This window comes from Nannobrachium achirus (genome assembly GCF_963921795.1).
Source record: "Nannobrachium achirus genome assembly, chromosome: 16".
Classification (NCBI taxonomy): domain Eukaryota; kingdom Metazoa; phylum Chordata; class Actinopteri; order Myctophiformes; family Myctophidae; genus Nannobrachium; species Nannobrachium achirus.
In genome coordinates, this window is record NC_137823.1 from 27,150,773 (window position 1) to 27,206,293 (window position 55,521).

General features: G+C 41.9%; 2 protein-coding genes across 3 annotated transcripts; both read left to right on the top strand.

Moving 5' to 3' along the window:
* Nucleotides 1-12,832: 12,832 nt before the first annotated feature.
* On the top strand, nucleotides 12,833-31,586 carry cmtr1 (cap methyltransferase 1). Of its 2 annotated transcripts, XM_080743998.1 has the most exons (24): nucleotides 12,833-13,259; nucleotides 14,101-14,211; nucleotides 17,525-17,679; nucleotides 18,093-18,251; nucleotides 18,888-18,980; nucleotides 19,133-19,204; nucleotides 19,750-19,844; nucleotides 19,946-20,018; nucleotides 20,132-20,330; nucleotides 20,518-20,636; nucleotides 20,974-21,070; nucleotides 21,244-21,376; nucleotides 23,776-23,955; nucleotides 26,142-26,198; nucleotides 26,600-26,657; nucleotides 27,020-27,088; nucleotides 27,208-27,339; nucleotides 27,455-27,580; nucleotides 28,136-28,227; nucleotides 28,346-28,414; nucleotides 28,566-28,613; nucleotides 28,745-28,857; nucleotides 29,817-29,925; nucleotides 30,390-31,586. In XM_080743998.1, exons 2-24 carry the CDS (start codon nucleotides 14,103-14,105, stop codon nucleotides 30,523-30,525), a joined length of 2,493 nt encoding a protein of 830 aa, XP_080600124.1. In that variant the 5' UTR covers nucleotides 12,833-13,259; nucleotides 14,101-14,102; the 3' UTR covers nucleotides 30,526-31,586. The 2 variants fall into 2 exon arrangements, with proteins under 2 accessions (XP_080600124.1, XP_080600125.1); XM_080743999.1 differs by lacking the exons at nucleotides 12,833-13,259; nucleotides 14,101-14,211 and adding an exon at nucleotides 16,756-16,883.
* Nucleotides 31,587-32,885: 1,299 nt separating this feature from the next.
* On the top strand, nucleotides 32,886-42,605 carry hebp2 (heme binding protein 2). Its single transcript, XM_080745284.1, has 5 exons — nucleotides 32,886-32,965; nucleotides 33,202-33,312; nucleotides 34,565-34,700; nucleotides 38,232-38,412; nucleotides 39,291-42,605. Exons 2-5 carry the CDS (start codon nucleotides 33,232-33,234, stop codon nucleotides 39,475-39,477), a joined length of 585 nt encoding a protein of 194 aa, XP_080601410.1. The 5' UTR covers nucleotides 32,886-32,965; nucleotides 33,202-33,231; the 3' UTR covers nucleotides 39,478-42,605.
* The last annotated feature ends 12,916 nt before the right edge of the window (nucleotides 42,606-55,521 follow it).

Sequence of the window (55,521 nt, forward strand, 5' to 3'; positions counted from 1 at the left end):
GTGGTCATTCACGTTGGAATCATCTTAAAGGTCTCTAAATCTCTTGGAGTTTTTATTGACAATTAATTACCCTGGAACACATGTGGACAGTCTCTGTAGCAGATTACGACTAAGCACCTCCTGTAGTCTGTTAGTTTTTCATCAAGCAGTGCTTTTAGGTGAGTCGCTCTACTCACCTTTCGTCAGTCAGTAAAAACAGAGATTCAGAGTGTCAGGATGAGAGGTGAGTTGCTAAAGCCTACTCACCGCGGTGAGTGACATAATGTTGTAGTTTTCTGACTGTAGAAAACTACAGTGAGTTGCTACTCACCTAAAACTGGAGTATGAATTGATTGATTGAAGAATGAGCCTTTAGACTTTAGAGAGTCTTATCAAATTCAGCGTCTCAACTTGGTTTGGTAATCTCTTTGTGTAACTAAAGCTGAAGCCAAATGTTCTGCTTTTGGGACAGTAAAGCTAATCTTGAATCCTGAATCTTAAATCCTGAATCTTAACAGTGATTTCACAATCACTGTTTTTACTGCTATTTACATTCCCTGTCGGTGACACATTCATATGCTGTCTGAGCCTGACAAAGCATTGCTCACAAGAAATAAATACGGCAAAGAAAACAACAGTAGGCCTATACTATATTAAAACGAGACCTCAAAGGTCATGCATCTAAATATATTTCACTTCATGTGGTTACTAGAGTTGACAATGGCGCACAGCTGGAAGAGGTGCTTGTGAATTCACACAGGTTTTGTGGGCACGTGTTCAGCGAGCTGGCATCCAGGATGGCTGTCCTGGTTACTCAGCCTGGCAATAAACAGCGGTGCAGCGTGTCAATCCAGCTAGATCCGGTCCAGGCCTGCTAACAACACAGGCTGGAGGCACTCCACGTCATGTAATCCCCTACTAATCTCACACAGCTTCAAATAGATATGTATACAGAATATACAGTATGTGTATATATACAGTATATGAGCACATCTCATGCACTCATACAATATTCAAAGTGCAAAGTAGCAGTATTCACGTACCAAGAGCCACCTTTTTTTCAAGTGCAGACAAGATTTTGTCTCTGCTTTCTCGAAAAGGTGTTAACTCTGAGAGTGTAATAACTAATAATTACTATGTATAAAAATAAGCTGAGCGCAGCCAAATAAAAATATACATGAAAAAGGTAATTTGTTCCTATAGATCTCCACCTTATGCTACAACTATGAGTGAGAGAGAAATGAAATAAACAAACAAAGCATTGAAAACAACAGGAGCTGCAAGCTCTCAGATGTTGCCGTTATGCAGCTGTATCTCTGCCACGCACAATCCTACACAAGAAACCTCGGCACAGGATCCAAGTCAAGAAACAGCCCATAGACGTCAGACCACTGGCCGGCCTCCCACAGAGCAGGGACTTTTATGCTCTGTGTTCCATCATGGCATTACCATTACGTGCCACGATAGATGCCGGAGGATAGGATTTAAAAGCAGATACACAGTAGAATCCTCACTGCTAATTTAACTCTGTGGGTGTACAAACGGTTCCATCTGGATGCATCAATGGATGAATGAACACTGATGATTTTACTGTGTACACAAAGGCTTTTAAAATACACTTGTCAAAATTGACCTCACTCGTGTAATATTGAGGGGAGTGTCTTTATAGACACTCAGCAACACTATACAATAATATACAATAGCCTAGATTAGAAAGAAAAATTGTGCAAATGTGTGCTTTAACTTTGACTGTGAATAACTTCTGCAGGATGTCTTTGAATGTCGTCCATAAGGCACAAGATATTCAGGGGGATAATACCGAAGGGACTGTGTGGTCAAAGTGCAACATCAACCCGGCTCCGAAACGAACAAAAGCTACCGTTGTCTTTTACTGCATATCAGTTAAATTCAGCACTGCAGAGAGAATCTGCATTGTGTTGAAAAGGAGAGGTAGTTTGGGGAGAGGGTGGGTTGTGGAGAAAACACTCATGTTACTATTGACTGCAATAGCAGAACCTTAAGGCAACAATCTTCTCAACTCAACCAATAACCAACAACGCCAGAATGAAATCCAGAGCGGGCGGATCTTGAACTTGCACCACACAGAGGGCGTTTTGGAGTACACAGTAAAGTCCTCAGTGTATAATCATCATTCTGAGAGTTACAAACTCTCAAAATTAAAAACAGAGGATTTTTTTTACTGTGCAGGGATTTTACAGAGGAAAGCAAACCACTGTTGGAATGAAACACAGGTCATTCCTGTGAGTCCTTGCATGGATACATGGTCCTTCTGTCCCTGTTCTCGGTCTGTCCGTTGTTGCTGTCCAGTGGAGGTCTGATGGAGGCTGGCTGAATGAAGGGGTCACAGTTGTATGTGCGTCCTGCAAGCCGAATGACGTCATGATGACGTTATGATAACGTCCTCCTGTAACTGATGACGTTCAGAACTAGGCCAGATCACAGTCTATATGGGGATGATCTTGACGTCATTACCAGGACTTCATAGGACTATATGATTATTGTTATTGTTTGTAATGTTAGTTGAAATATGAACATGTAAGGTTATATTCCTGGACATACGGTATCTGACTAGTAGTTATGATATTTATCTGGCCTCGATCGGACCCTCTCTGATTAATCCAGGACGTCCGTTTTCCTGGGCAGGATTTATGTTGGTTGAAATCAGGTGATATTCTAGGCCAGATCTGACTAGTCATGGTTTGACTTGATCTGGCCCGAGTTTTCCTGGGCAGGATTTATGTTGGTTGAAATCAGGTGATATTCTAGGCCAGATCTGACTAGTCATGGTTTGACTTGATCTGGCCCCAATCGAGACGTCACTGATCGGTCTAGGTCCTGACCGTGCTTGCTGGGTATGCGTGTGCGTGCGTGTGTGCATGTGTGTGCCATCTCATCTCATCTCATCTCATGAGTTGTCTTGCTGGCTTGTAGTGCAGGGTGAGCTGTCGGGAGCTGTAGCCAGACACGCCGATCCCGAACAGCCCCATCATCATGGCCGGACGTGGCATCACGGGGCCTTCCCGGCTCTGCAGCACCGTCTGAGCTGCCTGAGTCTGGAAGAGAGACCAAGGGACGCTCACCACCCACACAGTAGCCATGGCAACCGCCACTCAGAGTCATCATTGCCAGGTCAAGGTTATTATAGTGAGCTAAATGAAACTGTCTTGTTATGATTATAAAACAAGTTAAACTCAAATCTTTCTTCATTGTCAATTTATTTAATATATATGAACATAATATTCATGGGTGGATATGTAATCTATCTTCAAGTTTTATTTTTTATTTTTTTTGCTGTGGCAGTTTTTGAATATGTTTTGGTATGGTATGGTATGTTTACTGTATTAACCAATTTTGGGGGAGAACCCCTTTTGGTGTTTTTACCCTTCAGGATGGGGTCGCCTTGTTGCTACAGTATGTACAGTATATAGCAGCATAATGTTTTTGTAATTATTTGAAAAAATAATATGGTTTTTCAGAAAACTTAATTCATGATTTAGAAGGCGTTTTTAGAATCGGCCTCAGTCCTAAATGGGTTAACATACAAATAAAACTAACACTAAAACTAATCTAAACTCAGACTTGGCCTTTTTTTTTTTTTTTGAGCGGTGGTCACAACGCTCCTATACGTGGCCGTGTGTGTGGGTCTCCGTCCGTCCGTGTCTGTATGTAGCCTAAACTTCGGCACGCTACTAGTCCCGCACCATTTACGCCACCCCCGCAATATATACATCAAAACGTGCGGCTCGGCCGGGAATGGTGTGCTAGTAACTTTCTTTCCGATCCGCCTTACAATGGCGACATAATCGGCAAAAAACGACGCTGAATTGTCCCCATTGACTTATAATGGGACAATGCAAGACATCACATTCAAGTATTTTTCTCTCGCAAAGCATTGGAGCTACAGTTTCAAACCTCGGAGAGGAGATTCATAATGATTTTAAGAATGAATCGAAAAATAATTACATCACTCGGCCTCATGGTGGCGCTATAACGGCCCACTTTGCGTTTTGCCCCGTAACTCTTGAACCGTAGATCGGAAAATTAAAATTCTTTTTTCCCTGGATTCCTTGGGTCAAGACGCATCTCTCCATATAGGCCACGCCCATTTGCGCCAGGATAGATTTTCCGCCATCTTGAATTTTCTCCAAAACACACTTTTTGCTCCTTTTCCTACATATTTTCTTCAAATGTCACAAAAATCGGTACACATGATCTATGAGGTGGGTAAACCACCGCTCAGTTCACACGGGTGTGATTTTTTTTTTACAAAATACTAAAACACTTTAAAAACTCAACATAGGCTAGGAACTCTGTTTTGGCACATTTTAACCACTTAAGCCCTGTATAATTCATCATACAACAAACAGCGGAAATAGCTGATCTACGCTCTCACAGCGCATCACGATGCAATGCGCTGTGAGCTGGTAGATCTGCTATGTTTGAAAGAGTTTGAAACATTTTGAAAATGACAGTTAATTGAGAGGAAAAGAATTGGGCAAACCCATGCAACTACAGTACAGTATGTCTGCATGTCTCTCTTTTCAGGATTATGGAGGTAATGGGCATTTCTGAATTTTAGGCCAATCCAACACATGCCCGCCATAAATAGAATTATTCCATTTTCTAAGGCAAGAATGTACGAAAGTAAATCCCAATCTGAGCGTTGTTTTGCACAAATGGCATAACACACGTCAGCAGGCCTGTTCAACCTCCATGTTCCCATCCTCCCATGTCAGAGTGGTGTCAGTTATCTAACTGTAACGCCTATGAACTAAAGCACTGAAGTTAATCAGGCCTGACAAGCTCCTGTTTGAAAAGTAATGTGCCACAGGTATTAAATGCAGCTGCAGGCTCCTGAAATACCTGCCAGGGTGATTTAGAGCATGGATCTCATGCCATTCCAGTGCAGATCCTATTAGTGGGCATTTATCTTGACCCTGAAGGATCCATGAGATCTCTGACTCAGGTCCATTTAAAAACAGACTGCTGTAATCCTCTCAACTAATCCTGCATGGCCTGGCACACACTGGTAGAGACTCTTTGAACCCCAAGAACACGTCTTTCTGGCATGCGCTTTCAGTGAATTAGGCAAACGTCACCAATCAAAAGACACTCATCCTCTGTTAATAATGACCTTTCCTTCAGCTATGCAATTGAAGTGGATTGATTCACCAATTCATGTGCCAGGCTGTGTTCAGGAGTGCATTAATAAAAATGTATAAAATATATTCTGTTTTGGTATTGCTGTTTCAGAGATATGCCATTGTGCCAAACCATCATTAAAGCCATGTAGAAGGGAAGTACATACTGTATTGTAGGACATAAAAACGAAAATAATCAGTTAAGTCTAACCATGAAATCTCTCTAAAAAGAAAGGATGTTACTGTACGCACCTGGAGGTATCTGATGTACCCAGGGGTCAGGCGAGGGATGCGGAAAAACATCTTTGTTGTCTACGGAGCTTCACGAAGGAAGCAAAAAAAGAAGAGCCTTGAATGGCCCTGAGGACTTCCTACTAAGCAACCTTCTTTGTGTCCCTTCTCCCACTCTGCGTCTCTATAGCCTGGTTCCCCTCCACCAGCCTGAGTGTGACGACACGGACACCGGTTCCCCCCGGTGTCCGCAGACACACGCCTGCTCCCTCACTCGGATAGACTCGCACACAGTACACCTGGACTCTTTTGATGTCTCTGAGGGAGACTCGTCCCCACAGGTAATATATAAAGGCTCTGCGTGGTTGCGTAAGGCAGTCACATGGTGTGTGTGTGTCTGCCTCTGAGGGATTAGTAGGCCATTGGCAGTGCATGCCCCTGTGAGAGATGTACCTTGGTTGTCCCATATTGTAGGGCATAAACAAACATGTAAACCCATCAGCGGCCCCGGCAGTACTGGCATGACGTCAAATTGCAATTAGTTACAGCTAAAAGGCAAGTTACCTTAACAGGATCTAGTATTGGATGCATACAAGTGTTTTGGATGCATACAAGTGTGTGCAAACATACAGTGTTTTAACACAATATGCTTCAAAATCTGCCTCACTTTTTGTAAAAATATAAGAAAGGAAAATAGCACTGTGTGTTGTGTAGAATGATATTAGGATATCAAAGTCATGACTTCTACAGTAGCTCTTAATGGCCTGGCTCCCCAATATTTATGTGACCTGCTGGAATGCCATGTGCCTGTCCGGCGCCTGAGGTCTTCGGCTACTATAGAGGTTCCGTGGTCAAATAGGGTGACGAAAGGTGACAGGGCGTTTGCCGTCAGGGCCCCGACATTATGGAACAGCCTTCCTGTAGCCTTTTCCGGGTCCACAACCATTTTGGAGCGGTGAAAGCGCTCCCAATAGACAGGTATGTCCGTGGGTATGTATGTATGTATGTGGCTGGCTGGCTGGCCGTGTCTGTAGCCTGGCAATACCTTGAGTGGCCACACACAACACACAAGTTAAAGGAGGGGCGCTGTTCTGCAGCACACGCACACACACACACACACACACACACACACACACACACACACACGGTATAGCTGCTCAGATTCACCGCTCCACTTCGAACCGAGGTTTGATTTTTTAAATCTAAATTAAAGACACACTTTTTTTTTGAAAATCCTTCTAAACCCCTTAACAGACCCTTTTATTAATACTGCTTGTTGTGTGCTGTTTATAAAATGTTGCTGTAATTTTACGATATGTTTCACTGTTTGATGTAATTTTTTAAGTACTTTGTAACATTGCTTAAAAAGGTGCTATATAAATAAAGTGTATTATTATTATTATTATTATTATTACCCCTACTATTCAACTCCTAGTTTCTTAAATGATGCTACACTTGTGCGTGCTTTATAAGATTAAAGGTTTCACACTGGCTGCTGCCTCTGGTTGAGTGTCACGAAAACTGTTGTTTCCACTGGATTTTCCAGGAAGGATTGTCCAAGCTCAGTTATTTCTGTGACTGTCGTCAACAGTCATGCCATGCGATGTGCATTGACATGCACTGGTGTTAATGATCTCCACCCAGACAGATTATGTTTTCATCCCTGTTTGTCCGTGTTAGTGGGTGACTGGAGATTAACGTTAGTTCGCAAACTGCTGGGCATCAAACCTTGTGTGAACGTTAGACCAGTTGTTCTCAACCTTTTCAGGCCACGGCCTCCAAAATAATCATATTTTAACTGGGGACCCCCCACCCTGACGAGCACTAAGAGTTACATTTTGTATACTACGGTTCTATTGTGAAAATAGCACATCTACATGCTCACAACCCCTCGTGTTGTGAGGCGTTGTGTGCATGTAGACCTGCTCTAATATTTGACAATTTGGCCAATGTTTAATTTGTCATTTTAGAGGTAAGCCCTCACTTTAGAAATATGCACATACCCTATATACATTTAAACTAGGCTATATGTTGGTTTGTTTACTTTTGAGGATGAAAACAATGTTACACATTAAGTTAATCACCTGGGGACCCTATGCTATTCAATTCCTAGTCTCTTAAATTAGGCTACACTTATGCGTGCTCCCTCTGTTTGAGTGTCACGAAAACGGTCTTTTCCACTGGATTTACCAGGAAGGATTGTCCAAGCTCAGTTATTTCTGTGACTGTCGTCAACAGTCATGCCATGCGATGCTCATTGACATGCACTGGTGTTAATGATCTCACCCAGACAGATTATGTTTTCACCCCTGTTTGTCCGTGTTAGTGGGTAGCTTGCAAACTGCTGGGCATCAAACCTTTTGTGTACGTTGCCAGTAATAGCCTAGACCAGTTGTTCTCAACCTTTTCAGGCCGCGGCCTCCAAAATAATCATATTTTAACTGGGGACCCCCCACCCTGACGAGCACTAAGAGTTGAGGCATTACATTTTTCACAATTTCTGCCTCTAATATTTTTTTTTGTTATCAATTATTTTTATTTTATTTTCCATAACATGAGTGAATCAAAATTATAGACATACATATGAGCAGAACAAGAAAAAGTAAAACATTAATCAAAAGAAAAATGCAATTAACAGACAAACAACACAAACAATAGCAAAACAAGAAAAGGAAAAGAAAACCCACCCACCCCCTTTCCCCGGACCAACACGGAATGTATAGTGCATGTCTGCCTCTAATATTTGACAATTTGGCCAATGTTTAATTTGTCATTTTAGAGGTACATGTAGGACTATTAGAAAGTCCTTAAATTGTCACTTTAGAAATGTGCACATACCCTATATACATTTAAACTAGGCTATACTTTGCACATTAAGTTAATCATCTGGGGACCCCCAAAATAATTTGGAGACCCCCCTGGGGGCTCCGACTCACAGGTCGAGGACCACTGGCCTATACCAAGGAAGACGCTTGAAAGAATGTTTCAAATCTGCCTCAAGGTAACACTATCCCGCTGTACCTTTAACTCTTGAATCATAGACGTATAATGAAAATTGTATATGGATTCCTTGGATCATTACGCAAGACGTGGCATGGCCCTATGCCACATCCCTAAATCAAACCTCGGTTCGAAGTGGAGCTGTGTGTGTGTGTGTGTGTGTGTGTGTGTGTGTGTGTGTGTGTGTGTGTGTGTGTGTGTGTGTGTGTGTGTGTGTGTGTGTGTGTGTGTGCAGAGCCGTTTCTGGGCCCATGGGGGCCCGCTCGCGCCTAAATGGGGGCCCGCTCGCGCCTAAATAATAGGCCTAATATTTTTTACCATTTTTTAATCCATTTTATAATGGAAATATATATATATATATAAAATATATATATATATAAATGAATAAATAAAAAACGACAACAACAGGCAACGTGTTTTTGCTATGTTTGAAAAATAATAGGCCTAATATTTTTTATAATTTTTTAATCCATTTTATAATGGAAATATATATATATAAATACAAATATATATATAAATGAATAAATTAAAAACGACAACAACAGGCAACGTATTTTTGCTATGTTTGATTTGTTCTTTTCTTATTTAAATAAAAAAATGAAAACTTCCCCATGGGGTGCTGGAACACCTGCAGCACCCCTAGTTCCCACGCACTGGCAGAGTCCTGCACAGTGGCCACTGTGCCAAATTCACTTTCACTTTCAGCGGTGTGGATGCTCGGAAGCAAAGAAAGTCACCACAGTTTGATTTGATCATTCCTTAGTCAATTATGAAGGGATTTCAAAAAATAAGACGTCTCCATATTGCTTGGGAAGTCTACTTCGCAGAGACCTTTGCGATTCGCTAATCGCGGGATTTCGCATCGCGATTTCGGTTTGAAAACGATTAACCATGCAGCAGTAGTTCTTTTCTGCTGAGGAGGGGGCGGTGGGGGGCCTTTTTGGTCGGCGGGGCCCTACGCAGCATGCGTAGTCTGCGTGTACGGTCCGCCGCCGCTGTGTGTGTGTGTGTGTGTGTGTGTGTGTGTGTGTGTGTGTGTGTGTGTGGCGTGCGGTCGCGCATGCTGTGCGCACGTCATTCTCCATGCATCCGGGCGGAGGGGAACTCAATTCGATAGGTACCGAAATGTTGTGTAACTGCTGCGCATGCGCAGATCCTGTTCAAACTCAACGGGACAGTTCTCACTTGACGGTGAGGACACACATTGCTGCCTATAGCGGAGCTGCTGTGTTCCACACAGCTCCAATAACTAGATTTTCTTCAACAGTTTGTTTTACGACGTCTGCTACAGATTTTGTCCAAAACTCACACGACTTGCTACACGTTATCTCTGAAGCATATATCATACCCATTTTTTATATTCCACACCAATTGGCTATTATTGGCTACCAACAAATGTTTGCTGGAGGGCATTTTTTGGAGCTGTGTGGAACAGAGCTCCCCATAGGCAGCAATGTGTGTCCTCACCGTGTCCTCACCGTCAAGTGAGAACGGTCTCGTTGAGTTTGAACAGGATATGCGCATGCGCGACCGCACGCACGCACAACACACACACACACACACACACACACGGCTCGAACGAACACATGGAGAGGAGAACGTGGCAACACACGGCTCGAACGACCGAACACACAGAAAACGTAGCAATTAGCAAATCTACAAGCTCACAATGACTCGCATCCCGGCCGAAATTGACTAGTAAAGGCGGCCGTACACTACACGATAATCGGGGGGATTTACCCTCCCGACAGTCGGTTTGGCTCCGACTGAAAGGGGCAGCAGACAAACACAATCACAACTACAATATTACCGCTGACGGCGTCGCGCGCAGCAAATAGAAGCGTTGAAACGGCACATCTGTACTTAGACAGCGCGAGCCCCAGACAAACACACTCCCAAGAACAGGAGCGCTCGAGCACATAGTAGCCTACGTCCTTTATACAGTGCTCCCCAGACCCCCGCAGCAACACAACAGTGACCACCGAATGCATGCAACAACGGCCAGAGAACCCACATAGCAAACAGGTTTGGCCCGAATCCGGCTGAAATCCGGCAGGTCTGGCTGACTATGGCTTGTGTGCCACACATCTCCAACTAGTCATCACAGTGTCTCTACATCATAATAACAGCTGGGTTTCTCAATCACTTTCTCATAGTGAACTAGGGCGCCCAATAACACCAGTCCAGGGTGCCTCAGAATAATATTTAGAATGTATCAATATCTTGTAGTGAGCTTGTAAATCTGCTACTTTTGGTGAATATCCCCTTAGAATAGGGATGCTGGGGTTTATTGATTGAATAAATGTATAAATGTTTATTTTAAATCTGTCCTAATGAAAGATTTAAGGGAGCCTCCGCACACTCAAAAGTGTGCAAAATCATGTTCTTCATGTTAAATAAAGTGCAAGCTTTTGGTCATAGACCTTCTTCACTTCAGGCATGCAGCACCTCGATGAGTGGTGGTCCTTTCACTATTAATCTGTCCTAATAGAAGCAGATATTTTCTCAAGTTATATGTTTGTTAGGCCTATTATGGACAGTATTTGTTATTTCAAATAATAGTAAATATGCTACATTTGCATAAAGCAAGTATTTGTCTACTCCCATCACACACACAGATCTAGAAGACATAGAATGTAAAAATATAGATCTAGAACACATAGAATCAATCTAAAAAATATAGAACTAGAACACATAATTTATAGATCTAGAACACATAGAATTCATAGATCTAAAACACATAGAATCAAAAACATAGATCTGGAACTGCTCAAATTCACAGCTCCACTTCGAACCGAGGTTTGATTTTTGTTTGTTTGTTTGTTTGTTTTACAAAAAACTAAAATCAAAGAATCATGTCTGATCGACCCCAAATCTGAATCACATTTGAGGGGCCTTTAACAACCCAGAGCCAAAGGGGATTTCACAAAGACCCATAGAGATCCCCAGGCATCAAACCCAGGCCCTAATAGTTGGGGCAAATCCGATACTTCCGTGACCACGAGAGCGAAGGTCCGTTTCTCAATGGATTTGTCATCTAGGAGGGTTATTAAACAAATTTGGCCGGGGTGTATTTTTTAAAATGGCGGGGAAAATGTTTGACAGCTAGGGTAATTTTCAGTCTCATTCACTTACTATACACTACACTATAAGGAAAAAATTACAATTTTTTCTATTATTATTATGAAAATCCATTGCAAGCATTTGTTTTGCATGAAAAACATTCCTTGGGCTAAAAACGGACCCCAAAAGACAAATAAATTGATGACTCATCACTATACCATCGTTTTGTGGGGTCATTTCTTGCCCAAGGAATGTTTTTCGTGCAAAACAAATGCTTGCAATGGATTCAGAATAATTTGACCCCTCACATCCCACTTAAAGCAGATTTTTTGGGAGTAATTTTTTCCTTTATAGTGTAGTGTATAGTAAGCGAATGAGACTGAAAATGACCCTAGCTGTGAAACATTTTCCTGACCATTTTGAAAAATACACCCCGGCCACATTTTTTTAATAAACCTTCCTAGATGACAAATCCATTGAGAAACGGACCTTCACTCTCGTGGTCACGGAAGTGCCATAAATGACCCAGCTATAACTTGCCAAGGCCCTGCTTGGCTTTACTAATTAACATACGTTTAATGCCCATATATGGAGATCCCTGTCCCAATGTCATCAATATTAAGGACATATCTGGAAATGCCCATATTTGGTAATGCCCATATATGGGCATGTTTTGACATAAAATTGTTGACTATCATATCATGCAGGGGTCTCCATATATGGGTAACTGGTCCGATATACTATACATCACTGGCCAAGTCGAGTAGGTCGGGAGTGGCTTATTGTCGGTATCAGCCGGTAACACGCGGGAGTCTGTCCCCGTTACAATGCGCTAGACCCCTGGGAGATGGACTGCTACCATCAGCTCCCAGTACTTGCCACACGACTTGCCAAGCCGTGCTACTCATACGCTGAGTTGGCGGTGCCCGGAATCGAACCCATGACCTTGCGGTACAAAGTCAAGAGCTCTACCGACTGAGCTACCCGGGCCACTGGCCAGATGGCCAAGAATTGGCACAACCTGGGTTGCATGTCGCCCTGAGGCGTCTTACTATAAGGTCTCGCCCCTTCCCACATATAAATATTTTTGTAAATTACAGTCTTGAAGACTGTTACCGTTAGTCTTACATATATGAAATATAAGAACCAAAAATATATCATAAATCAATATCCAGATTTGAAATACATTAAAAAATAAAGTGTTACTTCGCTTTAGTCACATACAGCCTTGTGAGTCACGATATTAGGCTATATCTTATGTTGCAGATTATTTTTTTGCACAGCTTCATATCATCAGCTACTTGTCTTTTACACAAAGGCATCTGCTTGGACAGCCATTCCATCAACCAACGACGTCATTCACATGCGTCAGTACCACTAAGGACCACCTGTGAGGATTCCGAAATAGAACGCGGGTTACTGTGGAATTAAATAAACAACACATTTATTGTTTCTTTCTTTGCATATTAATAAAAAAAAAGCGATTGGAAAATCTGGATGAATAACACGGATATGATTTCTGTCGACGGAATGTCGCTGTCTTTTCTCCAAAGGAGAATATAGTTGTAATAAAAAAAAAACAACTAGCTAACAGGCTAGCTGTGCTAGCGTTGCTTGCTGCGCAGTCTCGCTTAAGTTTCGTTTTTTGACAACTGTAGCGAGGAAAGTGAAACAACCCATTGTTTGATCATTAGTAAAAGTAAAGAGTTTGAGTGCATTTGGTGTTTTTGGTCGGAAAGAATATCCTGGACTGTGGAATGGGCCCATATGACCCAGCTAGAGTAGCTGTCTGTCGATAGTTCCATACCTACAATAAAACAAGAGGTAAACATTTAGAATATTATCTCCACAGATCATAAAACGTGTTTTAAGTCTCTTGTCTGACCGCTGCTGCATTTCTACTTATCTATTTCTTCTATGAATATGAGGCATATAAACTGACACCACTTGTATGCTTGTGCTGTTATTATTAATCTGCGGTCCCGCCAGTTTTATTGTTGAGTGCACATTTTGTGCTGAACGCATGCAACGTTATATAATCATCGGTCACGACTCGCACACATCCACTGAACAAAATGTCTTTGTTGTAGTTTGCTTAATTATTGTTATTTTAAAATCCGATTGACTCACTCCCCCATTTCCTGAAGTCCAAATTTGGCTGTGATTTGAGAGAAGATCAAGGTTAAAATTTTAATCTGAAGCCCCCAAATAATCTGTTTATATTTCTCTGAATTGGTATTTCCATTACCTTCAAACTAGAGACTAATAGTTATGAATACTGTTATGGCAACGTTTTGTTGTAGTTTGCTTAATTATTATTACAAACCGATTGACTCCCCCATTTCCTTCTATGTCCGTATTTGGCTGTGATTTGAGAGAAGATCAAGGCAAAATTTGTAATCTGAAGCCCCAATAATCTGTGTATATTTCTCTGGATTGGTATTATTCCATTGCCTTCAAACTAGAGACAACAGTTATGAATACTGTTGATGGCAACGTTTTGTTATTGCAAGAGGGTGCTCTCCACTGTTCCATTTAATGTTCAAATTACATCTTTTTAAGTTGACCGACAGTTTTGTTGTACTCTACTGTTTTCTCTTGCATCCTCTTCATACTGTGTTGTACCAATCATTAAATCCCTTTGTCTTCCCCGTCTTGCTTTCAGCCATGATGAAGAGGAAAGCTGAGGGGGCTTCCATGCCCCTGCTGGGGGCAAAGAAGCGCTGTGACGATGGCAGTTCAGATGAAGAGTCACCTCGGCGATCAGCCAGTCAAGGTAAGACGAAACTAATGTTTGTATATAAAAGACCAGGGGTTCTCAAACCATTTAGGCTGTGGCCCCCAAAATAAACATATGAACTGGGGACCCCCACCCTGACAAGCACTTGGAATTGTAGGTATTACATTTAATGTTACTTGGTTCCACAGATAAATATTGTGGAAAATAGCAGATCTACATACATGCTCTGCGAGGCGTAACAATGTTCGCCTCTTGCTTAATATTTGACTGTTTGGCCAGTTTAGTTTTAAAACGGTCTTGAAAGTCCTTAAATTGTCACTTTATAAATGTGCAGATACCCTGTATACACTTATGTAGGTTTGTTTACCGTTGAGTGAGACTTTTTTTTTTTACATTAAGCTAATCATCTGGGGAACCCACAAAATTATTTGGGGACGTTTGAGAACCACTGTAATTGCGACCGTAAGGTCGCAGTTTAGTATGAAAACCTCCACCGGCCGTCCGTCGGTCACACGTGCGGTCGACGTGTGATGAGGTCACGATGAGTCATCTATGCCCAAATATAGATTTCTAGGTCAGATGGCCCATAGAGTTTGTGATGTCAAACCTAGCAACCCAATATAAACAAACCTGATGTCAGACCTGAAGTATCCTTTTATACCCATATATGGAGATACAGAGATCTCCATATATGGGCATATTAGAAAGCCCATATATGGGCATATACGGATGACATCAGGGATATCCATATATGGGCATAAAAGGGACAAGGGCTTACAGTTAAGAGATCTCCATATATGGGCATATCAGAAAGCCCATATATGTTCATATACTGATGACATCAGGAATATCCATATATGGGCATAAAAGGGACAAGGACTTACAGTTAAGAGATCTCCATATATGGGCATAAAGGGACAAGGACTGTTACAGTAGATATAGAGATGTCCATATATGGGCATAAATGAACAAGGACTGACAAACACTGAGATCTCCATATAACCTATGGGAATATAAGGGACGAGGACTGTCAGCTTGTAGACCTATTTTCTAAATATTGTTGTACATTAAAAACTTGAAATGGGTCGTTCTGCATAGTACTTGGGATTTGTTGATGTAAATGTTCACATAGAGTGTAATAATTGGTAAAACAAACTTTTGGCCTATTTGTGAAGATAAGCGACCAACGGTCGCTTATCTCCCGATTAGGGAGTCTTACTGGTAGTTAATAGACCAAAGACAATAAACCCTTTTGCAAATCCCGCCCCATTCTGCCCTGTTACTATGATGGGACATTAACCCTGGGCAGATTGTTTTTATAGTGGTAGTGGATGGGATTTTTTTTCCCTTCATAGCCTCATTACAGCTATATAAAGTACCACAAAAAACACATCTACGTGATATTAATAAAAAGGGAAGAAAAAGGTACAGTAATTACATAGCAAAACAGTAGTTTTCCCCCGAAAAATAAATGTTTTAATTAGTTTAATCCTCTGGATCAGAGATAGAAAGAGAAGCGCATTGCATCTTGGGTACTAGGAAGAGGACAGAGAGAATGTTTCTCCTCACATAATAGGCTGGCTTTTCGTAATTCTGCCCATTTAAATTATATGTACCCAATCGTGACTCTTAGACCATTGATAAGGTACATGTGAACTAGTTTGTTGAAGCTTATTCGTTATGATGAGCGAGATCGCTTGACGCTTGCCGTCGCTATCACCGTACCGGCCGATCTCCGTGTCGCGCACTGCGGACAGTTGTTGAAAGCCACATTCAATATTCTCCACTGCACAAACTCCACCCCCGATAGCAAAAAGTGAATGTTTTTTTCTGGTTGGCCAGTCAGGGAGTCTCAGGGACCAATCAGAAGGCTGACAAACGGTCTATTGAGCCGGCGAGCAAGCTCTGCTCTGGCACAATCATGTATTGTCACATCACAGGTTAAAATTACAGGTATAAAAAAGTGGGAGAAATTGTTTTTTGTGCAAGCTCCATAGTCTTTGTTATTTCCAGAAAGGCATAAGAGAAGAAGGGGAAAAAGACACAGGCTGCAATCCAGACGTTTTTGGTGGATAAAACATAATTTATTTGACCAATCTCTCTACATGGTACTCAGACGAGCCCTCCATCGGTGTCTCCAGTCATTTCGGTTCTCCATAAATCTGGCCAGCTCCTTTGTGCTTTCCGCACCAGCATCTGTCTTTAGTACTTCCACGTAGGTAGCTGTGGAACGTCCTCTTGATCAATGCCCGTGTGTTGGTTCCGACAGTACAAGCTTTTTGCCCGGGAGTTCTCGTGTCGATGGCAGTGGCTGGCCGATAGCAGTCCCTGACTGTTATCTTCTCTGATACACTTGGTAGTGCCTCGTACAGAGTACAGATACTAGTTGGTAATGTGCTCGTCTTGGTTAATGTTTAGCACCAAGTGTAACATTCTGTGTAGCAACTAGCAAGCAAACAACAGGACACATCACCAGCGTTGGAGGGGGGAGCCACGTTAAAGGCAGCAGATCGCCACACTTTCCCTTCCTCCTCCGTCATCTTCGTCAGGGCTCTCAGTTAAGGGCAGTCTTTCTGCAGAGGCAAGTGGACTGGTGAGGACACCCAAAAGAAAAGGCCTGAAGTCCCAGGGCTGTGGTTATGTTACATTTGAGACGCTTGACGAGGCCAAGTTTGCATTAAAGGCCATGAATGGGAAGCAATTGGACGGTACAGTGATTATTGTGCTTCTTCCTAGAAAGTCAGGTATTTTGTTTACTATTTTGTTTTTGTATGTTTGTCTGCGTGTGGCTCCTGATGTTTGTCTTAATGCAGTGGTTCTCAACCTGTGGGTCGGGACCCCCAGGGGGGTTCCCAAATTATTTTGGGGGGTCCCCAGATGATTAACTTGCAACACTGTTTTTCCCACTCAACAGTAAACAAACCAACATAAACTTTAAGTGTACATTTCTAAAGTGTCAATTTAAGACATTTTTAATACCTCTAAAATGACAAATTAAACATTGGCCAAATTGTCAAATATTAGAGTCAGAAATTGTGAAAATAGCTGATCGACATGCCCGATCTACATGATCACATCTGCTATTTTCACAATAGAACCGTGTTATACAAAATGTGATGCCTCAACACTAAGTGCTCGTCAGGGTGGGGGGTCCCCAGTTAAAATGTGATTATTTTGGAGAAAAGGTTGAGAACCACTGTCTTAACGTTTGTGTGTGTGTGTGTGTGTGTGTGTGTGTGTGTGTGTGTGTGTGTGTGTGTGTGTGTGTGTGTGTGTGTGTGTGTGTGTGTGTGTGTGTGTGTGTGTGTGTGTGTGTGTGTGTGTGTGTGTGTGTGTTTTTGTCGTGCAGACTCCAGCCAAAGTGACTCCCACAGCGACCAGGAGGACCACAGACCAGGCTTCTCAATGTCTAACACGTCCCTCGGCCTCCCCAGCATGGATTCCTCCACTGAGGAGGGAGCCTCCAAGTTCGCCATGTACAACAGCGTGTCACAGAAACTCATGGTACTGTTTTGAAATCCTCCCCCAATGTAGACCATCCATCCATCCATCCATCCATCCATCTTAGACCATGCTGTATGAATTGTCTTTGAATTTGATATGCCTCCCACTTAAGCTAGGGTTCCCCAATTATAGGGGTGTTGAAAAAAAAAAAAAAAAAAAAGATTCATGAAAGAATCGCGATTCTTGTTCTTAACAATTCAAAATCGATTCACAATTTCCAAATATCGTTTTAGCTTGTTAAAGTTACAGGAGATTTTACTCTAATGGTGTTTGTGAAATGTAAGCTTACCATAATCAGTCATTTTCAACTGCTTTTTTTAAGCCACAGGCCACAGGTTTACACTGACAGTTCAGAAATGGACCCAAATGTCAGTCCCCTAATCTCTTGCACTTTGCCCATTTCACCCCTTTAGGCCAAAATGGGTTTCCGTGAGGGCGAGGGTCTGGGAAAGTTTGGTCAGGGGCGCAAGGAGATCGTGGAGGCCTCCACGCAGCGAGGGAGGAGAGGTCTGGGCCTCACGCTGCAGGGCTTCCAGGGGGAGCTCAATGTGGACTGGCAGGACCAAGCCGAGGTATGTAGAACAACAGTAATGACCTCTACCACATTTCAAAAGAACACTCCAATTAGGGATGGGACGACATTTCATATCACGATTATTGTGACCAAAGAAATCGCGATTTACGATATTATCGCGATAATCAAAATCCGTTATCCTGGGGCAGAACATTTGCCCAAAAAAACATGCAGATCTACAAGCTCACAACACATCGCAACGTGTTGTAAGCTTGTAGATCGGCAATCTTTTTGGCAAAGACATTTGATAGAGTGAAAAAAAGCCTTTTACCAATTATAGAGGGTTTAAGTGGTACCGGATATGCAGCTTGGAAAATAAAATCCCAGTGCATCCCAGTGATCCCAGTGCATGACGGAGGACAATATCACGTTAAATTAATTATTTATAAATTACGATTATCGTAATTGAGTGAGTGTTTTTTATCACGATAAACGATAATATCGCTTATCGTCCCATCCCTAGCCATGATGCCTTGAGTCAGTGGTGATATTAAACTATATCAATGAACTAGCATTTAATGTCTTTCATTTGGCTTTATTTATATCTTGTCTTTCTCATTTGATTGCCTTTCTTTCTCTGCTGCACCCCCTCTTTGTTTGTTTGTCTGTCTCTCTCTCTCCTTTGTTTGTCCAGCCAAGCGCTGTGGAGAAAGTAGATTGGTTCCCAGAATGCTCCACTGAGATCCCAGATGCCGATGAGCTGAAAGACTGGATGTTACTGGGACCGGTACACCCCCTACACACCCACACTCTATCTCTCTCTCTCTCTTTCTCTCTCTCTTGCACACATGCTAACTGCCATGCTCACTTAGACCTTACGTTGTGTATTCGCCTGTGAATATTCATTATTTTATATCTTTGTTTGCTTCATACTTGCAGAGGAAATTAAAAATTGAGGACGAGACAGAGTTTTGTACTGAAGACCTCCTGCACACCCTTCTTAGATGCAAGGTGAGTGGGTTGTCGTAGCACACAGCAACACAATACATCAGCAGCTTTAGAAAAACAGAAATAGTTTCCCACAACATAGTGCTGTAGCACAGTAGTTCTCAACCGTTTCAGGCCGCAACCCCCAATATAATCATATTTTAACTGGGGACCCCCAGTGACGAGCACTAACACGGTTCTATTGTGAAAATAGCAGATCTACATGCTCACAACGCCTCGCAACGCCACATTTTATGTTTATATTTGAAAGTTAAAAACATGCACAAGTTGACCACATGATCCTAATGTTCCTGGTTTGGCTTGAGACCTGTGTTGCATGTTTTTCCACCATCTCTGCCACTAGTTTCCTTTCTCTCTACTATTCTATCAAAGGAAAAGAAAACGGCACGCTAGTGTATGTATTTAGTGGGTTCCTGGTTGTTGGAGGTAACCACAGGGTAGCCTGTCAGTGCTGGCCAGTAACACTGACCAATACATAACTCAGTATGTCCACCATGAATTGTGAGTAATAGATAAAACATCTCACTATGTGTGATTGTTGTGTTCAGACAGTGTTTGATGACCTGGAGGGTGAGGAGATGAGGAGAGCACGGACACGCTCTAACCCTTACGAGACCATCAGAGGAGGCTTCTTCCTTAACAGGTAAGCTCTCCATTAAAAACTCCAAAAGGAGTGCAATAGCCTGGCCTGCGTCCTTCCTCAGGTATTCTGTAACCGTAATATTTTGCATCAATCGTATTTAGGGCAGCGATGAAAATGGCCAACATGGACCATTGCTTTGACTACATGTTCACCAACCCAAAGGATTCACAAGGGGTGAGTTCACTTCTAACATATATCACATAATATGTTCTTGGGTGAAGGTAAAGTTGTGCAGTAGTACAAGATTGTGAGATAAACTGAAATATTTTGATCTCTTAACCACACAGAAGTCTCTGACGAAGGATCGCGAGGGTGAGCTGCTGTACTTTGGTGACGTGTGCGCGGGGCCTGGGGGCTTCTCTGAGTACGTGCTGTGGAAGAGGCGCTGGCATGCCAAGGGCTTCGGCATGACACTAAAAGGCCCCTGCGACTTCAAACTGGAAGACTTCTATGCCGCACCCAGTGAACTCTTTGAGCCTTACTACGGTACACAGATGTTTGGGAGTGGAGGGGTGGCCGCTCGGTTTATAATGTGTCATATAATATTAGTAAGTTATGCATGTACATAACTATGCACATTAAACGCATATCCACAGAAAAACCTAATTGTTGAACAAAGAAGTGTCCTCAAATCTTGTATAAAGTCACAAGTGGTCCACTCCGCGTGTCCTAGGTGAAGGAGGGGTGGATGGGGACGGAGACATCATGCTTCCAGAGAATGTGAGCGCCTTCCGGAACTTTGTCCTGGAGAGCACAGAGAGGAGAGGGCTCCATTTCCTCATGGCTGATGGGGTACGGCCATCTCAAATGTACCAACTTCAACCATTCTATGTTTTAAAACTCTGAGGGAAAGTGTATTAAGTGTGGCTTAATTTAAAACTATTGTGGCACGACCCTTTTGACATGTCAGTCCTTTTTCAGGGTTTTCATTTTAGAGTTTTTACATACTTTTCTCTCAAGCAGAAGGGTTGTGCAACAAAGTTTAAATCAGCATTAAGGATGATGAGGTTTAAACCACTGATTTAGACTATTTAGAAACATTTTGGAATAAGTGTGTGTGTGTGTGTGTGTGTGTGTGTGTGTGTGTGTGCGTGTGTGTGTGCGTGTGCGTGCGTGCTATGGTTTGTAGGGCTTCTCAGTGGAAGGCCAGGAGAACATTCAGGAGATCCTGAGCAAACAATTGTTGACCTGTCAGTTCCTCACCGCCATGTCTACACTGAGGACAGGTACACACGTCTGAAGTTTGTCTATGTACATTTTCTTCTGCAATCCAACCATTAACTTTAAGCGTGCACGTGCCTTTTTCTGTCATTCATGCTATTAGTCTTGTGTGCAACATTTATGTCTGCTGATTAATGCCAGACTACTGAGTCACAGCAGTGGCGTTTGTCTCCCCCAGGTGGCCATTTTGTGTGTAAGACCTTTGACCTGTTCACTCCCTTCAGTGTGGGCCTGGTCTACCTGCTCTACCTCTCCTTCGACAGGATCTCCCTCTTCAAGCCCCTCACCAGCAGGCCCGCCAACTCTGAGAGGTAAGGCCTTGTGAATGCTCCATGCCTATATTTGAGTGTATGCACTCCTATTTAACAATTTTGCTGCCATTTTAAACATAGCTGAACTGCCAAAAAACAATCCCATTGGAAAAAGACATATCCGTGGTCAGGCTGTATCTGCCACTGTTTACATAAAAACTCATGTAAAAGGCCGAGCTGTGCGCTATGGTCCTGCGATGGCACGTTCGCGCACATAGCAGACAATATGTGCGCAGATCATATGCCAGGCGGGTAAAAGAATCATAACTGCTTCCAAATAGAAGAAATCGGCCGTGCAGCAGCTTCCTTGTTTACAATGCAAACCTATGGGGGCGGAGCTATGACGCAGCCTTAGACCATATACGGAAACCTAGATCCAGTCAAAACAGGAAATACAGTTAGGAGTATAAAGAGTCCGAATCGGCGATAAACAGCGATCATACTTTTAATTGTTTCACAATGATTAAAGCTAATTAAATTTCCAGTTTCGACGGGGATAGCAGGAAACTGCTTACACAGACACAAATGAACACACTGTATATACTGTACATTAGTGTTGCCCAGAATGCCCACCTCACCTGCCTCATCTCTTCCTCTCTCATTCACTCGGCTGGCTGAGTGTGTATCGTTAATGCTCTGTTGTCAGCGCTGCTGAATGCGTGTCGCTTGTTAATTCATTTGCTCCAGGTGTGTAAGCTCAGAAACTCATTAACACATTAATTAATTCATTAATTCATCCACCTCTGCCAGGGTCTTTTATTGTTTTTACCTTATTTGCCGACCCACGGAGTGCACAATGTGTAAACACATAGGGTTTAATCCCGGGATCCGGGCTTCCCCTGTAGAGCAGACACATTTTGTGTTTTTGGAGCTGTGTGGAGCTCCCTATACGTGGCCGTGTGTGTGGGTCTGTCTGTCTGTCTGTTTGTCTGTTTGTCTGTCTGTCTGTCTCCGGGTATGTAGCCTGCAGTAACCTTTTCTGGCCTCACATGTTAAGGGAGGGGCGCTGTTGCACACACACACACACACACACACACACACACACACACACAGCTCCACTTCGAACAGAGGTTCGATTTTTTTTTTAAAACAGAAGTGCTATTCTGGGCTTTGTGTTGCTCACTGCAACACAAAGATCATCTTCAACTCTGCAGAGTCGTGATCTGTATTTTGGTTTTATACAAGTGGGTGCAGAAAAGGTATCAGAGTCACAGAGATATGTGGAAGGAAAATGAATACGAAAACCAATTGCCGCTTCTGACGGTCCCGTGTAGCCTATTGCGCAGCCACAGAGAGCCAGAATTCCTCCAGTGTGGATGATGATGTGAATTTCAACCGTAATGAAAGGTCCAACAGCGAGTCCTGAAGTTCTGATGACAAGTGAGCCCCCGCAGACGCGGTGAAAGGATAACGCATCCTATAATATCTCTCTAGTGGGCGCTTTTTTTTTTCTTTTTACGGGAATGGTCAGAAAATTCCCGGGATTTAAAATGAGCTAAATCTGAGAAAAATCTTAAAAACCTAGTAAACATTCTTTTGTTATGTTCCATGGCAAAAAGCTTGTTTTGACAAAAACACAATCTGGGAGAAGTATCTGAGATACATCCATTCTTCTGAATATCATAACATTGGTCTGGGCGGAAACGGGGATTTCCTGGATGACGTAATTTCCAGATGCATCGTGGGAATGACTTGTTATGTTTTATGTTTGAGCAATGTTGGTCATTTATTAACCCATTTAGGCCTAGGATTATTGAATGCTTTAACTATTGAAAAATAACAGATATACAAGCTCACAGCGCGGCACCGAGTGCCGCGCTGCAAGCTTGTAGATCTGCTATATTAAAAGTGAAAATCTTTTAATATTTATGTATTTTTAAAGCGAACGTTTGTAACTAAAATGTTGCTTCTGGGGGGTCCCTGGAACTAAATATTTTGAGATGGGGGTCCGTGGCCAAATACATATCATTTTGGGGGTCCTAGACAGGAAAAGGTTTGAGAACCACTGACATAGTAGTCTCTCAAGAACAGACTAACTGAGCTCCAGTTAAGTGAAAAGGACCTTTTCTTTGACGATGGCCGGCCAGATTGCTGACATAAAAACATAGGTTTTTCAAAAAAATCTTAGAAGGATTCAAAAGACACTTATAGAATCGGGTCAAAATTCTAATTTTCACGACTTTTCAAAAATAGCAGATCTACACGAGTTTGTATATCTGCTATTTTTCAATAGTTAAAGCATAAAATAATAATACACAGTACTGTGTACCCGTTCTAAATGGGTTAATGAATACACTGTGTTTATCGTGGAGGCGTTTGCCTGAATAAACATTTAATTGTTACAGACCGTTGTATGCAGCGCGTGAATAAAACGACACACGCTGTTTTTGGTCCAACAGGTACATAGTGTGCCGCGGACTGAAGCCCGGCTCTGAGTTTGTGAGGGACTACATGTTCAGAGTGAACCTGAAACTCAACCAGCTGAAGAACTCCGAAGAGGACGTTATGGAGGTGGTGCCTCTGAGCCTTATCAAGGAGGACACAGACTTCTATCAGCACATGGTCAACTCCAACGAGAGGTAGGGTCGTGTCACCAACACTCTAAAGAGTAGGGCTGGGCCAGATGACTTCAAGTAAATGTCACCATTGTTTCAAAGGTTTGCCTCGATTATGATTAATAATCATCGAAATGTATTACAAAATATATTTAAAAATAGCTCAAACAGCAGATCTACTAATCGATTAGTCTGTTCTAAATTAAATTGATTCATTGATATGTAAAATAAACGTTTTAAAAACTGCTTATTTTGTGGCCTGGCAGCGGATTGTGTGTTCGGGTCCCGTTCTCAATGATCTTTCCTGTGTATCTCTCCCCATCTCTCTCCTGTCTGTATCTACTGTAAATCTATAAACCAGTAAGACTCCCTAATCGGGAGATAAGCGACCGTTGGTCGCTTATCTCCACAAATAGGCCAAAAGTTTGTTTTACCAATTATCAAGACATACGGGCAGTTGACAGTTTGCCATGGTTACTCATTGAAGTTGAATCTCCATATATGGAGACATAAGTTGCTCATACCATAGCAACCATGTTTTTTACAGGGCCTGGGATTGATGACATCAGAAATCTCCATATATGGGCATGAAAGGGATTTTGTTTCTGGAAATATGTCTGTGGGGTGCCACATTTGGAATAAAACACTTACATCACACATCTGGATATCCATACAGCCCATCTAGTTTGCCTGTGTCCATTTATGCCCATATATCTGATGACATTGGGACACTGATCTCCATATATGGGCATAAAACTTATGTTAATTAGTAAAGCCTGGGGATCTCCATATATGGGCATGAGGGGTACCCTAAAAGGGCATCATCTGGGAATAGCAAATATAGTTATCCTAGAAAGTGAAAATCTTACATCAAAGGCCATAACTACCTACCTACCACCATACTGCATTCCTCATTAAACTACCTACCAGTAAGATGCCTATAGGGAGAAAAGCAAAGGGCGAGGTTGCACCATTTCTTGGTCTTCTGGCCAGTGATGTATATCGGACCATTTAACCATATATGGAGACATCTGGTACCCAAAGATATTCACAGATATGGGCTTAATATTGATGACATAAGGGATCTCCATATATGGGCGTAAAAGGGATTTGGTTCCCCTGGCATCACAGGGATCTCCATATATGGGCATAAAATGGATTTGGTTACCCTGGCAACACGGGGATCTCCATATCTCCATATATGGGCATAAAAGGGATTTGGTTCCCCTGGCATCACAGGGATCTCCATATATGGGCATAAAAGGGATTTGGTTCCCCTGACATTACAGTGATGTCAGTGGCTGGTTCTACAGAGGGGATCTCCATTTATGGGCATAAAAGGGAACGTATGTATGATGATGTCAGATATCATAGACGTCATAGGACTTTCACATAACGAATAACTGAGTAAGCATGTAAACCCGTAAAATCTATATTTGGGCATGGCTGATTTATGACCTCATCATGATGACACGAGCAAACACAGCTGAATTCACCCTTTGTTAGCCTGCTGGTTGGTCCCTGACTGACCAACCAGCAGGCTCTATCTGCCTTGTCCCGCCCTGGTTCCGCCTTTTTTATGTTGAATTAGCTAAAACATAATTTTTGGAGAAATAAAAACATTTAAAAACATGCTGATTCACTATGCTGCCACTGAGCAGCTCCAATTGACTGAAACAAAGTTTGAAATTAGAATTGAGCCCACAGAATAACAATATGAAGCAACTGAATTAACATGGCAGTGGATGGAATGTCCCACTGAATGTCCCTCCAAGTCAAAGCAACCAATGGGTGTGGAGAAGGGCAGGACAATGGGTGGGACTTGACAAAGGGTGAATTGTATAAATGATCAGTGCAGAAACCAACAGAAGTATTTGACCAAGACTCTTCGATTTAAACATCAACAAAGGTGTGACGTTTGTTGATGGTCACAAAGGTGTGACGGACGGACGGACGGACGGACGGCCGGTGGAGGTTTTCATAGTAAACTGCTCCCTGACGGTCGCAATAAAGGCCAAAAATCCCCAAAAGAAAATCTTAAAAAAAGTTAAACGCTTCTCAACTATTTGATTAACTTACACGAGCAAGATTAAGTCAATTATTGGTTCTCAATGTCGGTGTTGATAATATTTTGGTTAATTGCCCAGGCCTAACTTGTAGAAGCTTTACACTTGGTCAGTCACTGATGTGGGATTGTGTCTCTCTTGCAGCCACTGTGTCGTCCAGATCAAGGCCTTGGCTAAGATTCATGCCTACGTCTTAGACCCGTAAGTTGTCATTTTTTTTTTACTTAATTTACCTTTTATTTTGGAACACTGTGTATGTGTGTGTGTGCGTGTGTGACATTGTATTTTAACACATGTTTAACCCCCATACCAACCCATTCTTTCAAACATGGCAGCCATGTTTGTTTACATCTGAAGAAAACATAATGGCTGATAAATCATGAATGCCTGAACGGATTTCCAAGCGGATTTTTTTGTTTGAAAGCTGTGAACAGTGGGCACACACGTGGTGCATCATCTAGGCATGGGCGTGCACTTTTTACACAATTGCGCAATTACATGGAAGTCTATGGTAACCATGGCAACGTGGGACATTGAAGAGAAAAAATCATAGCAACATAAGTGTTAATTGATTGATTAATTGATTGCTTTGTTTGTTCCAGGGCCCTCTCTGAGCCCAAGCAAGCTGACATCAGGAAGGACTGTTTTAAGCTTTGGGGGGTGAGTGGGAAACTGGGAAAAACACAAGCAACACTAACCACTTTAATTAGTTGTACTAACCTGGACATGCCCTATCACAGAAGTAAAGAACATTTTTGCTACATATTCCAAGCTAAATACCACTGCTAAGGATGGAATTCCTGGTGGAAAGTTTGGTCCTGGGCCCAAGAAAAACTGATTTACACCATTCTGTTGTCCATTTCCAGCCAAAGGAGTGTCAGTACTCCATAATGCATCATGAAGTTATATTGGCCAAAAGGGAATGTAGCATCAGAAGCTCCACTATTTATCCCACATCAGTGACTGACCAACCTTATAAACAAACTGTCACCTTGACTGAAGTCTTATGTCTCCTTTTCTAGATCCCTGATAAAGCCAGAGTGACTCCTGCCTCCTCAGATCCCAAGAATAAGTTCTTTGAGCTGATCAAGGTCAGTCTGTCATCTGATGTTGCATTATTTTGTATTTTTTATATGAGTTACCTCAGCAAAGATTCTGTGACTGTGAACTGTGAGCTGTTGGCTTAAACAGTCCATCATGTCCATGTCAGGGCTCAGACGTGGAGTTGTTCCAGAGCAAGATCAGCCCTCTCAATTCCAGTACGCTAGAGAAGGTGCACCATGTCCTGGACTACCGCTGCATTGTGGGAGGAGGTGAACAGATCTTCCTGCTAGCGCTTGGGGTGAGTCCTAATAAGCTATAAAGCTTTTGATTGAAAAGAAAAGAAAGTAAATTACCCAGACAGTCTCTCCCTCTGATATTTTCTGTCCATTCCCTTCCCTCTTTACCTGGTACAGAAATCCCAGATCTACACGTGGGATGGCAAGATGCCTCTGCGCTGGAAGAAGCTGGAGAGCTTTAAGCTGGAGCTGCCCAGAGAGACCTTGCTGAGTGTAGAAATTGTCCAGGAGCTTAAGGGAGAGGTGAGACGAGGGTGACGGAAATAGAGGAATAGATACGACACGGTAACCAGTTGTGGAAAAGTGCTTATGAGAATCAAAACCATTTAATCCCTGGCTAGATTTCTGTACCCAGCATGTCCCTGTTACCTGAACATGCTGGATGATCATATCGTCGTTGTTGGGTGGAAACCTTGTATGTCCAAAACCGCTTGTTTTGTATTTATCATTTTTAAAATGATTTAAACTAGTGAAAACAGCCGATCTATAAGCACAAAACGTTTGTGTGCTTGTAGATCAGCTGTTTTCACTACTTTTGTGCGATGGCCTTGTATGATGAAGCAGTGCTTTACTTTGCAAAAAAAAAATTACAAATTTGAATCTTGGAGATACAAGGTTTCTGCCCAATAGTGACGATATACTCTTTGTATGTTGGACGATAATACACTAGAATATGCATACATATACACTAGAATCAAAGGAATATTTTTGACTATTACTGAGTTTATACTCAGTAATAGTTGACCCTGCAGTTGCAGCTGGCTGTGTTTCTGTACGTGTAACATGTTTGCTCCTCAGGGCAAGGCCCAGCGGAGAATCAACGCAGTACACATACTGGATGCTCTAGTACTCAACGGCACGGATGTCCGAGAGCAGCACTTCAACCAAAGGTAAGTAAAGACAGTGGGACGGACGTAGAGATTCCAAATCTTTACCAGCATTTTAGCAAACTTTAGAGTAGACCCACTGACCACACAACCAAACAAACGATGGCCAATTTCTTTAAAGGATCCAGATGGCTGAGAAGTTTGTCAAGGCGGTGTCTAAGCCCAGCAGACCAGACATGAACCCTATCAGGTAAAATAAATACATAAATCCTCTGTTTTAACATCAAATAAATACGCAAATCCTCTGTTTCAACATCATCACTCTGCTGGGTAGAAAATGACATGAACTAAAAGCTTTTGATTTCATACTGCCATTTGATCTCCCTCCTTTCATAACCTAGAGTGAAGGAGGTGTACAGACTGGAAGAGATGGAGAAGATCTTTGTCAGGTATGATGACGATGAGAGATGTCATGCGTAGACAGATCTCACTGAGCTTGGTGCTGGTAATGATCCTAGAGAGGTGAGGATGGGGACATAACCGTGTCTTCTTCTTGTTGCTTTGGTCTTCTTCACCCAAGACTGGAGATGAAGGTGACTAAGAGCTCAGGAGGAATACCTCGTCTGTCCTACACCGGCAGAGACGACAGACACTTCCTCCCCACAGGCCTTTACATCGTCAAAACTGTCAATGGTTGGTTTTTGTGTTGGTTTTTCTACTAGTTCTGGCAGGACACTCAAAAGTCATGCCACAATGTTTCAGCTGACAGCTAGTGTAACTGGGGTCAATAATCTACTAGACTATCCATAAAGAGTTTATATCCTCGTTAAATCTCTTTTATATCACTGATAGTGGTGAAAGCCAATAGTCTCTGCGTTGTGTTTTGATGATAGTGGTGGACTAACGGCTGACAGCTAGTTGACTTCAGTGAAGAGAAAGACAACTCTGATGTCGATTCAGATGTATGTTACCGGTACATTTAAGTACATTTGTACATTCTCAGAGTTTGAAATCTACATTTAAAAGTTCACTATCTTCTTGGAGCATCCTCATGGTGTCCGGACCAGTCCACGCTATCTTCGGATAAATTAACACTGTGTAATGTGGATTTACTGTATAACTAAAGAAGTGTGTTTCCTGTCAGAACTATGCATTGTTTAAAGTGACACAAGGGCTAATTTTCAACACCTGTTCCCAGGAGCCTTTTCTAAACAGAATAACCCTAGTTCAAACCCCTAACAAGTAAAAAAAATAAGAAAATAAGAAACTATTCATGTGAGCACTGTTGATTTGATTTCAACCATAGTTTGGGAGTCCTCTTTTAAACACTTCGGTCTCCAGTTTTAGATTCATAGGCAAAGAGTTTTGCCCCGTTTACTGAACCTTTGTGTTGAAAGGTTTCTATGCACACTTTGTAGGTTACAGCGTTTGACTATGTTAGAAGATATGTTGTCATCCTCTTGAGGAAAGGTACAAAATAAAATCATAACCAAGTTGAACTACTGTAAAATTACATTGAGCAAATTTCACTTTTACATTCTGTGGTTGCGTGTTTGTGTACAGTTGTGGAATGGCACTGCTTTAATTATAATGTTCTGAATGTCTGTCGACAGCATTAACCTCCATGTTATACCTCCTCCTCTGTCCATTAGAACCCTGGACTATGGCTTACAGCAAGAACTCTAAGAAGAAATTCTTCTTCAATAAGATCACCAAGGAGTCCACCTATGAGCTGCACTCCAGTGCTGTTGCTCCCTTTCAGTACGTATCACAAACTCTGCTCAAATAGTTGTCTGTTTTTCATAAAAATAATTAATGTATTGGGATTTATCTAAAAATGTTCATATTAATCAAATTTCAATCATTTGTGTCCATGAGGGTTAGGCGAGTGCAGATCGTCGTTGTCGGGGGTAAACCTTGTATGTCCAAAACTGTTCCCTTTTGAATTTTTCATTTAAAAAAGGATTTAAACAAGTGAACATAGCTGATCTACAAGCACGTGCGAGCCGAGGCATTGTGTGCTTGTAGATCGGCTATTTTCACTTGTTTTGTGCAACGGTCTTATATGATGAGGCTTTGCTTTAAGAAAAAAATAATAATAATTTGAAACTAATTTGAAACTTGGAGATACAAGGTTTCTGCTGGACAGTGACGATATCTGACCTTCTCTCTGATGATCCTTAGCCTTTATTCCTGTACGGTATTTGTTTTTTCTTTCCCCTCAGCGTCTGCCACTCAGAGCGCCTCTTCTGGGCCTGGGTAGACGGGGTTATAGTTCACGACTCCCAGACGCGGATGGATTCAGAGAAACTGTCCAAAGACGACGTGCTCTCCTTCATCCGCCAGAAGTACCAGCCCTGAGTGACCCTCGCAACCCCGAGCGCACCAGTACAATATGTACAGAATGTGTCGTGTTGGCTTCTGGATCGATTCTGGATCGTTCCTGAAACGTTTGGAGCCAAGACGAGGGATGGTTTGCAGAGCTGCGTCTCTGGCTGTGTCTTTTGAGAAGTCCCCCCTAAGCCTTGGGACAGACAACCTTCTCGTTCTCCATTTCTGTCACCTCTAGGCTTTACGAATTAGAATGTACAGAAGGCCGTCGGCACATAAGAGAATTCAATACTAGACAGACTGCCATTGACATTATGTTGGAATGCATGTCCCCATTTGCTTTTCTTATGGTCCCCCAAATCATGTCCCTGTTTGCTTTTCTTATGGTCCCCTACATCATGTCTCTACGGGTTTGTATTTTTAATTAGAGACGGATATTAAACTGACTCCAGATTAATGCTACTGGTTAGAGTGTCCAATGTGGCTTTACACTATACATAAATACAGTATCTATCTACACACAAATTCACTCTACAGACTTGCTTGACTCGCCCTGGTCCCGAGCATGGCTGCTTTCCTCATCCACTGCTTCGAGATGAAACTTTATCTGTCCCATGCCGTCCTTTCATGTGCAAATGGTTTCCCTTGTACCACTATTCTCCACCTGCCTGCTCTCTCTGTAGCTGAGGTCGAAGTGTAACAGCTTTACATTATCCATTGTCTTGAGACAATTGCATACTCATATCAAATTCATAGGAAATACATTCATAACCAAGTTGGCCTGGAGTGAGCGTGAATGGGTTTTCAAAATGCTTCCTGCTTTCCACAACCCCTCTGGCCTAATAACTGCTCAATCGTATGACTGTCACATACTGAAAATAGCTGATAGCTACAAGCTCACAGTGTGTTGCATCCGTGACGTGTTGTGAGCTTATAGTTCAGCTGTTGTCAGTATTCTGTAGTCGCACAACTATGTCGTGCGACTAAGTGTAAATTAGGCTTCTCACGTTTTTCCGCGTCTCGTTGCCTGACCTCTGAACCTGTTTCTCAGTCATTTGTTGCAGATGAGGAGTGGTTTTGTTTTAGTTGTAAAGTTAGAAATCAATCTCCTTTGTTATCAATGATGATAATAATAAAAAGAGATGCTCAGAAATTCTCAATATGTCTTCGACTTTGTTTTGTGTACTTGGTGAGGTTTATGGCAGGGGTCTTCAACAGGGTGTCCCCAGAGTTACTACAGGGGGGTCTCCAAATCTTTGTGTGATAGAAACTTTTTGTTCCTTTTTTATATTAACCATTTGAACCCTATTGTCCATATTCTAAGAACTCTAGCCAGAAATAGCAGATCTACAAGCGCTGTGAGGCGTTGTGAGCTTGTAGATCAGCTATTTTCGGCAAAGAGGTTCGGTGTAGAAGAGAAAAAGAGCAGACTAAGTGCAGAGTGAAAGCTCAAGTTTATTATGTATTGACGGTGCAAGTGGTTAAATATCTGATTCTGAATAAACAAATTGACGTGAATCCAAAATACACTGATGATTGTGCTGTCAAACGATTAAACTATATGGAATCTATGAAAAGGTTGTAGGGGTCCCTGCTTTATCTCTCTCTCAACTAACTAGGGGTCCCTGGCCTGAAAACATTGGAAGGCCCCTGGTTTATGGTCTATCTACAACCAGAGAGAAACAGTCATTTGTCTCTCAATTTGGCTGATGTGAAGAAACTGCCCCAGATGTATGAACAGCGATGGTGGGTGTATTTTTGGAAGAGGAGCAGATGACAACCACAATGGTGTGTCTCCTGGCATGATGCTGCTTCTGGAGCAGACTTGTATGCCAAGGAGGCAGACAGACCACTCACTGCAGCCATCTCTGCACCTCCATTCCTCCAACCCAAGAAGGAAGAAGTAGTAGTACTCACATTTTGTACTTGATTAAAAGTTTCAATTCAACCATGTAGAAACACTGCTAAAAAAAAGGGGGGGGGGCTCCTCACTAGTGGCAGGTGAGTCAGTCAGGCAGATACAACTGTGACAACACAGAAATGTGTGATGGCCCTGGATAGGAATTAATTGGCATAAATTACTAAACTGGGGAGAAAGGGGTAAAAGATAATTGTCTACTCTAAATTAAATACACGTGAAAAGCCTTGCCAAAGTAGAGCATTCACATTTCAATAGACAGCAATTTTAGCTTAATATTAACCTTAGTAGTGACTCAGTCAGTCTGCATTTATAGGTGTGGTGGCATATGTATAGCATTCACTTCAAGTTCTGGTCTGGGCATTTCTAAGGTTATAAAAGGGATGCTCTTATTTTGAAGCGCTTGTGTGTTCATCCAATCGGGTTTCGAGTTAACCATCGTAAGTCACGTGACCAGCAGAGATGTTATCAAAACAAACTACAGAAGGCGCTCCACGCATGTGACTGGCAAGGCAGCAGAGCACATTGACGGTACGGGACATTCATTTATAGGTATTTATCCATCAACTCTTTAAGTTACAATACAATATGACAAATTCTTATATTAGGTCTATATCTGTGGCGTTAAGTTAGTCATATGAAAATATGATTATCGCAGTGATTCTGAATGTACATTTCCAATCCAATTGAAGTGGATTCATCCAATGCCATATTGTATTCCAGTGGCCAGATGATAACCCGTGATTTGTTGATCATTGACTTTTTATTGGGACATAATATTTGACTAGGTGCACACAGCCAGGCAGACTGCCTGAGACATGCTGAAAACGGTGGGACAAGCACTGTTCTCATCTGGACTGCAGTGTCCCAAGTACACCACCTTACAGGAGAGTAAAGAGGTAAATACAAGTGTACACTAAAAATCATTTTCAGAGGTGCAATACAAACCAGGTGCACTCACTGCAACATTGATAGTCGACACATCAGTAGGATTTCACCTTTTTCACATCGTCCATTATTGGGCACTTGAGCCACGGACCACCATTTGATGAGATTTCATTTAACCTCTCAGACACAAAATAATTTGTTATCGGTTGAATTAGATTTTGTCCACAATTCAATACTGTATGTATTGATGACCATAGGATGATAATAACGATTCTTCTACATTCTCTAATTGTGTAGACTTCTTGTAAATTGAGTAATCCAGATGTTTAACACAATTTGGTTACCAACTCTCCATTTAGCTACGGACCTCCTGGAACCCCTTCAAGGACCACTGGTTCATCATTATTAAATGTCAGTAGTAGAATACTCAACACACAATACATATTCAAACTAAAAGAAACATCTGATTACAACTATGTAAAAAAAGAAGAACAGCCTAACTTGCAGTGTTCACAAATAAAATAAGTTGGAAAGTTCTAAGAACTTCTTCAAAACATGAACGAACAGGGTTTGTATTAAATATGTTGAATTAAAACTACTTAACCACTAGCCCAGTGGTTATCAATGTAGTGCACACTGGCCTAATTAATGCATACCGCACTAATAGGGGTCCTTGAAATGGCAACGTTTGAGAAAGTTGCACCAGTGTTGAATTCAAATTCTTTCTAGTTTTAGTCATATTTTAGTAATCTGAAATGTTTTAGTTAAGTCGACTAAATTTAAGATTTTAGTCAAAATCTGCCAATGCTGTTTATTTCGTTTTCATCAGTAAAAAAAGGTAGTCGTCATCGAGGAACATATTTCATCATAGTTTTAGTCGACGAAATCAACACTACGTTGCACTAGCCTACAATCTGTATGAAATGAGACGTGTTTATCCAGGGACAGGACTATGAGGTGAAATGAAAGGTGTGTTTATCTATTCTAGGGGTGGGAGGATAAGCGATATTATCGTTTATCGTGATAAAAAACACATATCGCAGAGATATGCAGATCTGCCCCGGGATAATGGATTTTGATTATTGTGAAAATATCGTAAATCGCGATTTCTTTTGTCACAATAATCATGATATGACATTTTCACATCGTCCCATCCCTTTTTTTGATTTTGATTATTGTGATAATATCGTAAATCGCAATTTCTTTTGTCACAATAATCGTGATATGACATGTTCACATCGTCCCATCCCTAATCTATTCCAGGGACAGGACTATGAGGTGAGGACCTACCATGCTTCAAAGTGGGTGAGCACCACGCTGAGTGGGATGGAAGGGGACAAGGCCTTGAACACCGGCTTCCGCAGGCTCTTCAGCTACATCCAAGGCAACAACCAGCCCAGTGAGTTTCACTGACCAAATGCATGATCTAAACCAGTGATTGTCAAACTTGTTTTGGGCGGTGCTACTAACCACTCCTGTCCTACATCTGGCTTTGTGTGTATGTCCGCATGTTCGTCCATAAGAGAAGATTTGTCAACATTTGTGCATGGCGATGCGTTGTGAGCTTGTCAATCGGCTATTTTCGAGTGGCCTCATTTGCTGGGGACCCCCCCGGAACTCCCTCAAGGATCCCTGGGGGTCCCCGAACCCGACATTGAGAACCAGAGATCTAAACAGTAGGATCATCTCTTCCCTATTTAGTGTTATATGCCTCTCTGTTCATACAGCTAAATGTCTTAACTGTGAGAGTGTACAAAATAAATACCAAATGGATATATTAACACTGAGGAGTAAACAGTATACTATGTATTTTTATTTCCACAGGATTTTTAAAAATGTTTTGCAAATAGCCCAAGTATAAAATAGGGTTAAAGGTTCAACTGTTCCTCAGTGGCTGCCCCTGAGGGCCACTGGACTGCTGTACAGTATATTACATATAAACCAATCAATGCTGCATGCCCACATTGCCCTGTGAATCGATTGAATTCAGTCATCAATCAGACCCGACTATCACGCATGTTTACGAAAGAGCTGGAGAGACAGGGAGACCCCTGTTACTGAACAAACACTCTATAGCAATGGTTACTGTCTGAATATAGAGCTGAACTTCTATCAAAATATGTTAACTACTGTTATCGGTCAGTATTGAACAGTTGTTTTGTCACTGTTCAATTGTTTAAACAATGGAATATGAGGGCTTTCTCTTGTCTCGTCACTGCTCCATTCCAGCTGCTAGGAAACTCTACATTTGTGTTATGTAGTAGTCTACTTTACGCAAGTGTTATTAATGTCTATATATCATGCGTAAATCGTGAATTTATGCTCCGCAATGATGTCATCGTGAAACTTGGCAATTCATTCAAACACCTTATTTCTTAGCTGTTGCACCTTGCCCTAAGTTTAATATAACTAGAGGCATTGCACAACCTCTCCATCTATCAGGTTTATAGCGGAACAATAAAATCACAGAGGCCATTACATACCATTTGAGCTGCAAAAAAGGCTTTAGTTTAAACAAATGATTTAAAAAAGTTATATTCATATATATTGTTAACAACACTAGTGATGAATGTTTATGATTGCAATATTAAGCTAAACATAATCAAAAGGAATATCAATTTAGCTTTAACTGTGGCTCAGTCAGTTTATGGTAGGTGATATACCCAACCATCTGTTCAGCTGTAACAAGGTATGGCTTTTTAATACAGTAGCTGGAACTTCAATGTGTGCTTAGGTCATATAATATCTCTAGATAAAAGTGATTGTATTCAGACCTGCCAACCCTGGGAAATTTTTTTGAGTACTCATGCGCGGGCGGCGCCGAATTTTTGTTGTTTTCCCGCACAAAACAGCGTATATTTTGGGGGGTTCCATGCACCTTTTTGGGTGGGACCTTTACAGTTATGTTAACAAAATTTCACACCAGAAATGTAGCACATTGCATGTCTTGACTTACACTAATAGGAGGAGGCAAGATGTTAGAACAACCTTTTAAATAAAAATGCCATTTGGTCTGGAGAAAAAGTAGGCTAGTATTACCAGGCAATACAGTAATGTTGCTTTGGCAATATTGTTGACAAATCTTTAATAAAATATACTAACTGCACTTGCTCAGAGTTAGTTAACAATTAGCCCAATAGACTAGCAAAACAGTCTCACCAGTGACTTAATGAATGAACATACATCAACATAATCATGTTATTCAAATAGCAAAATAGCTTTACATTGTCAGGTAGGCTATTTACCTTTAAATATTTACCTGTGTCTTTGTTAAACATTGTTAATTGAGCAGCCTAAATAAAACCACCTTTCTGTGCATGATTTGCATGAAGTTGAAAGTATTCAACTCATGTAGGTTTCTAGTGCATTCATTAATTGATATATAGGCCTACATTGTGTATAGATCAAATACCGTCTAGTCTGTATATTCATTCATAGAGGATACAGGCTACTCATTGTTAACAAACCATTAATGTCTTCATATATTCACAGGTGATAAATAACTTGTTCACCTTTAATGTTTTTGACAATACACATAGTCCCCCTATTAAATTCCTCCATTCATACTCATTTAGAGATAGTGGAACAGGGAGCCCAGTATTTTATTTTCATTCGTTTGGATCTTTACTCTAAAGCCTAATCATGGTCAATGTATGCTACAGTTCATTGTACCTGGTCACAAGTTTTGACATTTCCCGACTTCGCTCACGTGCAACACCGTCGTATGACGAAGTATAACACAGGCTTCATACACAACAAGCTGTCGCGGGGGCGACCGCAGTTTAATAGTATAATATTATTGATTCACTTGATTAAAACCCTAACCGCGTCGCGGAGAGGAGCGACAACACCATAACAACCATTTCATTCTCACCATCGTGGCTGCTGACATGTGAATTCACCTTAGCTGAGTGTTATCTTAATATATTACCTGTTAGTCAGACTACTCGTTGCACGGCAGCATTGTAGGGGCGACACCGATGAATCGCACAACACGGCCATTCTCCGTTTATCTTCTTTATAAATTAATCGTATTAATATCGCCGTTGTACAAACCGGGCGGCGATAGCTATGAGATGAGATGAGTAGCTTCTTATTATAACTCTATGATGAGTGCTGTAGCGTAAGTGTACATGCTGCACCGCGCTGAAAACCAAAACAAACGCATGGCATCCGGTTCAATTCTTCTTCTGCCGAAAAAAACGAGCATATCTTCTGTTCTAGTGCTCCCCAGCGCCATGCGCCCCATTCACACACCTTTCAAGTGGTGCCTGGGAGGAACTACACGGCAGGTTGCAAAAATCTTTGCCTCGTTTGCTGCTGCAGAATGTGTTGTTATACCACGCCGCGGGCCGCGCCCATTCCCCGAAATTGCGTAGCAATGAGGGGAAATATCGTACCTGCGTACAGAGCCTTAAAATGCGTGCTTAGTACGCAAAATGCGTACGGGTTGGCAGGTCTGTTGTATTTCATGTCAAACACATGGTGTTGTAACAGATTTAAACCGCTATCTCTGTATGTGCACTACTGCGCCAGGACCATGTGCATTTTGCTTTCTTGTCTGTAGGGGTGAAACAGTTAATAATATAATTAAAAGTTTAACTAAATCTATTATTAATCCTCTCCTATATTCGGCATGTCATTCAAGGTTGAACTTTTCAAAAACGTGACGCTTTGTGCACTTGAATATCGGCTATTGTCACTATGTTTGCACAACATATATATAAAATAAAAATAATATATATATATATATATATATATATATATATATAAAACGCCAATCTATTTGTGTATCTATATAAAAATAAAAGTTTCTCAAGTTACCTATAGAATCATCGCTGAGAGAATAATGGATAGTTGCAGCCCTACTTGTCTGTCATCCATACATGATGTTCCTAACAACAGCGTGTCTGTGTTCTTGTACCGCCAGAGGCTAAAGTGGAGATGACCGCTCCGGTCACGTGTCTGGTGGAGCCTGGAGCAGGCCCGGCCTGTGAGACTACGTTTACGGTCTCCTTCTTCCTCCCAGAGAAGCACCAGGAAAGTCCGCCTGAGCCCAGCGACCCCGAAGTGTTCCTGGAGAACAGGAAGGAGTTCACAGCCTACATCAGGTGCAGCACAGTGTAGAGCTCAAAGACCCTAGAATTATTGACACACTAAACATGGACCAATGTCAAAAGCATCCTTTTAACTCACCCAATACCATATGACGAGTTTGACGAGTTTTGGAGGCTGTCCAATATGCCAGCGACGAGTTTGACAACCTTTTAATTAATTAGATTAACTCTAAAACAATCCAACTTTGATCTCTGTGTTGCGGTTCCGATTTTGCCTTATAAAAAGCACTTCCGGCCTGCGACCGGAAACTGATCCTATTCCGGAATCCGGGAGGGCGGGAGATAAGCGGTTCTCAATGACCGCATTTTCATTTGTTTACAGAGAAAACTTGGATGCTCGTAGCCCCAAGACGGCTGCATGGATTTCGCTCTGTTTTTTATTATTATTTTGTAACAGCAAATACCGTGCACACGCGTGATACACGATCCGTGGACCGGCGTGCACGATCTAAATGCACGCGCATTGGGTAAAAGGTAAGACAATTTAGGCAGTGAAGTGGAAAAGACGATTTTTAATTGGCGCAGTCAGTGAGTTAAGAAAGAAAGTGTAGGAAACAATATTAAGGGATATCTACTTGCGACCCATAAAAATGTGTCCTCGATAGGTCCCGACTCCCGACTCATTGTTTGGGAACCAGTGCACTAGGCAAGGGTTATCCAATGTTCTCAAAGTATGTATCACTTTCACTTAGATTTAAGATACTCTTCAACAGCAACATTAACACAAAAGCATCTCATACATTTTTCTGATCAAATCTTTTCTAATTCATTTCCAAAATGACATAATGAGCTTAAAGCGTAAAGGTAGCAGAAGGACTAGAATTCATTGGATACCAGCCAGTACCAACCATGTAACCCACTCTCCCTTTCAGGACATATGGAGGCTTCTCCAATGAGCAGATGAAGCGTGAGCAGCTGCTGAAGCTCCTGGAGTGTCTCCAGAAGGACGGCGCTCCCCACCAGGACAAGCCTTACTACACAGCGGGCTACGACAGCCCCTTCAAACTCACCAGCCGCAGGAACGAGGTCTGGATCCTCAAGAACACTCAGCAGGAGTGAAGAAGACGTTTTTACTGCAGTGGTTCCTGACGTTTTTCAGCTGAGATCTGGAACTGCCATTTTCAGATACTTTGTGATTATTATAATTTTTTTATCGTTTGAGATAATAATGAAACGAAAAAGGATTTTTTAAACTTTTTGTGATTTTACTGATTTTAGCGTGTGTGCGCGTGCCTGTGTGTGTGTTGGGGGGGAATAGGGATGCATTTTTGCTGTTGACATATGCTATCTTTAACTTTTATACTGCTTTGAGATTACGATATTATGTTGGCTACCAAGGGACCAACGTGCTGCTGTTATGAAAACAGGATGAGCTTGTACCATAGCCATAGGGGATGGTGGTCATGTATGCAGGCCAGGGTTAGAACCACTAGGTGGCACTCAGTAGCCAACACAGTTTCATTTGTTGCTGAACTTTTCAAAGAGCTTCATTGTCTCCACCAGCCGAAGGCTGAGGGAGAGTATGTTTTCCCCTCCGCCCGTCCGTCCGTCCGTCCGTCCGTCCGTGCGTGCGTGCGTGCGTGCGTCCGTGCGTCCTCGCAGTTTGTGAGCAGCTAATCTCAGTCACCGTTGGCCCGATCGCTGCCAAACTGAGCACACACACTCCCTGGATGCCAATCTAGAACCTCTGCCCCACATTTTTCAAATCAGCCTCATGGTGGCGCTATAACAGGCCGATTTGTGTGGCCTGGTTGTTACCAGCTAATCTCCGGCGCCGTTGGCCCGATCGCTGCCAAACTGAGCACACACACTCCCTGGATGCTAATTCAGAACCTCTGCCCCACATTTTTTAAATCAGCCTCATGGTGGCGCTATAACAGGCCGATTTGTGTGGCCTGGTGGAGACCTGTGCTCGGAAGAGCACTGCTTCTAGTTTGTCACTGCTTCCAGTTGAAAAGGATCTGTGGTTCTCAAACCTTTTCATGTCAATGAAATTAATATACAGCCCATTTGGCTGCGGAAACCCCGTCAGGAAATATTTCATGCCAGGGACCAGAATACAATTGCAATAGGCTACAATACATTTGTTATTAAAATGTTTCAAAAATATAATACATACATGGAAATGAGTGCAGTCTCTAGCTGTGTGTGCGTGCGCGAGTGTGTGCTAATCCTACAAACTGCCAGTAGGTCACAGAAGTGCCTTCTTTTCACTTTTACAACTATTTAACTTAAATTGTAAAATGGAAATGAATAGGGCTCTGACTGGGCTGAAACCTTGGCCAGTTTTGGAAGTCAATCCTTTTATCTCCCATGACTGTTAGCCTACTATGGCTTATTATCACAAGGTTCTTGGTTAAAGAAAGCTCAAATTTGTCTCAATAGAAATTTAAAACATCTGTCCAATCCTTTTTAAGCAAGTTGAATTATTTGGTACAAAGTATTTTGGGTTACACCAATTTTCATTGTTGCCATCAATCCTCAAAAGTTCTATCAATATTGAATTAAACCAGAAATATTAGACTAGGTCCTTAAATAGAATAACTTGTTTGTTTATTTTTTAACTATTCCTTTTAAATTTAAACCACAAAAAATATCATTGACCGGCACCACACATAAAATATTCTCTAGAACTCATTCTCTACCGTTGCTTTTTTGATGACATATAGGCATATATTGTTTTTATTTATTTATTGTTCTAAAAGAATGGAAATTGTTTTGGTGTCCTTGGTGAAACAGATACGTACCACTATGCCAACAGTATAATGACACTATGGCAGCCAGGCTCAATCCATCCTCTACACTTTCCTTTTATAATCTTCCATGACTGTTCTCTCAGCCAGGTCGACGCATGCTGAGTCATCAGCTTTATATTTGTAGCAGAATTGTTCCCCACTATCATGTTCAGCCACTCAGCAGAAACAAACAATGACATCTCTCTCTTTTCTGGCATTGCAAATGACAGTCACACACAAACACGCAGTCCAAATGACTGCAGCGTTCAGTGTGCTGTGACCAGTGAGGTGAGACCATATAATGCAGGTGGCTAATGGAGTTCACCTGACTTTCCATACCAAAATACATTTCTATGTAATGGGATTTGGGGCTTATATTTTTTCATCCAGGATTATTAGACCTCACTGATGCACAACCTTTGGCAGGTGTTGCAATCCAGGGAATTGACAAGGAGTGGACAAACTGAAATAAGTGTTTAATATCTCCCATAGCAATCATTAATATAGTGTGTCAGCTACAGGGGTCTCCCCATCTGCTATGGCTGCCAACATTGGGACTGTCAGAATCCAGGAGATTACATTTTTAGCTTTACTAACTGAGGGCTGACTTAAAGAGTGATGGTGTGGTGGTCTAATCGATAGACTTTATGCACACAGGTTCCATGTTCGAATCCCAGTTTTCCTTGTCTAGATGTTTGAATGTCATGATTATATATTATACGCTGCCGCTGGTGCTTTTCTCATCAGCCGGCCTGCCTTGGAGCCTTTAAACGCAGCACGCAGCGTAAAACAGCTCTTCAGTCGGTCATTCATTCTCTCTCTCTCTCTCTCTCACACGTGTGTGTGTGTGTGTGTGTGTGTGTGTGTGCATATAAAATATGAGCTTGTACACTAACATTCCCCATCAAGGGCCTCAGGAAGCCATAGGACACTTCCACAACCAAGGACCTCATTCCAGCACACATTTCAATCTGGAATTGACTGCATTGGCTCTGCAATATAACTATTTCCTCTTTAAAGACAATGTTTTATCTCCAGAGCGTAGGCTGTGCGATGCGTAGTAAAATGGCCCCAAAAACAAATGGCCCCAAAACTAGCTAATATACGGTACATGTAGACGTTTCGAAAATACATTCACCCTGTGTCCAGAGAACCCGTTCATAAGCATGTTAAGTTTTACAAACGGTTCAAAGACGACATCTTTATTGTATTCTCAGGCACACAACAAGACCTTTCCAGTATCCATGAATACCTGAACAGCTGTAACGAACATCTCAGCTTAACTGCTGGAAATCAATTTTCTGGATGTCAAGGGAGTTAAAATTAACATCACTCTCATTACCAACCTTCATCGCAAGCTTACAAATAGAGACATTGTTTTTTGATACTTGCAAAATATTATTTTAAACATATCTGTATTTGTATATTGGTGGGATTTATAGCAATTTTGTACTTGTATTATGGAGAAAAGAATGTTTCTGATCATTGCACAGTAAAAAAAACTATTAAACCTATTACTTTTTCTTGCAGGCCTACGACATAGCTCTTTGAACAATATTTTCAAGAGGTACAGTAACTGAATTCACCTGCGTTGAAGCTTGACATCTCTGAGAATACTTCAGCTGGTCATTCAGTAGCTGCCGTCTCTGGTAGAGACACATTAGAGGATTGCAGCATCATGACCATGCTTAGCGGGAGTCACATCGGGTGGCCTTCGGACCTTTCAGGCAGGGGGGCTATCATCTTGTTGGACTCCATCTGTGGAAAATGTCAGTGAAAAAGTTTATTCACAACAAGAAGCTTGTTCGGTGTAGCCGGGGTTACTGTGCAAATCAAGTGGTTCTATAATTAGCAACACCACATTAGCCCTATTTACAATGGGCTATTTCAAGAAATCTGTAAACAAAATGATACACATTTGGATTTTGTTTTGAACATTTTAACAACTTAAATGTTATGGGGTGTCTCTCACTGTCTGGCACAAAATATTTTCAGATGGGGGACGGGGGTCCGTGGTCAAATGAATATTAATTTCCTTCCTTGCCATGAAAATGTTTGAGAACCACTGCGCTAAAAATGTGTGAATGAAATTTGCCCTGTTTATCATGGAGAGTGAGGATCCAAACAGAGAGAATGAAATAGACTTTCTCAATTCAATTAAAATATGCTTTATTGGCACGACAAGCATTCTCATATTGCCAAAGCATTACATACAGTATTCAGCCTCTCTCTCTCTCTCTCTGAAGGAGCTTTGGTTTGACATCAAACACAACGGAAACCTGATTTATACTGATGTTGATCTGTGACAGTATGACATACTACTTACCAGATGCGTCAATTGGGTATGGCAGGGGTATGCAGCTGCCATACCCTGGGTCCAGGGGGGGGGGGGGTAGATAAAAGTTAGTTATAAATGTAAATCCATGAATGTCTCTTTGTCTATCTGTGCAGGTTATTATGTTGGCAGATTACAGTAAAATAACTACAAATTCAACATTTAACAAAATGGTCACTTTAACAAGGTATTATAATTGCGACCGTCAGGGAGCAGTTTACTATGAAAACCTCCACCGGCCGTCCGTCCGTCCGTCGGTCACACGTCACACCTTTGCCCTGCTCATATCTCCGCATCAGTATGACATCACACCACATGTGTACACAAACCTTTGTGTACGTTGCTGTGGCAACAGTCTGTTGTTGCTGGTCTGTTAGTGTACGTTAGCAACCACCTTAGCAACCATGGTTTTACCCTAGCAACCAACTGTTTACCCTAGCAACCAACTGTTTACCATAACAACCATGTTTTTTTACCCTAGCAACCAACTGTTTACCATAGCAACCAGATACGCAGAGCAGGGATCTCCATATATGGGCATAAACAGGTGACATCACACTGATGTCAGATACTCAGAGCAGGGATTTCTCCATAATATATGGGCATAAAAGGGATTCTGTTAGGGATCTCCATATATGGGCATAAAAGGGATTCTGTTAGGGATCTCCATATATGGGCATACAAGGGATTCTGTTAGGGATCTCCATATATGGGCATAAAAGGGATTCTGTTAGGGATCTCCATATATGGGCATAAAAGGGATTCTGTTAGGGATCTCCATATATGGGCATAAAAGGGATTCTGTTAGGGATCTCCATATATGGGCATAAAAGGGATTCTGTTAGGGATCTCCATATATGGGCATAAAAGGGATTCTGTTAGCTGTTAGTGATCTCCATATATGGGCATAAAAGGGATGCTGTTAGGGATCTCCATATATGGGCATAAAAGGGATTCTGTTAGGGATCTCCATATATGGGCATGAAAGGGATTCTGTTAGGGATCTCCATATATGGGCATAAAAGGGATTATATATAGGCCTACTTCTTCTTAAAATAAATGTATCATGCCTGTTGCTAAGGTATGGAAACATGTTGCCATACCTTAGCTTTTTCTGAACTGACGCCACTGCTACTGTATGGGCTGTGTGTCAGTTTATGTATATTTGTCCAGACAAAATTCACAACCAACTTTAACTTTAGAGAATAGATGTTACTAGGATGTAGGATACTTCCTAGTAACAGTAGAAACCAAATAGAACTTATGGGTCTGTAACCCAGGGTGTAAACATAGAACCAAAATGGACCTTTTTTCTATTATACACAAGGTGGAGAAGTGATAGTTATTTGTTAAGTGTTGAATAGTTGTATTTTACCATAGTAATCAAAAATACTTATGGATACCAAAGATAAAAACACTCTTGATCAAAAATGTAGCCTACTTTATAGACATGTGAACCATGGCTAGACCAAATAGTAGGTACTTGAGATGGTTGGGCTATATCAGGATAACTGCTTTAACATTAGCTACACATACCATGCATGGTGGTGCTGTTTTCTTTGGCTGGCTTCCATTATGATTGATGCTCATTATTAGTTGTTGTGTATTCAGTTGATTCTATAATGAAACATCTTCATCGTTGTACTGACTGAACATTGTTGTTGTGAGACTGTCTTTTCTAAAGTTACCAAAAAGTTACCACCTTCCTCTGCTACACATTTCTATCTCGCTATTTCCACTTCTATGGATCAATAAAAAAATCCTCTGCTCTGAGATTGTTCAGCTCTGCTGTCATCAGTTGAATGTAGGCTACGCAGATTTCTCCCTCGTCTTGCAATGCACCTGCGGCCTGTCTCAGTATGGGACTCCCTCTTTTCCAGGTGCTTCGCCTAGGTGGGCGTGGTTATATGCCTTAAAGTAAATCTAACCTCAAAACCACACCCACCTGGGCGAAACACCTGGGAAAAAGGGAATCTCGGACTGCGTTATAGGCAAACGTCATCGTGTGACGCTGCAGCTGATCTCTCGATCTACAAGCTTACGATGCAACGCCTTGTGAGCTTGTAGATCTGCATCTAAGTGCGCGAAGCTTGCACGACGCCAGGAGGAAACGCCTGTTTTTGTTTGACAAGTACGGCGGCCAATCACAGATCGGTTCCGCGGCGAACGACGGAGTTGACTGGCCAATCACAGCTCGCTTCTCCGCGCGAGACACTGTCAACACTTGACTGGCCAATCACAGCTCGCTTCTCCGCGCGAGACGTCGTCAACAATAATCTGGCCAATCGCAGCGGGTCTTTGTTGAGCCTGGCGGTTATAAGAACAAGATTTCAAAGAATTTGCATCATTCATCTCGAATCTCTCCTGATAGACGGACTAACATTAACTTTGGTAAGTTCTTTCACCTCTGCTCGTCTATTTAGCTCGTTTATTGACAGGAAAACAAATGGAGAAGAGAGGTCCAAGTTCAACACAACAGCCCAAGAGACAGAGACCACATGATGGACCCTCACCCTGCCTTGAAGACTTTCCACCAGCCAAACGCATGAAGGCTGAAGAAGATGATGACCGGATTGAGCGCACCTGGTCGTGTCACTTCGACCCCAGCAACGCGCAGGCTGATTCTGAGGGGCGTCCGCGTCCATGTTGCATCACCTGGAGAAGGAGCTCCCACGCAGCAGGTGTCCACCCAGACAAGCGGCAGCAACAGGGCGACGGTAGCTGGGTGCACACATCGCCGGTCAGTGGAGGACACCAGGAAGAGAAGGCCCGCTGCTGCATGGAGGAGGGTGGTGAAGATTGCTGCCTTTATACAGCAGAGAAAGCCCCCTTCCCACCTGGCTCTCTACAAGAGACCTGCTGGTGTGCCTGGGAAGCCACCAGTCCAGCGTCATCAAAGGGTTCCGCCTGAAGCAGATGACCTTATGAGGAGAACCAGCATCCTGATGGAGCCCCCCCTAAAAGCCCCCAGTGGGTGCACACATCGCCGGTCAGTGGAGGACACCAGGAAGAGAAGGCCCGCTGCTGATGCATGGAGGAGGGTGGTGAATATTGCTGCCTTTATACAGCAGAGAAAGCCCCCTTCCCACCTGGCTCTCTATAAGAGACCTGCTGGTGTGCCTGGGAAGCCACCAGTCCAGCCGCAGCGTCCTCAAAGGGTTCCTGAAATAGATGATGACCTTATGAGGAGAACCAGCATCCTGATGGAGGCCCCCCTCAAAGCCCCCAGAGGGTACTGATAGACTCTATGTTCTGGTTCAGTCCCCACTCCCCTACAGCCATCAAGGGCTTCAGCACCTGACAAGACATTTTATGTTTCTCTATTCATTTTTTATAATCATTTTATTTAAGTTCAGGTGGGTTATATACATTTGCTATTTAAGCGTTAATTAATCTTTTATTACTGTTATTTCAATCATTTTCATGTAATGTAAATAGTGTAAATAGTGTGTATTCATTTGTATTAAAGCCAATGTCTATTATATACTGTATAAAATAACGTATATTCCTTCATGCATATAAACAAACCAAGAACTGACATTTGTGTTTGGAAGATTATTTCTCTGCTGTAACAATGTTTCTAACCAAAGTTCTCAACTGCACTACTTGAGTCAAAGTATAGGTACTTCGAGTCCTCAGATATTACTCCACTACTGATGAAAGTTGCTTAATCAAATTTGTACTTGAGTTAAAGTACTGGAAGTACTCAAGTTACATAACAGTTAAAGTGTTGTTATATTGAGAGAACATTACCAGGTCTAGAGGAGAAATCTGAATGTGTGTACAGTATACAGTACAGTCTACTATATAGGTACAGTAGGCCTATAGGTCATGCTAGTGGAATTAATTGGTGAAATAAAGTGAATGTGAGTGCAGAATGTGCAGAATGCTTTAAAAAGTGCTCACTTGACAGGACATGAGCAGCAAGCACATACTTAAATATTAGCCTGTGCATAAAGTTCCTGTGCATAAAGTGTGTGACACTGTCTACTTGTATAGAGCTCTCTCATCATTTAATTATCTTTAATTCCTGGCAGATAAACGACTCTATACTATCAATAAAGGCAGACAAATACCCAAAATATTTTAGGAAAATAAATCTAGACATCATTAGAATCTACAAATACAATCTACAATGCAGATGATAGGTACCCTATCATCATTATCAAACACTGCCATGCAGATATTGACACAGAACTTACTTCGAATGAACAGTAAATGGCGCCAAAGATCAAGCGTCCTCCCCCACAATAATGTTCTTGTTCAGAGCATTGATGTACATGGATTCTAGCTGATTAAAAGTTACTGACTGTTCTCCAAAATCAAAAACATTTATAACAACCACAGTTGCTTGCTAATATGATCTACCACAGATTGGTATTGGTAATTAATTCCCAAAATATGGTACATTGTGTAGCTAGAGTAGAAGCTCACTCATGAGAGCGGATTTTGTTGTTGTTGTTGATAATGTTGGAAATAGTTTCTAACAATTATTATTAATAAAATATTGTATTTAAGTATTAATATTTACACACTTTTACATTCCCATTAAACAGACAAAGTGCAATGAAAGATAGCATGATGGAAAATATTTTCCTTATTGAACTTTAGCCAAAGGTACCTTTAGTACAGAAATGTTAGTTGGGGGTTTGTTGGTCTGTGGGCCACCAGGGGTCTAAATGGACCATAAGTGTTTGTAGGGAATTTACAGTCTAAATATTTGACTTTCTGACAAAAATAGACAAGACAAGACAATCTATGTAATGCATGTATCCCTGCGGTTGCACGTGACCGTTGGCAGCCAATAGCATTCCGTGGGTAGTATTGGGTACCATGATGGCGACACCCATACAAGGGCAAAAAAGCTTCATTTTTCGAAGCATAGAAAGAAACCAATGGGTTCCCACCATCTATATATATCTATATATTTTTTTACAGTCTATGAGGATGACAGAGGGAGTGGGAGGGAGAAAGGGAGAGAGAGAGGGGGAGAGTTGGAGGGACGGGGGAGAGAGGGAGAAGGGGCAAAGAGGGACAAGCTGGGGGGAGAGAGAGATGTAAGAGGAACAAAAGGTCAAATGAGATCAGATGTGTTGTACAGAGGTCAAGGTTGATGGAAAACTGTGTCTTAAGCTACATTTATAGTTTTATACTCCATCGTATGACTGTCACTGGATGGCAAGAAAGCCTATTTTGTGGGCAAGCGTTGTGTGATGATGAAAACTGCTCTTGTATAGGAAGTTGGAACAGCTCAAGCTGAACAGTCTAGATTAGTGGTCTTCAATGTTTTCAGGACAAGGACCCCTTATCTGAGACAGAGATGAAGCAGGGACCCCTGCATTCCATATAGTTTCATCGTTTGACAGCACAATCATCAGTGTATTTTGGATTCATGTCAATTTGTGTTATCAGATATGTAACTAATCACTTGAACCGTCAATACTTAGTAAACTTGGCCTTTCACTCTGTACTTAGTCTGCTCTTTTTCCCCTCTACACCAAACCTCTTTGCCGAAAATAGCCGATCTACAAGCTCACAACGCCTCGCAGCGTGAGGCGTTGTGAGCTTGTAGATCTGCTATTTTTGGCTAAGGTTTTCAGAATATGGACGTTAGCGTTCAAGTGGTTAATATTCAAGTGGTTAATATAAAAAATATCACACAAAGATTTGAAAGACCCCCTGTAGTAACTCTGAGGACCCCCTAGGGTCCCGGACCCCCTGTTGAAGACCCCTGGTCTAGCTCAGTGGTTCCCTAACTTTTCAGGTCGAGACCCGAAAGAGAGATTAGATGTTTGCCTGGGACCCAAACTGGTGAAAATGGCAGATTTACAAGCCTGCAATGCTTGGCTTGTAGATCTTTAACAACACATATTATGGGGACCCTAGCTCTGGTACAGAGCTAGCCGCAAGCAACTCTAGATCCTATTTGTAATATCTGGAATCTTGTTTTTTGGAAATCACTTTACGGTCCTGCGTAGTCTACCACCTGTTTCGAAAATTGCACATAATGCAGGAGGCAGCAGGACGTCACGTTATTGAAAAGGAGCACTTCCAAATTCCAACACTCCAACAGATAGTCACCTGCACAGAACTTATTGACAGAAAAATGTATACGGTGGACTTTTACCAAGCCAAAACATTGCAGAGGATAATTCAAGCTTTCCATACAGCTGCAATGTTGGAGAGTTTAACGTTGTTTAATACAATCAGGAGGTCTTTGGTATTGCAACTCTAGATTCCAAATATAAAAAGTAGGTTCTGGAGTTGCTTTCAGCTGTAGACCAGAGCTCTATAACACTCTGGACCAGAGCTATATGGGGATCCTTGATACAAGTATTTCCAAATGGGGTCCACAGGTGGTCCTTGACACTTTTCTTTATTCTCTTTCTTTTCTTTTCTTTCTCTGGATAGGAACCTTGTTTTTATGTCTTTGCTGAGCTGCTGTGTTGTGTGTGCTTGCTGTGTACTAATGTGATTCAGGCTGTTGCTCTATTGCTGTCATGTTGTATTGTGGACAATACAGTAGCACTGTGTTGTATTTTGTGCTCAGTCTGGTTATTGTATTCACATGTGTTCCCCCATGACATGTAACTGTAAAGGTCTAGTTATGGGAATGATAGTTATGGCAATATGCTGGCATATATGAATATATATTCGGTTTCCACAGCAATATTTGATTTTAGGGATCAATTAGTAATGTAAATACAGAAACATGGAACCTTTTTATTCACTAGATTTTCAGGCCACAACCTTCAAATCTAGCTCTAGATTCCGCTGATCAGAGTAATGTGTGTGTGTGTGTGTGTGTGTGTGTGTGTGTCACACACACACACGCACACACGCACGCACGCACGCACACACACACAACTGGTGCGCAGAGGACAGAAGTATGTGTATTCTGTCCTCTGCCCACCAGGTGGCGACAGTCGCGTCCAATCCTCATGCAAATGAAGTTGAAAGTTGAAGAAAATACCACGGAAAATACGCTCTTTCAACTTCATTTGCATGAGGATTGGACGACGACAGTCGCCACCTGGTGGGCAGAATACATACGCCGTACATTCGTGTATGTACGTAGGCTGACAAGAAACGGGGAGAGAAATACTGTCAGGTTCACATAAAATATCACAAGTAGCCTAAATGTTTGAATAAACGTTTATTTACATATAAATTAGGAGGAATTTTACTTATTTCAAGCCTACTTATAAAATCATCATCATCACCACAAAGTCTATAGATTATCGAATATTTATGTTGTTGTATAGTTGTATTTTGTGTCGGCATGTATTTATTTCAATGGTCCGCCGGTTTCAAGGCAGCAAAATGCGTGTTTTTGCGACGACTGGTGGTGAGGTCTGTGTATGGACGTCTGACTTTGGACGGCGTATGCACGTCGTATAGACGGTGTGCGAACGCTGGCGATGAGGCGTACCGGAGTGCAATCCACGCGCGAGGCGATTGGCCGAGGGTCTTTGCTCGCCGAAATCAATAATGGGAGGGTCCCTGATCAGCATATGGGAGGTGTCACTGGTTTCATATTTGCATGTAATTTGAATTGACATGATCGGAGGGTTCTGAGTTCAAACCTGGGCTTAAGCATGAGATGATGTGAAAGAAAAACATAAATACGCAATGTGTTACGGTAAAGTTTGGGTCCCAAGAGTGTAGAAGGCATACTGTATATATATTTACTGTGTCAATTCTTGTTTTGTGCTCCCACCAGGTTTCTGCCTGGAACCGCAGTGGTCTGCTTACTGCTTCACCTATGTCCTGTTGTCTGTCAACATTTAATGTAATTCCTACGAGTGAATTAGCCGAAAGGTTGATTTTAAAATTACGTAAAATGTACTTTCTCAAAAGAAGCGGTTCCAAAACTACATCCATCCAAGACAAGATCATAGATAGATAGATAGACAGTTTAGTGCTCCCACCACCACCCCAGGATCCACGTGTTGGCTCTGTTTCTAAGGATATTGTTATATCTAGGTAGATACATAGATACGGTACATAGATAGATAGATGAAACTATTATACTGTTTGTTTAAGGGTGTAATTACACAGCTGTCTGGGTGATATAAATATTGTCACGACAATAAAAAATGCATTACTATAATATCACAAACACTGTTGTTGTATCACAGATCACTCAACTACCAGAGCCTGTTTTGCTTTTAGAGACCATGTTGTGGCTGCATGTGAGAATACAGTTGTTACACCCCAGATCAACATAAAATATTAGAAAACATGTGGTCAATATCTATCAGTCCAAAGCCCAAAGTGTATGTGCTAGAGATGTAATCAACCTCAGTGATTACTGATTGACAGGTGATCACAAAATGCATTAGCAAATGATCTTTAATATAACATTTGCATCAGCTAGCTTATACATCAGCTATTTGAAAAAAGCTGATCTACAGGCTTGATCAGCTATTTTAACATACTAGTCCCTTAAAATAATAATATTTAAATTGATTAGAAAAACCAGGTGACATACCATACATTGAATGTTTAAGACAAGACAGCCTCACATGTGTGGAACAAGTGACTTGCGCTATGCCATCTAGGGACCTTATGTAGAATCCTCAGAACATCATTGTAGGCAAATGTATGCCTCCTCATGCTACCTTTCTTGTAAGTACACCATAAGAAAGCTTGATACATGGGAGTACAGAATGCTTTAAAACAGGGGTCTTCAACGTTTTCAGGCCAAGGACCCCTTAGCTCAGAGAGATGAAGCAGGGACCCCCACTACATATCGTGTAGAATTGTGTTTCAGATTAAAAATGTACATGGATTATTTCTTATACAGTGTCGACTTGACAGCACTATCATCTGTGTAGGTTGGATTAATGTGTATTTTCATAAATTTAACCACTTGAACAATCAATACCTACTAGTCTGCTCTTTGTTTCCCTCTACACCAAACCTCTGTGCCAAAAAATAGCGGATAGATCTGCTACTTTTGGGCTAATGTTCCACTAAAAGAATAGGGATGCTAGGGTTCAAGTGATCCCCTGAAGTAACTCTGAGGACCCCCTAGGGCAGGGGTTTTCAAAGTGGGTGACGGGGCACCCTGGGGTGCCGTGACAGCAGTCCAGGGGTGCCGCGAGATCATTTGATAATATTTGGAATTTATTTGGACACTTGAAAAAATATTTAGTGTAATTTTAAACTTGAAGTACAAAGTTATTTTCAGTCAGTTCTAACTATTATCTCAACGTTTTCCTCACAACATAATCACTAAAATATCGTCACTGTCAGGCAGAAACCTCGTATCTCCAAGTTTCAAATGTGTACGTCTTTTGGTAAAGCAAAGCCCTGCTTCATCATACAAGACTGTGGCACAAAACTAGAGAAAACAGCCGATCTACAAGCACACAACGCCTTGCATCGTGAGGTGTTGTGTGCTTGTAGATCTGCTGTTTTCACTAGTTTAGTACATTTTATAGATGATAAATACAAAACGAACAGTTTTGGACAAAGACGATATGCTATAAATATAAGGTGTTGGGAGTGAAAATTATAATGTAGGGGTGCCTCGGATTAAAAAAAATATTTATGGGGTGCGGTGCCCTGAGACAAAAAGGTTTGGGAACCCCTGCCCTAGGGGTCCCGGACCCCCTGTTGAACACCCCTGCTTTAAAAAGTGCACACTTGACAGGACCTGAGCAGATACTGAATCTGCAGCATAAAGTTTGCAGCACTGTCTAGAGATGGCTCTATCATCATAGAGATTATCTGTGAAAATGTGGCAGACAGTGGAATTATGGCTACTGAGCAGGAGATCATTTATTTAAATGCAGGTGCAGTTATAATCAGGTACAATGACATTCTTTTTGGCTTCTCTCATACAGTTAAAAAAGTCAAATTAATATAGCTTTGCTATATCACACACATAATGTTGTCTGCCTTCCCCAAGTGGAGAAAAATTAGAACTTGGGAACTCATGAACACAGCTTCTTTACACTATGTTTTGACATGTCATTTAAACATGCAACAAGACAAATGTGACAGTAAGCAGGGCAACATTATACAATATGTATATTCTGTTGCTCAGTATACAACTGTCATTCAGTCTTACTCCACTGTCACTAATCACAGAGTTGTCTGAATGTATGAAAATTAAACTATAGAATTGGTATGAAAATTAAACTATAGAATTGGCCCATAGAATTGGAATTGACATTTCATGAAAACATTTCACAAAAACACATAGGTGACTGTCAGCTGTTTTTTTTTTTTAGCAATCCAGAGGGTTGAACTCCGTGCCATAACAATGTTACGGCAGTGCCACCACGATCGCTGTTTGGTTTTGCTTATTTGTCACCATGTCTAGTGAAATGTTAATATAGATATGTCAAAAGAATAACTCTCACCCTATTTAACTATTTGAAAACAGCAGATCTACAAGCTGATAGGGCCTGGTTTGCTGTACAGTTGTTACACCTCAGATCAGATCAACATTAAACATTAGAAAACATGTGAATATCTAAACACAGGGCTATCTGCTTGATTGTATTATAATGACAAGTGAATGCAGGTATTATGCATAAATACATTACTTGTATGAAAGCAGTCAAATCACCAACTTCAGTGATTACTACAGGTGATCACAAAATACAAATACAATAGCTGAATAGGTCATCTCCAAGCTTGTTGATCAGCTATTCACTCAGACTGGGGTCTTTTGTGTTTTGTATTTTTAAGATAGCATGAACAGCACCTAGACACCCTGTATCCCTCAACTATTTAAAATACAAGCTTGTGGATCTGCTATTTTCTATCAGATTGGGGTCTGGGGACCCCCAGGGGTCCCTCGATTTTTTTTTTGTATTTTTAACATGGCTTGAACACCAGCTAGCCACTATAGTTACCCTATATGCATCATATATTTGAAAATAGCAGATGTACAAGCTTGTGGATCTGCTATTTTCTATCAGATTGGGGTCTGGGGACCCCCAGGGGTCCCTCGATTTTTTTATTTGTATTTTAACATGGCTTGAACACCAGCTAGCCACTATAGTTACCCTATATGCATCATATATTTGAAAATAGCAGATGTACAAGCTTGTGGATCTGCTATTTTCAATCAGATTGGGGTCTGGGGACCACCAGGGGTCCCCCGATTTTTTATTTGTATTTTTAACATGGCATGAACACCAGCTAGCTACTAAAAATCCTATATGCATCATGTGTGGATCTTGTGTATCTGCCATTTTCAACAAACCAGTGTCCAGTCAGCCCAGTACACATTTATCAAATCCCAGATCAATCCAAAAAGTAATCCACTATCTTCACCAACTAACCAAGACACTTAAGCATCAAAACGTTAGCTTTTCCATGCCAGGGAAGGGTTCAATGCACCAAAAACACGGCCCAAATGCCATTGTAAATAGGCGATGCTAACGGCGCTAGCTAGCGATGCTAACGGCGCTAATTTGTTAGCATGGCCCTTGTTGGACCATAGATGACAAAATAAAAAAATCTAAAAATATCCGACTGTCTACACAGACGACGTTAAACGTGTTTACTGTTCTTTCGTTGTCAATATACACTTACAGTCCCTCTGTGTGTTGCCGTGCTCCTCTGTCTGTCTCCCCCTCATCTCCAATAGAGTCCATCTCTGCCACTGTGGCAGACAGCAGACAGCCAGGCAGTGGGAAACAAGAGATCCGAGCCTCGGTTTCGTACAAAACACGTCGATCCTAAAATCGGAAAGGTTATTGGAGCCTGCCGGCTCAAAGAGAACATAATAACGACGTTTCCCCTCCGCAAAACCGTGCGTCCAGAGGCAATGGCCAAACTCGCAGGGAGAGAAGGAAGGAGGGGGCGGGGATAGGCAAACGAGAGCAGATTCTCGGGACGGGGAGGGCCGATCAGAGACCGAGTGAACGGGAAGTCTACGGGGGTGAGCAGAGACTCCCTCCGCCCCTCCCTCGCGAGCAGAGACCACGAGGTCTCTGTTGGTGACGCGTTCTCTGCTGAGCAGAGACGGATTGCACGACCAGAGAGCCGACGCTGGCCTGGGAAATG

Coding starts and splice junctions, on each gene's coding strand:
- cmtr1 (XM_080743998.1), top strand. CDS start 14,103: ATGATGAAGAGGAAAGCTGAGGGGGCTTCCATGCCCCTGCTGGGGGCA. Junction 20,019..20,131: donor ACCCAAAGGATTCACAAGGG/GTGAGTTCACTT, acceptor TTAACCACACAG/AAGTCTCTGACGAAGGATCG. Junction 27,581..28,135: donor TCCAGGAGCTTAAGGGAGAG/GTGAGACGAGGG, acceptor TTTGCTCCTCAG/GGCAAGGCCCAGCGGAGAAT.
- hebp2 (XM_080745284.1), top strand. CDS start 33,232: ATGCTGAAAACGGTGGGACAAGCACTGTTCTCATCTGGACTGCAGTGT. Junction 33,313..34,564: donor CCTTACAGGAGAGTAAAGAG/GTAAATACAAGT, acceptor AATCTATTCCAG/GGACAGGACTATGAGGTGAG. Junction 38,413..39,290: donor GAGTTCACAGCCTACATCAG/GTGCAGCACAGT, acceptor TCTCCCTTTCAG/GACATATGGAGGCTTCTCCA.